General features: G+C 33.3%; 4 protein-coding genes, 1 long non-coding RNA gene and 1 other non-coding gene across 11 annotated transcripts in view; 2 read left to right on the top strand and 4 right to left on the bottom strand.

The window, feature by feature from the left end:
- The first annotated feature begins 3,304 nt into the window (after positions 1-3,304).
- Positions 3,305-5,329, top strand: LOC115698688 (metacaspase-9). Its single transcript, XM_030625826.2, has 2 exons — positions 3,305-3,999; positions 4,553-5,329. Exons 1-2 carry the CDS (start codon positions 3,639-3,641, stop codon positions 5,209-5,211), a joined length of 1,020 nt encoding a protein of 339 aa, XP_030481686.2. The 5' UTR covers positions 3,305-3,638; the 3' UTR covers positions 5,212-5,329.
- A 44-nt stretch (positions 5,330-5,373) lies between these two features.
- LOC115698687 (uncharacterized) lies at positions 5,374-15,150 on the bottom strand. The gene is made up of 3 exons (XM_061102644.1): positions 15,099-15,150; positions 11,305-11,377; positions 5,374-6,303 (listed from the first exon to the last, which is right to left on the bottom strand). Exons 2-3 carry the CDS (start codon positions 11,344-11,346, stop codon positions 5,518-5,520), a joined length of 828 nt encoding a protein of 275 aa, XP_060958627.1. The 5' UTR covers positions 11,347-11,377; positions 15,099-15,150; the 3' UTR covers positions 5,374-5,517.
- Positions 15,151-40,787: 25,637 nt separating this feature from the next.
- Positions 40,788-40,894, bottom strand: LOC115718318 (small nucleolar RNA R71). The gene has a single exon (XR_004011897.2). It is a non-coding gene; the product is annotated as a small nucleolar RNA R71 (small nucleolar RNA).
- A 10,412-nt stretch (positions 40,895-51,306) lies between these two features.
- LOC115716976 (uncharacterized) lies at positions 51,307-53,217 on the bottom strand. The gene is made up of 4 exons (XR_009683956.1): positions 52,935-53,217; positions 52,021-52,131; positions 51,588-51,654; positions 51,307-51,481 (listed from the first exon to the last, which is right to left on the bottom strand). It is a non-coding gene; the product is annotated as an uncharacterized LOC115716976 (long non-coding RNA).
- Positions 53,218-54,056: 839 nt separating this feature from the next.
- On the top strand, positions 54,057-58,934 carry LOC115698946 (SEC12-like protein 2). Its single transcript, XM_061102642.1, has 12 exons — positions 54,057-54,237; positions 54,410-54,477; positions 55,461-55,793; positions 55,894-55,988; positions 56,300-56,450; positions 56,756-56,847; positions 56,952-57,048; positions 57,403-57,478; positions 57,582-57,702; positions 58,097-58,213; positions 58,310-58,374; positions 58,592-58,934. The coding sequence occupies exons 3-12, from the start codon at positions 55,527-55,529 to the stop codon at positions 58,705-58,707; spliced, it is 1,197 nt and encodes a 398-aa protein (XP_060958625.1). The 5' UTR covers positions 54,057-54,237; positions 54,410-54,477; positions 55,461-55,526; the 3' UTR covers positions 58,708-58,934.
- Positions 58,935-60,403: 1,469 nt separating this feature from the next.
- LOC115699490 (uncharacterized) overlaps positions 60,404-61,829 on the bottom strand; it is a 12,821-nt gene continuing 11,395 nt past the window's right edge. For all 6 annotated transcript variants that reach the window (XM_030626935.2, XM_030626932.2, XM_030626934.2 and 3 more), the window contains 4 exons: positions 61,787-61,829; positions 61,358-61,471; positions 60,848-60,964; positions 60,404-60,755 (listed from right to left, as the gene is read on the bottom strand). The exon at positions 61,787-61,829 is cut by the window's right edge and continues 83 nt beyond it. In XM_030626935.2, the coding sequence (XP_030482795.1) occupies positions 60,690-60,755; positions 60,848-60,964; positions 61,358-61,471; positions 61,787-61,829 (340 nt within the window). In that variant the 3' untranslated portion in view covers positions 60,404-60,689. The remainder of the gene's footprint in view (positions 60,756-60,847; positions 60,965-61,357; positions 61,472-61,786) is intronic.

Genomic DNA, 61,829 nt, shown 5'->3' with positions numbered 1-61,829 from the left:
AATGCAGAGTCAAATATATGAAAATAAAAGCATTTTATGATGAAATTTAGAAAGCAATGGAAGAAATTTTATAAATGTTCGGCTCCAATTATTTGATAGTAACCTACTATCCTTTTATGGTATTTATTGAAGAGATATTAAGATCACAAGAACCAGAGTCAAGTGAGTTTCTCAATATTCTTCTAAGGATTACAAGTGAATGTTTCTACAGCATAATAGCTCTCTTGAAAGTGTAAAAATTGCACCCTTAAACAGTGAAATAAGCCACTATTTCAAGGGTTGCAAGTCCATAAATCACTATGAGAATGTCTCTTTTTGCCGGAAAAATTTATGAATTTTGCCGGCAAAAGGTGACTTTCTTGTAGTGTCTTTTTAAGTGGTTTTTAGAATATTTTTTTTATTTCACAGTTTCCTTTCAGTTATTTTTTTTATTCATGCGCATTTTTTATGGTATATATTCTTACATTACTCTTGATTTTTTTTTGTTGTATATATGTGTTGTTTTGTAGATGCAGATACATATGTTTAATTTATTTTTTGACACATTTTTTTTTTTAAAATACAATGATTCATTTTTTTTTTTAATTGACACAATGTGCACTAGTAAATATTAACATATTAAAATTATATTATTATCTATTTTTTTTTGTTTTGTTTTAATTATATATTACCCATTATATTATATACCATATTTTGAAATCATAAAATTTTATTATTTTTATTATTAATGCAACTATTCATTTAATTTCTAAAATATAAATTATTATTTTAACTGTGACTAACTCAAAAAGAAAGAAAAAAAAAAAGAGTTGAAAGTATGAAGTTGTAACGAAAAATTTCATAAGAAATAATATTATAGTACAAAAAGATAAATCAAGTAGTCAAAACTAAATAAAAAAAATTATAATACAAAAATATGTTGAGGAGTTGATATTAATTGTTTTGTATATTGTAATGGGGTTGATAACTTGTTATTTTTTTTGTAGCTGTTTTTTTGTTTTTTTATAGTTATTTTCATATTGTTGTTAAGGTATTCTATAGTTGTTTTTAGTTGTCTTTTTTTTTGGTAAGAGAGAGAAATTATGTTAACAAAATATGAGAGCAAATGTGTAAGTAAAAGAATTTTATTTAGTAATGGTTAAAAGAAATTAATTAAAATTCTTTTATAAAATGTTATTAACTAAAGAAAATAGTATGAAGTAGTTTGATTGTGAGTAGTAAGAAAAAATATAAAAGAGAAAAAGATATAGAATGAGTGCTTATAAATTCTTTTTTTAAAAAACAAAATTGTGAGAGAGTGAAAAGATGTAAAAAAAAAAATGTGATGTAAATGGCTACATTTATTATATTAATTTTATATATTTAAACATAAAAAAAATAGTAAGAAAGAGCGAGAAGCTTAAATAAATATAAAAAGAAAGAATAATTAGTATTTTTGTCACTTGAACTTTCGAGACTATCTAATTTTGCCTCGCAGCTTATTAAAAATTTCCCCTAAAATATAACAGTTACATAATTATGCTCATTCTGTAAGGTTCTGTTTCTTTTATCGTCAAAAATTAGCATTTTTACCTCCTGAACTTTGACCAATACAAAATTTTACCCCCTTTTATTAAAAAAAATTAATATTAAAAATTATAATGTTCTATAAATTCTTAAAAAAAATTAATAAAAAGTACAAAAAAAATTAATAAAAATATTAAATTTATTACAAAATCTTAATTATACCTAAAAAAATTTAAATTACTCCTAAAAATATTTTCAAACTTTATTTTATTTATAAACACGTATCTTAAAAAAATCAAACCAAAATTATTGAGAATCTAATAAATAATTTAAATAAAGGGTAAATACCATTTTGGACCTTGTGTTTTACAAAAGTTACCAATTGGACCCTCTGTTTTGTTAAATGACAAAATGGACCCTGTATTTTCTAAAATGGTACAAATAGGACCCTGAACTTAATTTTTGACAACTTTTTTTTTTTAACATAACCAACTTGAAAATACGAACAGATACAGAAAATGTAAATAGTTTTGTCATAACACTTTTAGATCGATTTATTATTAAATTTTATTTTGACAAAAAATCAGTTCAGGGTCCTATTTTTACCATTTTAGAAAATACAGGGTCCTTTTTGTCATTTAACAAAACAGAGGGTCCAATCGGTAACTTTTGCAAAATACAGGGTCCAAAATGGTATTTACCCTTAAATAAATTAAGATTTTTTGAAAAAAAATAAAATTTATTTATATTTATAAACTTATATCTTAACAAATAAAAAAATAATTAAAAATTCAATAAAAATATAAAATGATTTTGAAAAAAATTAGAATTAAATTAAAAAGTGTTATGTTTATTTAAAATAAATCTACATTTTTTGAGAAAAATAAAATAGACTCAAGTTTGTTCCCGTAAAATTTAGTTTTTATAAAAGTTAAATTTTTAATATCTAAATGAATTTTTGAATAAAAAATAAATAATTTTTTAAATTGCGTAATTACTTTTAAAATTTTAATTTCTTTTTTAATTTTCTTAATCATTCAAAATGATTTTTTTAAGAGTTACTAAAAAAAATGTTGAATCTTACCCATTTTTAAATTGAGAGAGTGCGATTTGATTATTGTCAAAGTTTAAAGAGCAAAGTTGCTTATTTACAAAAACACGTCAACATTCAAACAGAATAATGAGACGAAATCTAGTAGAAAGACTAAATTTCTATAAATGTAAAAGTTCAGGAATATTCTTTTAGGGAGCAAAATCAGTATTGTCGAAAGTTCAAGGAGAAAAATTGTTAATTATTCGAAAAAAAAGTAAGGTATAAATAGTGTAATTGTAAAACCTTATAAATATTATTTTTTAAAAAAATATATAATATCTTGTGCAAAAATTCTTATTTTTTTTATACTTAGTTGTACTTGTGCTTCCCGGGCTACCGATTTGTGTCATATTAAAAAATAATTTGTTAAATAATTATTTAATGACTCAAAAAGTAATTTACATGACTAGTCCGGCCTACTCATAAGACACTTTTGTTAAGTAATTTGTGCTAAAATTAATGACCAAACTTTATATATTAAAGGATATGATGATTACTTTTAAAATTAAAGAAACAAGGCACTGAATGGAATTTCATGTATTTCTTCGTAATTAGTATATTATTATTATATAATAGCCTAGTATTTTGCTTCAAAATACAATACAGCTAGCTAAGATGGCATGTTAATTGATAAATTTGTACACATACATAACGTGCGGACAAACGATTACAAATTCTATGTCATTCTTATAAAATACATTTACACATAATATAATACATATATATTGCTTGAAGTGTTTTATTTATTAATTTTTTTTTTGACAATATTATTCCCACACTTGGAAGCCAACTAAAAAGGACAGACCACTCTAGAGGTTACTTGAACGAAAGTTCAAGGGAACTGAGTCCTAACTCCTAACTTCTAATCCAATGAGAGAGAGAACTATGTTATTATATATACAAAGCTAAATCTAATTGTCAAAACCAAAACTAAAGTCGAATCTCAATTCATTAAAACTAGCTACATAGCCCACATTTTTGAGAGTATAATAATTCTTATTTTGTTATTGTACTATAAAGATTAACGTACTGAATATATATGGAGAAAGAAAACAAAAGATTTGCTCTGTTGGTAGGATGCAACTACCCGAATTCCCAATACGAGCTCCATGGTTGCATTAACGATGTGGTTGCCATGAAAGAGAGCCTGGTCAGAGAGTTGGGGTTCGATCCAAAGGATATTGAGGTTTTGACTGATGAGGCAGGGTCATCATCAGTAAAGCCCACTGGTGAAAACATCAAGAAGGCTCTTGGTGAATTGGTTGATAAGGCTGAAGCTGGGGATGTCTTGTATTTTCATTATAGTGGACATGGAACAAGAATTCCTTCACTCAAACCTCTGCATCCCATTGGTAGTAAGGATGAAGCTATTGTTCCTTGTGATTTTAACCTCATTACTGGTATCTTTCTTTCTCATTGTTACATTACCACCTACCTATATATACTTTATTTTTGACAAGATGTTTAAATTTTTTTAATCTGAACCTGAGTGAAATTTAATATTTAGTCCTATACTTTTACTCCTATATATTTTATTTGTTAATTAGAATTTTTTTCCTCTGAATTTTGACATGTACCAAATCATGCTCCCTGAACTTTTAAAGTCGTTAAAAATACCCCTGAACTATATTGGATTTAAGGACTTTTGTCCAATTTTAGTAAAAAAAGTCTAACATGAATGAAAATTCAGGGGCATGATTTAATACATGTCAAAATAGGAGCATAGTTTAGTACATAAACAATCACTGAAATAATAAAATTGAATAAAATTAGACAAAAGTCTTAAATCTAACAATCTCAATAGTTTAAGGGGAATTTTTAACGGCCAAAAAAATTCTTGAAGTATGATTTAGTACATGTTAAAATTCAGGTGCCAAAAATCCTAATTAGCTTATTTTATTTAAAAATTGTTATGAAAAACGCAAAGTAATATTTCAAATGTATATATACCAGATGTAGATTTCAGGCATTTGGTGAATAGACTAGCAAAAGGAGCAAGCTTAACAATTCTGTCGGACTCATGCCACAGTGGAGGCCTCATTGACAAAGAGAAAGAACAAGTCGGACCAACTTCATTCTCTGACTCTGATAATGTTGATGATACCACCATTAATAAAGCTCTTAAGCCATCTTCCTCTAATTCTAAACCCAAGACAATTCCATTCGATTCCATTCTCAAACACTTGACCTCACTTACAAACATCCACACCTCCGACCTCGCCACACACATGCTCGAGCTCTTCGGCTCCAATTCCAGCCTCAAGTTTCGCCTTCCACGCTTTGACCAGGCACAGCTTCATCGTGACTTCTCCAACCTCTTGATGAGGCCCCGGGACAACGGCATCCTACTGAGCGGTTGCCAGGCGGACGAGACTTCGGCTGACATGAACCTGGCTGCAGCTGGAGGAAAAGCTTTCGGGGCCTTTAGCAATGCCGTTCAGACAGTTTTGAAGGAGAACCGGGGAAAGGCGTTGAGCAATAAAGAGGTTGTGATAATGGCCAGGAAGGTTTTGAAGGGTAATGGCATTGATCATCAGCACCCTTGTCTGTATTGTAGTGATGAGAATGCTGACCTTCCTTTCTTGATGTGCCAACCAACCACAACCACATAGAGATCAGATAAAGCTACCTCTTCAAATTCAATTGATTATTGATTGTTGTGTTGTGTATTGATTCTATTTTACTTGTATGTTGGTCATTTATACTATTTAAGCTTTTTCCTGTTTAAAATAATATATATTTATATTGTCTTTTGTTTATGATTGCAATGTCATTCAATTAATAGTTAGTTATACGAGCTTAGTCTAAGAACAGTATAATTAAATTAAACAAATTGCGCGCGTACAATAAATCAAACAAATTGAAAGTTTATTTATTAAAACTCTTCATCATTTTGAAGTGAGCGTCCCAAATATTGCTCATTCCCATTTGCACCTAATTTGGCTGGTGTGCTTAAAATCAAGTGTCAACAAAACGGTGCCGTCTACCCGCTTCAACACAAACCTCTCAACCAAAACATAACAGCTAAATTTGCTCCACTCATTTCCATCAAACTTCTCTGTTCTCTTCACTTTCACTTGCCCTTTAATCTCATCCACACTGAACCCAACTCTCTGCTCTTCCCACTTTATTCTATCCATTATCAATTTGCTCAACCCCAATAACCTTCCTGATTGTTCTTCTCCCTTATCACCCTCTGTTGAGCTTCTAAACCAGATAACTCCATCATCAACATTACCCCACTCGCATATAGCTTCTTTTCCATTAACACAAGCCTCTTCTTTGTTAACAAACACATCAACACTCACCATTTTCATGCTGTTTCCAACGTTGTCACATTCGAAAACCTTGTCCCATCTCTGCTCAAGTGTCATCTCATAAAACATGGAATTTTTCATCTGCTGCTTGAGTTTTAATCCACCTAATTCTTTGACAAACATAAAAGGGCAATACCATTTTCCCACAACAACTGTTTTGGACAAGATTTTGAGGTCGGGAAGCTGAGATCTGAGGGAGGAATTGAGGCCAGGGGCTTCGTGTAGCTGGTAATGGCGGGGCGTCTCCATGTAGAGGTTCCATTTCCTTCTCAAGAATGTAGGAGGAAAGCCATTTTCGGCCACAGATTCTGCTGTGAATCTTCCACGAGGATTCTTTTGGATGATCTCAACTTGTTGAAGGACGTCTGAAGGGTCTAAGGGTCTGGACTTGACTGTTAAGAAATGATTTTTTACTGCTGTAAATTCTCTGGTGTAATTCTCTGAGGTGTACTATCTGATTTTGTACCATTCCCTAGGCTAACAACTTTCTGTTAGAATATTCTCCTTTATTTAAAACGTGTGTATATTGTACAATTTATTCTAGAATTTTCCTGTACAAACCAATCATTGATTATATAAAAAGGCAGCACACCAGCCAAAAAGTTTAGGCTGAGTTTTCTCATTTTTCTGCATTATTTTCTTTCTCTGTTTACTCTGGTTTTCAAACTTGGTATCAGAGCCGTTGATTGCACCGGTGGTGCCCTCCGTTGTCTCAGCTTCATGGCAGAACAAACTCCTGCCCGTTCAGGTGAACAGAGTATTTCAAGTGTCATGGCCCAGTCATCCGTTATTGCAGCAGGTGCTGCAAGTTCTCAAATCGTCACCACCCTCAACCAGCCTTTTGCCTTAAAGCTTGACAGGAATAACTACACATTGTGGAAGACAATGGTATCAACGATTGTTCGTGGTCACATATTAGACGGGTATTTGAAAGGCACAAAAGTTAGACCTGTTGAGTTTCTGCCTACAGATACTTCAACAGGTGAAGAAAATGTTATTGTTAATCCAGAATTTGAGATCTGGATCGTGAATGACCAGCTTCTACTTGGGTGGCTTTACGGATCGATGACGGAAAGTATCGCCACTGAAGTCAGTGAATCATCGTCAAGCTTGTGGCAGGCCCTAGAGACGTTATTTGGAGCTCATTCTCGTGTGAAGATGGATGAGTATCGGACCAAAATCCAAACAACCAGAAAAGGAGCCATGTCTATGGCCGATTACCTTCGACAGAAGCGTCAGTGGGCCGATGTGTTAGCATTGGCAGGAGATCCCTATCCTGAGAAGCAGCTGGTGTCTAATATACTCTCAGGACTCGATATTGAGTATCTCCCTATTGTGCTTCAAGTTGAAGCAAGGGTCTCCACAACATGGCAAGAGCTACAAGACACTTTGTTGAGTTTTGATAGCAAACTTGATAGACTTACTACACTGTCAGGAGCTACTAAAAACTTGAATCTATCCTCACCCTCAGCCAATCTTGCTGCAACTAAGTCATCTGGTTTCCCTGGAAACAGAGGTGGTCACTCCGGTCATGCTAGTCCTGGAAATCGTGGAAGCTCTAATAATCAAAGAGGAGGAAGAGGTCCAGGCAGGTTTCGAGGCAGAGGAGGTGGCAGAAGCAACAATTCCAAGCCGACTTGCCAAGTGTGTGGCCGTTATGGGCACTCTGCTGCGTACTGTTATAATCGGTATGATGAAAATTATATGGGTTCAGATCCCTCAGCTGGCAGTTCGAGTATCAGTGGTAAAGGTTCTCAAAATGGAAATAACAGTGGAGCTTCAGCATTTGTGGCTACACCCGAAATGGTGGAGGATGGTGCTTGGTATGTAGGCTCGGGTGCAAGCAGCCATATCACTGCAGACACAAACAACATGAACCAAAAGAGTGACTACAATGGTGAGGAAACTCTTACAGTAGGCAATGGTAATCATTTAAAGATTGCTCATGTTGGTACTAGCTCTTTAATCTCTATTGATAACAAATGTTTAGTGCTGAAGAATGTTTTACATGTGCCTAATATCACTAAAAATTTGTTAAGTATATCTCAACTAACATCTGAAAATAATGTGTTTGTTGAATTTTTTGCCAAACAATGTTTTGTGAAGGATCTGGACACAAAGAAGGTTCTTCTTCAAGGGACACTTAGGGATGGGCTGTACCAACTTGCCGGTCAACAAGGCAATCCTGACACAAATTCTCTTGAGTCTTTAAATTTCGAGTCTGTTAAGCCATTTACTGGTGTTGTTTTTAAATCAAAAGTTCAGCGTGTTGCTGCATCTAAGTCTGTCATCCTAAAGGATAAGTGGCACAAGAGATTGGGCCACCCTTCCAGTCGTGTATTGGGTTCTGTACTGAAAATACTCAATGTTAAATCAGTTATCAATGAAAAAGAAAACTTCTGTGAAGCATGTCAATATGGCAAGTCACATGCCTTACCTTTTAATACTAATCCTAGTCGTGCTAAAAGTCCCTTAGAACTGATACATACCGACCTTTGGGGTCCTGCACCAATCATGTCCAACACAAATTACAAATTCTACATTCACTTTGTTGATGACCACACTCGATATACTTGGATATACCCACTTAAAACCAAAAATGAGGCTCTTTCAGCCTTCATTCAGTTCAAAACTTTGGTTGAAAATCAGTTTGAGAGAAAGATCAAAGCTCTCAAAACTGATTGGGGTGGTGAATTCCAATCTTTTTCTGAGTGTGTTGTGCAAAATGGAATAGAGTTTCAACACTCTTGTCCTCATACCTCGGCTCAAAATGGTCGAGCCGAGAGAAAGCATCGACACATCGTCGAAATGGGATTGACATTACTTGCCCAAGCTCATATGCCCTTGAAATTTTGGTGGGATTCATTTCAAACCGCTGTGTATCTAATCAATAGATTACCAACACCGGTTTTGAAAAATCAGTCCCCATTTGAGGTTGTTCATGGTAAGAAACCGGATTACAAGTTCCTCAAAGTCTTTGGAGTTGCTTGTTATCCGTGTATTCGACCCTATCAAACACATAAATTCCAATTTCATTCCACTAAGTGTGTTAACTTAGGGTATAGTGATGCTCATAAAGGCTACAAATGCCTTAGCTCCACGGGGAGAATGTACATCTCTAGAAATGTCATATTTAACGAAGAGGATTTTCCCTTCAGATCTGGTTTTCTCAATAATTACAAACCAGAACAGCCTGTGTGTGTTAGTGTGCCCATTTGGTCGAGTCTATTCCAATCTCACAAACAGCCTGATGTTTCTGTCACACCAGCAGTCGCATCCCAGGTCCTTGGAGAAGACACACCAGATTCTAATGACCAAAACCAGGTAAATCAACTTGACACATCTGATGTTGCATCTAGTTTCTTCGAAAATCTAGTTGCTGGTGTGCAGAACAGTCCTACTGCTTCATCAAGTAATTTTGACAGCAGTACTGCTACTGATAAACCAGAAAACTCCTCGCAAGAACCAGTGCCTTTAGCTCCCTCACATCCTATGATTACTCGAGCTAAAGCAGGGATATTCAAGCCTAAAGTTTATGTAGGCCAATCTCAGTGGAACTGTGACAATGAAGAACCGACTAGTGTCGAAGAAGCTCTTAGACACAAGGGCTGGAATGGGGCCATGTCGACAGAAATGGTTGCTCTCAAAAGAAATGGAACATGGATTCTCGTTCCAAGGACTGAAGGCATGAATATTATAGGCAACAAGTGGGTCTACAAAGTGAAACTAAATGCAGATAGCACCTTTCAGAGATACAAAGCGAGGTTGGTAGCAAAAGGCTTCAATCAAAGACCGGGAATTGACTTTGGTGAAACATACAGTCCTGTTGTGAAGGCTTCAACTGTTCGAGTCGTCTTAACTATTGCTGTTGCTAAATCTTGGGATATTAGGCAACTTGATATAAATAATGCCTTTCTTAATGGGGAGCTACAAGAAGATGTGTATATGGAGCAACCTCAAGGTTTTGTGGATGTATCTAAACCAAATCATGTCTGTAAGCTTGTCAAGTCCCTTTATGGACTAAAACAAGCCCCAAGGGCATGGTATGACAGACTAAAGGCCACTCTTGTCACTTGGAAATTCAGAAACTCCAAGGCAGATTCGTCTTTATTTTTCTACAAAATCCCAGGTCTAGTTATCATGGTTCTAATCTATGTGGACGACATAATTCTGACTGGGAACAACTCTACTAAACTCAATCAGTTTATTGACAAACTTCATGCCGAGTTTGCTTTGAAAGATTTGGGGCCATTGCACTACTTCCTCGGGATTGAAGTTCATAGAGATGACACGGGTCTCTATCTCAATCAAGGTAAATATGTTAAAGAACTTCTAACCAGAACTGAAATGCTGCACTTGAAACCGAGTTCTACACCAATGACAGTAGGCAAACCATTGTCAAAGTCAGATGGGGAAGCACTCTCAAATCCAACTGAATACAGGAGCCTTATTGGAGGCCTTCAATATCTCACACACACAAGGCCTGATCTCTCCTTCGCCGTCAACAAGTTAAGCCAGTTTCTACAGGCCCCCACTTCAGCACATTGGGCAGCGGCTAAGAGAATCCTAAGGTATCTTAAGAGGACTATGTACCATGGACTACACATCAAAGTTTCAGATAGGCTTGCTATTACTGGATATTCGGATGCCGATTGGGCATGTTGTCCTGATGATCGGAGAAGTGTGGCTGGCTATTGTGTGTATCTTGGGGATACCTTAGTCTCTTGGTCATCCAAGAAACAAGCTGTGGTATCAAGATCGAGTACGGAATCCGAATATCGCGCTCTTGCTCAAGTCTCTGCTGAAATCGCCTGGATTCAAGCCCTGCTCAAAGAATTTGATTTTCCTCTACACTACACACCTATCACATGGTGTGATAATATGGGGGCAAGTGCCTTAGCTGCGAATCCAGTCTACCATGCTCGTACTAAGCACATAGAGTTGGATGTTCACTTTGTGCGTGACAAAGTTTTAAACAAATTACTTGAAGTTAGATATGTGCCATCAAGTGATCAAATTGCCGACTGCCTAACAAAGAGTCTCACGAATCACAGGTTTCATTTCTTGGTGGACAAACTAGGTGTTGTTGAAACACCACCTAGCTTGAGATGGGGTGTTAAGAAATGATTTTTTACTGCTGTAAATTCTCTGGTGTAATTCTCTGAGGTGTACTATCTGATTTTGTACCATTCCCTAGGCTAACAACTTTCTGTTAGAATATTCTCCTTTATTTAAAATGTGTGTATATTGTACAATTTATTCTAGAATTTTCCTGTACAAACCAATCATTGATTATATAAAAAGGCAGCACACCAGCCAAAAAGTTTAGGCTGAGTTTTCTCATTTTTCTGCATTATTTTCTTTCTCTGTGTACTCTGGTTTTCAAACTTTGACGTCTTTAATGTAAGTGCAGCAACAGCATGTCCCCATGTCATCTTCTGTTGAACTAGCGCTCGCTTCACTGCATATCCAAACAAAAGATATCAACCTCTGTCTTAGAGAATCTCACATTAATAATGTGTTGAAACTAAATACCATATACAAGATGGATGAACTACTCCTCTCGTTTCTAATTAGTTTTGAGATAAAACCTCATACACCTTAGCATACACTTCCGCATTCTAACAATCAGGCCGGAGCAAAAGTAGGACAAGTAAATCATAGAGCACAAGATATTATTTTACAAAAATTTATATACTTTTCACTTAATTTCTTAACTGCATTTAATATATTATAATTAAGGATTTTTTTATATTTTAAACTTTAAAATAGTTTTTCTTTTACGAAAATGCCCGTAGTAATTTATTTTCTCTATTAATTTTAACCGAATATATCATTATTTATGTTTCTTTTTCATAGTTTTTAATTTTATAAAAATTATTTTACAAAAATATTAATTCATCAACTTTTCATTCTTTGAAACTTCATGCACCGAACCTCTCATAGCTATTGCGTTTGTATTTTTTTCTTTCTAAACTCTTGTTGATTGCATATGGTTTGGAACCCATTTCGCCAAATGTATCACAAAAAAATTATTTTTATTTAGTGTTGATAAAGATGATTTTGATGGAACTGTTGATAATAAAGTTGGAGTTTGTTGGAGTTTTTCACGCACAAAAACCAAACAGGTACACTACACACGACACCTAAGGGTAAATAACGATTAGAAAGAGAAAAAAAAAAGCAAAGCAATAGAAGTCCAAATTAATAAAACATGGCTGCAATCGAAGAACTCACGCACATAAAAAATTATGTAGATGTTTTCATATGAAAATTTTTTAATCTAAATTTAAATATATAAAATACGATATATATATTTAATTTTTTTTAATATCATAATTTTAAAATTAAAAATATTCAATGTAATGATAATCATTGATGAGAATGCATTCTTGGCATATCTGATTTTGATATATATATATATATATATATATATATTAGGATGGAAAAAGAGAGAGAAGAGATCAAATATAATGGGCTTTGTGTTAATGAGAGTGGAAGTCCTTCTCAGCTAGCTCTTATATAAATTAGAATGAGAATGTCTAAATTGTAATAGAAAAACGAACACAATAAATAATTAAAGAAAATCCAATCGTAGATGTAATTTATTTTTTTTTATTTTATTATATATAAATAAAAAGTGACCTATGAATTTCTCATAAACTATTTTATTTTTTAATAATAAACCATTTTATTTTTAATATAAATAAAAAGTCACCCATAAATTTCTCATAAACCAAAAATTCTGTTATATAGGCGCACTTAATATAGAATAGATATGTACTTCTTTCTTTTATATCCACTCAATCATATACGTATCTCTTCTATAATTGTATATTGTCAAATCTCATTAATTCAATAGCGATGCATCATTAGTTTTCATATAGAATGAATCAATAACGAAATTTATGTTTTTAAGTGAATTTTATTTTATTATCACTACAAAAAAATTTTACTTTTAGTCATAACAAAATTTGTGACTAAAGATAAAAAAGTTGTGACTAATTATAAATTATTATTATTGTGTTGTGACTAAAAGGTCCGTGGCTAAAAATATTAGTCACAAAAATTAAAATTTGTTGTGACTAAATATGTTTTTAGTTACAATATTTGTTGTGACTAAAACTAAATTAGTGACAACTTGTAACTAAATACTATATTTTAGTCACAAGTAACTTTTTGTTGTGACTTAAAGTCACATTTAGCCACAAAAAATTTATGTTGTGACTAAAAGATTATCACTAAAAGTAGCAGTTTTTTATAGTGAATTAATTGGTTAGTGTAGGAGTCTAAGTTCACGTTACACAAAAGGCAAAGCCCCTTATTTCTTTAAAATAATGTTTGAAAGTAATGGATAAAGAATAAAGAGTGATTATAGAGTTATTGATTATGGAGTTATTGATTATGGAGTTCACCTAATTTTAATCAACAAAGTGAAAAAAATATTATTTTTGAAAATCTTTGTTCCTATTTTATGTTTTCTTTATTTAAAATTTTATATTAAACATTTAATTTTTTTTTAATATAATAATATTATTTATTTAAATAAAATATATATAACTTTAAAAACTAACATGCATTGCCTAATTAAAAAAAAAAAAAAAAAAAAACTAAGTATACATATATTGCACGTAATATTAATTTGTATCTATATATATATATTATTTTTTTTAGTTGTTATAATAATAGGGACTTCTTAATAGAAGAATTTCAAATAATGTACATATCCAAAACAAACTTTAAATAGTTTGTTGTACATGTTTAATTAGAATTGTATTAAAGTTGATATTATTTAATTATTAATTTGAATAATAATAAAATTTAATTTAATACAATTCAATTATATTTTTAAAATATATAAAATTTAATCTAATTTTAAATTTATTTATAAAAAATATATTTAACTAATTTTATTAAACTAAATAAGTTTAGACATCTTAAACAATATAATTAATAAATTTTTTATCAAGTATGATTAATTAATTGAATTAACTTCCAATCCAAATTTAAGATTTATAACAAGAAAATAATTTTCTAATTTTGTTGATATTTTTAAATAATTATCTAAGCTATATTTTAATAAACAAATTAAATTTAGATATTTAAAATAATTAAACACGATCATGAAAGAAAAATATGGGCTTTTTCATTTTTACACTTCAAAACAATTTTTTTTTTTTGTATTTTTACGAAATTTTACATAGAAATCCCTATTGCAACTAGCGCTGCAGCTTAAATTGCAACAAAAAATCGTATAGAAATCTCTATTGCAATTAGCGTTGCAATCACTTTAGAAACCCAAACCGTAAATTTGAAAAAAATAATTAAATATAAGGTAATTCCCCAAGAAAATATGGTATAATGTAGATCTCCTAAACGGAAAGAAAATAAAAAAATATATATTTATGATTTCTTTTCTTTGAACTATGACATATATATTATTGTGCTCTAAATTTTTTGAATCGGTTAAAAATGATGCCTAAACTAATTAATAATAGTAATAGTGTTGTAAAGTGATCATTCTGTCAAGTTTTGCATGTAGCAAAATGAATGATGAGGTGACTGTTTAAACTATTACCACATCAGCTCAACGTAATTTATTTAAAAAGTTTTAATTTAGTTTTATTTAAATTTTTTAAGTCATTAATTGAGTTTAGTTTAATAAATTTTTAAAAATACATATTTAATTTTTTTTTTTTATACTACACGTCGTACACGATGTTGATGTAGCAATAGTATAACATCCATATTATCTTTCTTTTTGGCATGTGTAGACAAAACAATCAATTTAAAGACCATTTATAACAAGTTAAGAAAAATTAAAAGACACGATAATACTTATGTTATAATTCATAGCCAAAAATTCTAAATAGTTTAAACTAAAATCTGTTTAATAGATAGTATTTTGGTGGCCTGGGTTAATAATTAAATGAGAATTTTTCTTAAAAAAAAAAATTATGTTTTCATCTATTTTTTTTTAAAAAATAATATATAATGGCAAAAACACATGGAGCCTCAGTTTGCTCTCACCTCTCCTCAAAATGAAGTAAAAATAAAAAATAAAAAAAGAGTATTTTGAGTCACATTATATATTATGAATTTTGAATCAAGATTGTATCATGTAATTTATTGGAGGAAAAAGAAAAGAGATGGGTTAATTAATTAATTAATTAAAAGAATACCCTTTATGAGTTCCTTGGCGGCGAATGACGTAGTAACGATTGGAAGACAGAGGTTGATTGATGAAAAGTGCTACACATTTCTACACTTTTCTTATCTAGAAAATTCTAGTATTAACTACACGAAACTAAGAAAACTAGAGAAAACTAGAGAAACCTAGAATATTTAGAAAACTAGAAGTAACCAATCAAGAAGATTGTAGAAGAATGTAATTAGAAAAGTCTAGAAAAATTGTAAATCATGTAGAACTAGAATAATCTAGATGAAATTAAATGTAGGGGTAAACAACTATAAATACCCCATCAAGCTTCCAAATTGTAACTAAGCTTGAGTAGCCAAAGCAAGTCTTTTACTACTAGCCTACTACCTTGTCTCCTCTCTTACTACACACATAAAAATTAAAACACTACATAATTCTTCCTTATCCCACCAATCATCCAACTTATCAACATCATCAAACTATTAACTACATATCCACCTATTCTAAACAAAACCAATACAAATTTATTCTCAAACCATCAGTGGTATCAGAGCCCCGTTCGATCATATATCACTGGGCGTAATCTTTTTCACTCATTAACATGAGTTCGGAGTACAATCGCTCTTCACTACCTCTTCCAATTTTCTATGGAGAAAATTATGATTTTTGGTCCATCAAAATGAGGACCTATTTTCGATTACAAAATCTATGGAAAATTGTTGAAGAAGGAATCACTATTCCGGAAGATATTACAACTCTTTCGGAAGATCAAAAGAAGGCACTGGAGGATAATCAACAAAAGGATTCTCATGCATTATATTGCTTGCAACAAGCTATGGCGGACAATCTTTTTCCACGAATTATGAGCGCAACAACGGCAAAAGAAGCATGGGACACGCTACAGGAGGAGTTCCAAGGAACAGTCAAGGTACGCGCAGTTAGACTACAAAAGCTTAGAAGAGATTTTGAGAATCTTAGAATGAAAGATAATGAGACTGCAAAAGATTACTATTCTAGAATTAAAGAAATAGTAAATCAAATGGGAGCCTATGGAGAAATAATTTCTGACAAGAATATAGTACAAAAGATACTAATTTCTTGTACAGAAAAATATGATTCAATAGTTTCTGTGATAGAGGAAACTAAAGATTTAGAAACTCTATCACCAACTGAACTAATGGGCTCTCTTGAAGCATATGAAAGTAGACGAGAAAGGCATAAGGAAAGTGAAGTAGAAAATGCCTTTCAGTCTAAAATCAATTCGCGGTCTCAAAAACCAAAAGCTGATGGGAAAAAGACACAAGAAAAACAAAAAGAAAATAACGACAAGTATCCTCCATGTGGCATTTGTAAAAGAAAAAGTCACTTGGAGAAAGACTGCTGGTTTAAAGGAAAACCACAGTGCCAAAATTGTAAAAAATTTGGCCACACTGAAAAAACTTGTCGTTTAAAGAAATCCCATCAAGCTAATTTTTCTGAAGAGAAAAATGATAAAAATAATCTCTTCTATGTCTCGCTAAGTCAAGCAATGTAAGAAGGAAAAGATACTTGGTATCTTGACAGTGGTTGCAGTAACCACATGACAAAAAATGAAAGCATCTTTTGTAGTCTTGATAGATCCAAGACTAAAGTCAAAATCGGTAATGGTGACTTCATGGAAGCAGTCGGCAAAGGCACCATTGCCATTGACACTAAAAAAGGCAAGAGATACATTAAGGATGTACTCTTAGTACCCAACATTGATCAAAACCTACTTAGCGTAGGTCAAATGATTGAAAAAGGGTACTCTTTGCATTTTGAAGGAGATTCTTGCACAATATATGATAAGCAAGATAAATCCTTTCAAATTGCAAAGGTAAAAATGAAAGAAAATAGATGCTTTCCAATACAATGGAGATATGCAAGCAATGTGGCAATGCAAGCGCAAACAGATGAGTCATGGCTATGGCATAGAAGGTTTGGTCACTTCAACTTCCATGGGCTTAAGATCCTCAAGCAGAAGAATATGATGCGAGACCTCCCAGCAATTAAGGAGATCAACACAGTCTGTGAAGGATGCATGCTCGGGAAACAACATCGACAACCTTTTCCATCTGGCAAAGCTTGGAGAGCCAAAAGCCACGGAGCTAGTCCATGCGACGTCTGCGGGGCAATGCGCACTCCATCAAATGACCAAAACAGGTACTTCATTCTCTTCATTGATGACTTTACTAGAATGACATGGGTTTATTTTATGCAACAAAAGTCGCAAGTCTTCGATATTTTCAAAAAGTTCAAATCCCGTGTCGAAAGACAAAGCGGTCACTACATCAAGACAATTAGAAGTGATAGAGGCAAAGAATACACTTCTAATGAATTCAACAAGTTCTGTGAAGATGAAGGGATGGAGCACCAACTCACTGTTGGACACGCACCAGAACAGAATGGTGTATCTGAAAGGAAAAATAGGACTGTTATGGAGGCAACAAGAGCCATGCTGCTAGAGAAAGGTCTCCCAAAACGATTTTGAGGCGAGAGGCGATGCGCAGCTGCGGTCTAGCACTTGCTCAACCGATGTCCAACCAAAGCCGTGCAGAATAAGACGCCGATCGAAGCTTGGAGCGGACGTAAGCCATCAGCAAAGCATCTCAAAGTCTTCGGCTGCATATGCTACAGTCACATTCCAAAAGAGAAAAGAGGCAAGCTTGATGAGAAGACAGAGAAAGGAATCTTCTTAGGCTATAGTACTCAATCAAAAGGTTATCGAGTCTATAGCTTAGAAACAAATAAGCTAATAATCAGTCGAGACGTAAAATTTGACGAAGATGCTGCATACAACTGGGAGACACAAGAAGTTGAAAGAAAGACAGTCAATATTCCTCTACCGCCAAGACAAGAAACTGATCAAAATGAAGTTCTTACTCAACCAAGAACACAAGAACCTGCACAAGTCATAGAATCTCCGCCAGACTCACCAGTAAGGCGAACAAGACCACTATCAGAAATCTACGAGACATGCAACTTAGTACTTATGGAGCCAGAAAGCTTTGAAGCAGCTCATAAACAAGAAGTATGGAGAAAAGCTATGAATGAAGAGATAAAGATGATTATGAAGAATGAGACTTGGGAGCTTGTAGATCGTCCACAAGACAAAGATACTATAGGAGTCAAGTGGGTCTACAAGACAAAGCTCAACGCAGATGGCTCTATCCAAAAGCACAAAGCAAGATTAGTTGCGAAAGGATACTCACAACAATACGGAGTCGACTACAACGAAACATTTGCTCCAGTTGCACGCCTCGACACTATTAGGGCTTTAATAGCTCTAGCCGCACAGAAGAAATGGAAGATTTTTCAACTCGATGTGAAGTCAGCATTCCTAAATGGTTATCTTAAAGAAGAAATTTATGTGGAGCAACCTCAAGGGTTCGTGATACAAGGACAGGAAGATAAAGTCCTCAAATTGAAAAAGGCTTTATATGGCCTAAAGCAAGCTCCACGAGCCTGGTATAGCAGAATTGACAACTACTTTACCGAGCAAGGATTCAGGAGGAGCAAGAGTGAGCCAACTCTTTACATCAAAACTCAAGGTACGAATGATACACTAATTGTCTCTTTATACGTTGATGATCTCATCTACACAGGCAATAATGAGAAGATGATAAAGAAGTTTAAAGAAGACATGATGAAAAATTTTGAGATGACCGACCTGGGATTAATGCACTACTTTCTCGGGATCGAAATAACTCAAAAAGAAGATGGGATCTTCATCTCACAAAAGAAGTATACAGAGACACTATTGAAGAAATTCAAAATGGAGGGATGCAAGACTGTATCAACTCCATTAGACAATAACAAAGCTCTCAAGAAGGAAGATGGCTCACCGAAAGCTGATGAATCAAAATTTCGAAGTCTAATTGGTAGCCTACTATATCTAACTGCTACAAGACCAGACATAATGTACGCAGTTAGTCTCCTATCAAGATTCATGCATGATCCAAGTCAAGTTCACTACGGAGCAGCCAAGCGAATCCTCAGATACTTGCAAGGAACAAAATTCTATGGAATATGGTACGGAGTTACAAGTGACTCAAAACTTGTTGGCTACACAGATAGTGACTGGGCAGGATCCATGGACGACATGAAGAGCACGTCAGGATATGCCTTCACACTTGGATCAGGAATATTATCATGGGCATCAAAGAAGCAAGCAACTGTTGCACAATCATCAGCTGAAGCAGAGTACATTGCAGCAGCAATGACTACAAGCCAAGCTATATGGCTCAAAAGAATACTTGAAGACATGGGAGAATTACAAGAAGAAGCTACAAAGATATATTGCGATAGCAAATCAGCTATAGCAATGGCGAAAAATCCAGTATTTCATAGTAGAACTAAACATATAAGCATCAAGTACCATTTCATCAGGGAAGCAGAAGCAAATAAAGAAATTGAGCTCAAACACTGCAAGACTGAAGAGCAGGTAGCCGACATATTCACAAAGGCACTACCAAGAGGAAAGTTCGAGCTATTGCGAGACATGATCGGAGTTACCGAAATGTGTACCAAGGAGGAGTGATGAAAAGTGCTACACATTTCTACACTTTTCTTATCTAGAAAATTCTAGTATTAACTACACAAAACTAAGAAAACTAGAGAAAACTAGAGAAACCTAGAATATTTAGAAAACTAGAAGTAACCAATCAAGAAGATTGTAGAAGAATGTAATTAGAAAAGTCTAGAAAAATTGTAAATCATGTAGAACTAGAATAATCTAGATGAAATTAAATGTAGGGGTAAACAACTATAAATACCCCATCAAGCTTCCAAATTGTAACTAAGCTTGAGTAGCCAAAGCAAGTCTTTTACTACTAGCCTACTACCTTGTCTCCTCTCTTACTACACACATAAAAATTAAAACACTACATAATTCTTCCTTATCCCACCAATCATCCAACTTATCAACATCATCAAACTATTAACTACATATCCACCTATTCTAAACAAAACCAATACAAATTTATTCTCAAACCATCATTGATCAAGCACTGGAATGAAAACCACTTGATCGTAAGAGGTTTGGGTGGTGTTATTGTTTCCATTGCTTGTTGTATGAGTTACAGATAGATCCTTGTTCTGAGGAAACGGCAAGCCCTCGATTGACGTTTCTTTACACAATCCAAAACATGTTGTCGTTTCGCATTCTTGGTCGAAGAGAACCAGATAACCAGAACTCGGACCCTCTTTTGGTGCTGAACTCACCAACTCAGGACACCTTCTAAGCAAAGACAGAGCCTTTGTCACGTACATGATGATGATTTCTTTTTAGTGATAGAACTGATAATAAACTCTCTCCCACCTCTCTCTCTCTCTACTCTCGGCTTTCTTTGTATCTTGATACGTATGTTTATAATGATAAGTTTTATAAGGAAAGATATATATAAATAGATAGAGAGGGAGAGAGTTGTAGTAATCACTAGTGAACGTGTCAATGGTATATATATACATACATATATATATATACTAATTTTAATTTTATGTTAGGTATTTTTTACTTTATTTAAAAGATATAATTAACAATTAAACAAAAAATATTATTACTTATTAGGTGAGATTATCATTATGTATATCTAAATAATGTAATTTATAATTTTGACAATTAAAAGTAAATAGTACTGGATGTAATATATTATAGTGTTTAAGAAAACTTGATAATTTAAGTGTAATATGTTCTTAAGATAATCTAAAAATAAACTAAAAATTCATGTTCAAATACTAAAGAAAACACAACTTAAATGTGTGTGAAATAAAAAAGAAAATTAAAAATCAATCTCTAAATTATTGATAATTGAAGATAACATCTATCTAAAAGTTGTAGATAAAAAATCTCTTTTTCACAAATTATAATGTGAAATGTTTTAGTTAAAATACTTTATATATCTAGAACACTTCTAAATGGGTAATACCCATTGATGGGCACTAAAAAAATTAATAAGGTAACAATCTAATAACATTTTATGGCAAGTTTTTAATAATTATTTTTTAAAAAAAAATTATATTTATTTTTTATAAAATTGGAAATAATAATTATAACCAATACTTTGAAAAAATTATAAATTATTTTTAAAAATTAATTGAAATTACTACTTTATAATTTTATGAAATTGTGAGTTTATTAATAATTTATTATTGTAAAACTAAGAATCATTTACATGTATATTAATGGGTTTTTTTTTAATAGGAGAATAAGAGCTTGATTGTGGAATCCAATTGTCTTAATATTATTCATGTTCTTAAAAATAAAACGCTACAATACTTCTTAGTTCTTACTTAGGGTATCATTGTTAGAGAAATATTATTATCATCTAATGATTTTTTTGACATTACCAAGCATCATTCTCCTAGAATAACTAATGAGGTGTTGTTCATTATTTATATTCTTAGGATTGAAAGATGATAATCTTGTCTAAGGATAAGTATAATTTTTAAGTGCTGAAATTCTTGTGTTGGCAATTGCCATTATTCAATAATGTTTATGACACTTTTTTTTTCGTTCATTTTTTTTGTTAAAATTTTCTTCATTGGTTTTGTTCTTATAGGTTTTGGTAAGCTCAAGTATTTTTAAAAAAATAAAAACATATAAATGATTTTTAATTATTATGAAATTAAAGATTTTAGGTTTAGAAAAAATCTTATACATTTTATATGTATTACAGCTTAAAGTTTAAAATTATTTTTTTTTTTTTGTTCTCAGTAATGCAATTTAGAATTCTAGTTTGAAGAAATTTTAATAAAAAGATAAATAATATCAGTTCAAATATTAATGGCTATATAATCAAAACTTACCTATATATTACTCTCGAATAAAGAAGGAAAGAGGATTGTGACTCTTGAATAATTAGCATCAAATATCAGTTCAAATATTAATGAAATTTGTTTTATTTTTATTTTATTATATATAAATAATATTTTATTATTTTATTAAATATAAATAAAAAGTGAATTTCTCATAAATCAAGAATTCAGTTATATAGGCACACTTTATATAGAATAGATATTTAAATGGTTTCCGAATCAAGTTGCCATTTTGGGGATTGGAATAGAAAGAAGAAACCTACTACGAAAATTCTTAAAATCAACCCAAATTTTGGGATACATATACGACTTTGTTCTAAATTATATCTAATTCTCTGCAGCTGTACTGTAGGCTGTAGCTGACTTTTTCATTTCTTTGTCATAGAATTTGGTACGTGAAATATATAGGTAATGATAATGAAAAAGAAACAGGTATGAAGGCATAAATTTATATATTTGATTTATTTCAACTTGATTCGTTTGCACATGATGATCATAGACTGCCATAATGATACTGGTATGGTATGTAGCAAAGTCAATATATATATAGCTCCAATCTGACCAAATTCTAGCTTCATAAGTGTAATTGTGTAACTCTAAAGATTCCTATTAAAAGTAATATATATTAATACATTATATTATATCTAAAACGATGGTCATAGTATACTACACCGGTGTATGCCGTTGGGAGCAACATTTATGGCAAAAGCATCTGATAGAATTGACGTGTATGCCGTTGACACAAACAATTACTAATTGGCATCAGTTTTCAACTAACAAATCAAAATGTTATCATTATTGGTTTAAAATTGACGCAATTGGTGTTAAAAAATAGATTTACACCAACCCTAACGAAAAGAAAAAAAAAATCTAAATACCATACCATTCCATAATTTATTCAGATCTCAAATTCAATCCTACACAAAACAAAACAAAAACAGAAGAAAGAAAACAATATTCCACTTGTTGGATTAAATCCCTTTACAAGCTCAATGAACATGCGGAAAAATAATTAGACTATCTCACTTAGAGTCAGTTGCATCGGGTGGCAACTTAACTGTCCTAACCAAACTAACTCTATTAACTACTAAAGCTTCTATAAATAGCAAAACTTCTCAACTGAGATTACATAATCACAGCCTGAGAAAAAATTGAGCTCCAAGAGAGCTAGAGAGAGAAGAATCTCAAGAGAGAAAAATAGAATGGAGTTAATTAGAGAAGGAAAGGGAGAAAGTTGTAAAGAAAGATTGAAAGAGGACGAGTGTGATCAAGTAGATTAATTACCAGTCAATTTGTGACTTGGAATCTTCAACACCATTGATGTAATTCAAGACTCATTATAGTGCAAAAACAAACCAGTTCCTATCAGTGACGGATCCAGAATTTTTACTTTCTGGGGGCTTATTTATCATTAAAAAATATTTATACTTATATTATAATTACTCTTACTAGATTTATTTAATTTTGTGGGGGCTTTTTTATTGGGAAATTTACATAGTATACTAACTTTTGCTATTTTTTTACAAAAATACTGTCTGACGGTATTTTTTACTTTTTTACTGTGTTTTTTTATAAGTTTCATACTGCAGTATACTGTGTCAAGTTTTCACTGGTGTTCTACTAGTGTTTTACTGGTGTTCTACTGTTGTTTTGAGTTGTTCTGCTTTGTGTTTTACTGGTATTTTATAAAAACACAGTATTTTTGAAAATATTTCCGTGTGACAGTATTTTTGTAAAAGTTAACCCAAATTCTAGTATTTTTGTAAGTTTTCCTTTTTATTTGGGTCTATAATTATTAAATTAAAAAAATGACATTTAATTTTTTAAAAGATAATATTTTTGATAGTGAGGGCTATAGCCCCCACATTGATAGGAGTAGGTCTGTCCCTGGTTCCTATGGCAAGCTCAACGGGGATGTAACTCTATGATTTAGCTAGGGTGAACCTCGAGAAAATTCTGTGTTTTATTCTATCTTTTTGCATTTTTGTTTATTTTTTTTACTATGATTGCTATGTTTGTTCATGTTTGAATTGCTAATTCTGACCGATTTGAATGTAAATTAATCCCTCGAAGCTTGATCAAATCAGTTTGTGTTTAAAGATTGTAATTCGAATGTGTATGAGAAATCTTGCATCTCATAATTGTTAATTGTTTGATTGAATGCAAATGTCAGATTATGATCTTGATGATCTAATGTGTATAGTGAGTTAGTGTAGGGATTGAGTATTCTAATCCAACCAGTATTATTAGAGTCAGACATTGGCTAAAGATTCAACTCAAGAAGTGATCAAGAATCAAACAAAGGCTAGAGGAAGTTGATCTCCAGTAGAGAGTTTATGACATTAAAGACTTAATAGATGTTCCTTTGAACGATCTAATAGAAATACCTCTAACTATATCTCTATCTATTTTTTATTGTAATAACATGAATAATGTGAAGATTGATATTGATAGGTTTGATAGATCTGGTGAATACATGATATGGAGAAGGAAGGTCAAATCTCATCTAGCACAACAGATCCTATTGAATGCGCTATAAGACATTACAAAGATTTAGAGAGAAGAACTCTTGGAGACAGCCACTGTTGGACCAAAAATGGTACATTTTAAATTTATCAACTCGCAAGCACACATATTTTTTATTGCAGTGTAGAGATTGTAAAACACGAGATATCAAACCCATGGGAGTTGCATGAAATCGAAGAAAATACTTTTTTTAATCTAAATTATTAAAATTCTAACCTAGTTCTAAAAATGATGAGATTTTTGGTAACAAAGTAAAATATTTTAATAGGTGAAAATGACAAGTAACAGGTATTTTTAATGATATTGAGAGAAATTATTCAGATTTCAGATGACACCTAAGTGTATATAGAAAGATTTATAATTATATTGATCCTCATAATTAATTAGTAATCAAACTAATTATTTTCTAACAAAAATAGATTTTTATTCGCTTTAAAATTATAACTTCTAGACATTAAATGTGAAACAATTTAATGCAAGTATAGATAATCAAAAAAAAAATATTATTTTAATATAAAATAAAGAATCAAACATTTATAATTTTTAACTATAAAAAACACATGATATTAATGATGAACAAAATTATTTAAAAAAGCAAAAATCATTAACATATGTATAATACTGAGAATCAACATAAAAATAAATACTTAATTAAATACACTAGGTTTTATCGTCCACCTTAATAATAAGAGAATTTAGAAACCCATAAGAAAATTAATTAAGAAAAATCGATAAACTAATATTGAATGCTTAGAGCATTTTCTCTAAATTTCTCTGTCTAAAACTGCACTAAATTTTAAAAACCTAAGCTTCTATTTATAGGAAGGTAAAATGAATAATGTACAATTTAAACTTATTACAAATTACATGAGGAAAAAATAAGCATTGTTATTAGGCACCAGTGGTACCTAGCACCTCCTCGACACGTCGCGTTGCGATTGGCTAGTGATATTCCCTAAAAGCTATTATATTAAATTATATGGGACCCGATACTTAGTTGGACCAATAGCTATATTAACACATAGGAGGGTGTTAAGTACCACTGGTGCCCTTTAACTTTTTTCGAAAAAAAATATAAATATACATTAGTTAATTTCAGAGTGCCACATGATGTGTTCGGATTGGTGGATGTGGTGAACCTCGACCACGTGTCAATCATTGATTGGCTAAAGATGAGAGAAAGTGGACAATTAGATGACATGTGGCATGTGCTGAATAAAAAGGTATAATATTTTGAGAAATGCTAAAAGGCACCAGTGGTGTCAAACACCCTCCTACGTGTCAATATCATTATTGGTCTAATTTAGTATCGGGTCTCATATAGTTTAATATAATAGCTTTTAGGGAGTATCGCTCGCCAATCGTAAGGCGACACATCTTAAGGGTGATAGGCACCATTGGTGCCCAATAGCAATGCTCTATTATTTTTTGTGGCTTGTGGACCATGGTGGAGAAAGCCCCACTCTCAGGCATGGGAGGTCGAAGAAATGGAAGGCCCGAGATAGGCTGTGCTCGTCACGTGTGCATGCAGAAGGAGGAGGGGAACAAGCCCCTGCTAGTGGCCAGTGCACAAATGGGAGAGAGCCACATGTCGTGGCTATCGGTTGAGGAAGGAATTGGCCAATTTGGGTCGGCAGGCTGGGATTTCTTCGGGTATAAAAAAAATACTACTTTTTAAGAGTTTAAGCCTCATTTTTACTATTATTTTTTTATTTCTTTTCTTTTCAATTTTCAGGCAATTTTCAACCGAATTTTATTTTTAAAATATTCTTACACATAAAAAACTCAACATGCATATAATTTTGTATAGAAAAATAATAAAAAATAACAAAAATTGAAAAAAAAAAAATATTATTATATAATCATGCAAACAAAACAATAAAAATATCATCTAAAACCATGCAATACTCGAACAGAGATGCTAATACTTGAAAAATAAAATATGTAACCAAGACTCTAAAGACAGTTGTCGGGACATGCTATTTTCTCTTTTGTATGTTTAAGCCCGATGGATCTAAAATCTTGTTATCTTTTTTATTTCTACCATATTTAATAAAAAAAATTATATTTAAATACTATTTTTAAATAAATAAATATATCGAGATAATTATTTAATTAAAAACATAATTTAAATATTTTTTTTTCTTCTAACTTTCACGAACTTAGTGGAATATTCTTAAAGTTGAAAAAATAATAATGTGAATATTAATTGATTAAATAATCAATTATTGTAATCTAGTATTAAATATTCCTAGGTAGTGCGGGGATCATGGGTCTATAAAATTCAAGCTCCTAATAAGATAGATCTAAAATTTAACAAATAAAACTTTTAACTTGTTAATTCTTCATGACTCTACTATGGATTTAAGAAATGGATTAGAAAAATTCTAATTAAATAATTATGAATAATTGAGGAATTATATTATTATATAGTTCAATATATGAGAATTTATTTGATTCATACTATGTTAAGACCCCGTTGGTGAGCGAGGGGCATTTTAGTAATTATGACCCGAGAAGGGTAAAATGATGAAATTAATTTAATTATGTGCTTAATAGAACTATACTATTATATAGTATGTTTGTGTTGTCTTTTCAGGTGTGTTCTGACAGGTTGGCGCGGTATAGTCACAACCGGGTATTTCGGGTCGAACGGGGTTCGGGCCCGAAATGCAATTTGGGGTTAAATGTTGGCATTTTATTTTATGTGAAATCTAAAATTAATTGGGTGTATTATATGTGAAATGTCATTTTTGCCCATGTGAGTGGATATGCTTGAATTTTTGGCCCTAAGGGCATTTTGGTCTTTTGACCTTAATTATTAGAAGGGAACTTTTATTTGTACCCCATAAAATTATAAATACACCCCATTATTAAAAAAAATATAAACTTAAATAATTTTTAAAAACTACTCTGAATATTTTTTTTTAAATTTTTTCCTCACATTATTTTATGTTAATTTCAATACTTATTTTGATTTCATTTTCATAATTTTTTCTAACTCATGTATATATTTTTTTATTTTTTTTTAAGAAAATTTCATAAAAATTTTTATTTTAATTTTTTCGTCATAATTTTTAAAATGTAATTTAATTTTGTTTAATAGGTATATTTTTTAAGAATATAAATTGAAAGAAAAAAATTAAAAATACTTAGTAAAATTAAATATATAAATTTTATATAAAATAAAAATTATTAAAATGGGGTGTACTTAACAATTTTTGGGGTGTAAATAAAATTTCCCTTATTAGAATTTCAATAAAATGAGTTTTGTTAGTGTCATGTGTTGATATCTGAGCTGGAAAATTGATTGAGCTATTGTTGTTTACTTGTGCAATGGATTGAAATCTTAACCGTGTGCTTGAGTCATAACTCTTTGAATTGAATTGGATGTTGTGTTAAAAGGTTGTTCATCTAGATGTAAAACATTTACTTTTGATGTGTATCACTTTTATTCTACTTGGATTGTGGAATGATTGGCTTGACATGGAATAGAACTTGTTTGACATACTCTCTTGAAGCGAAATCCTTGATGATTTTGTTTGGAAAATGATTTAGGCAAATTTTCTTTGGATCGATTGAGTCTTTCGAGCTTACCTGAAAAATTTTATCCTTAGTTTACCCAAAGTTGAGCCTTAGCCTATTTCAAAAGTTTTCACCACTTAACTAAGCATAATTCGTTATCTTTAACTATTTTCATTCTCAATGCACCTTGTTATGCCATAAGTTTTAATCAAGTTTGGGGGAATGAATTGTTGTAAGTGGGGAATAATTTTGAAAGTAAAAGATTGAAAAAATAGTTGTTATATGATGTGCCTCTGTTGTAAGAAGAAAGAAGAAAGAAAAAAAACAAAAGAGAAAAAATTAATGTGATAATGTCTTCTTGATAAACAAATGTGAACAATGAGGTAGGCACATAGGAAAAAAGGAAGTGTAATCTCTTACTAATTCTTTGGGATGAAAAAATGGATAAGTGTGGGTGCTTGTTTGGTGTAATTGTGCTTATGGTATAATGTAGCCTAAATAACTTCTCATCTACCCGTTTTACCTAAGACCTTTTGATTCCGAACAAGGATTGTCAACATTAGTGGAGAAAGGTATGTCACTCAAGCTTATTGAACATGGGTTAGCAGAATGTCGGAGAGTGTAGAATGACTATGATATGATTGTCAAAAGAGGTGTTTTGTGTCCATATGAATTGCTTACTTCTGAATTGTGCATCCAAGTCAGTTCTTAGAGTTATTGAGTTGAAATTCTGGTTATAGATTTGCTTGAAGCTGTGCAAGTGGTAGTGATAGTTCAATCATTTGAAGGTTTAGTTATCGATTGCATTGTTTAATTTCCGTTTGAGTTTTAGCTTTACTTGGGGGCGAGTAAAGATTCAGTTTGGGGGAATTTGTTAGGCTATTTCTAGCCTATATTTTGGATCACTTTTATGTTTGCTTTTCGATGTTTTAGGACGAAATTATGCTTGTTTTCTATGTTTTCAGGTTCCTCAGAGTAATGGAGGCCCCGGGATGCAAAAGTGCAATAAAAGACAAGTGGAGCCAAGAAAAACGCCAAATTCAGGCCAAATGCACTTCTGGCCGCGGCCATAAAGTCAAGACAGAGGCACGGTTTTTACAAGCTCCAGTCGCCGTGGCGAGTGTCCGTACGCTCGGGGGTATTTTTGTCCAACGAACCTTAAAAATCAGATATAAATAGAAATCTACGATTGGAAATCAAGGAGAGCGATCTGGAGACCTAAAACGCAGTGAAGAGCGGCAAGAGGAGCAAAGTGAAGATCCCGAGTCATTCCACCAACAGTTTCTTTCTCTGTTCCTTTTTTTAATTTCCTTATGCTGAATATTGTTTTAGGAATGGTTATGGATTTGATTATGAACTAAATTTTCCATTTAGGGAGGATGATAAATGTTGTTTAAAGTTTTTGCCAAGTTAATGAATAATTGTCATTCCTCCATTCTTGATTGTGAAATTATCTTTATTTGTGTTTAATTCCATGTGTAAGCCTGATCACCTTCTACATGTTCTATGATCTCAATTCAAAATCTGAAAAGTGAGAATTGAGAATGCTAAAATTTGATAATCAATGTTCTATGTGAAACGAGAGTATTCACATGACTTATGTGACAAGTAGATTATTGCTTAATGTTGATTTCATGTTAGTTTAATTAAGAGATTAATTAGAGAGCATATGATTTAGAACCTAAAATATCTGAAAAGAGTTAGGTTAATTTATAATCTGTCATTCACTTCAAGAAAAGGATAGCAATTAGGCATTAACAGTTAGGTAAATAAACAACAGGATTCTCCTCCCTATTATCTCATCTAGGGCTAAACATCGGGCGGGTTTGTTGGGTTTCGGGTTCGTGGGTTTTGGGTTCACGGGTTTCAGGTTCAAACAAAATAAAACTGAACCCGGACCCGAATAGGGCACGGGTTGGCGGGTCACGGGTTGGCGGGTTTCGCTTGGTCGGGTTGACCGGGTTGGCGGGTTGACCCAGTCAACTCTTTAAAAAAATAATTAATTTTTTATTCAAAACTAATAAAAATAAGTTTTTAGGTTCTTTAAATTTTTTAAATAAAATAAATGGGAAGGGTTTTTCAAGTATAAAGTGGAATTGTTTGGATAAAATGGTATAAATTTATTAAGAAAGTGATTTTTGTAATAGAGACTTTTTTTATGAATAGTAAATGAAATTTTACTAACCATATATAAGCTATGACAGTGCTTATTGTAATGTAATTATTTAATATTATTAATTCTAAATAAGTTTTCTGTTTAACGATCGAGGTTAATTATTAGAGCATCCAATGTTCTAAATAAGGTAATTATATGTTTAAAAAAAAAACAATAAAGTAATTATATGTGAGATAACTAATTTGATTTAAATCAAATTTACATCGTTATTTTCTGTTCTTTTGTTTATTTCCTTCGAAAGGCTCAATGCTCGTTGTGAGAATAGAACAAACTGATTTATTATATAAGCACTAGAATATAACGTACTACTTTATAATGGAGTACTGACAGAGCAACTATATTGAAGTTGTGTTTGTGCACCACAAATAATATATTATAATTTATAATAAAGAAATGGGTAAATAATTTAATATATATACATAAAATGTAATAAAAAAATATATATATAGAATATTTAAATTGCGGGTTGGCGCGCGGGTTGGCGGAGTCAACCCGAAACTCGGTACTTCTAAAAACTCAACCCGCCTGAAGGGTACCGGGTTGAAACCGACCCGCCCGAACATTTTTTTTTAAAAAAAAATTGTGGGTTCACCAGTTCAGGTTCGGGCGGGTTGCTCGGGTTCAGGTCCAATCCGCTCAAAATGTTCAGTCCTAATCTCATCTTGATCAATTTTCACTTGTGTCATTTAAATTTCTTGAATTACTTTCATTCTTTTTGAATCATAAAAAGTATTGATTTGCCAAATAGAATCATAAATATAATTTAGTAGTAATTAATCTAATTCCATGTCGTTCTACCTCACTTGCGTGAGTTTACTACTTGATTGCGTGCACTTGCGTATTATTTAATAATTTTCGTAACAGTGATGAAGAGTCCGAGCATAGCGTTCCCTAGCCTTGCGACTCTCGCTTACAGTAGGTAGGCAGCATGATTTGAAAAGTTTATTTATTTTTTTGAAAAATTCGTGTGCTTGGTGATATTTCATTCTTGGCTAATTTCAATTTTGTGCTTTAAAAGAACATGGAGTCATATTAGGTAATTTTCTAGTAATTGAATTGGTTTATGTATGCTAATTGGGACATGTGGAAAGTTGTTTGGAAAATTCTAGAACTTGCTTGCTTACTATTTAAGGCGACATAATAAATTATGCATGACTAGGAAAGTGATTTATGTAAATTTTTTTGGATCGATTGTGCCTTTCAAGCCCTCCTTGTAATTTTTATCCTAGTTACCCTTTTTTGAGTCTTAACCTATTCTTTGTTCTACACATATTGAGCCTAATAAGATAAACCCATAAATATCCAAAATTTCAAACCTAGTCATACCATAAGTAGATCTTTAGTTTGGGAGAATTTGAATGGGAAATTTATTGTATGTGTGTGAGAAAAAGTGCGAAAATTGAGAGAATGTGAAAAAATTTAGATTGGCAGCAACTTGAAAAAAAAAAAAAAAAAAAAAAGCTGACAGCTAGTGTCAAATTCCAAAAAAAAAGATAAATATAAAGTTGTTGCAATCTTGTTGAAAAAAAAAACAAGAAAAAAAAAAAGAATTCTTTCATACAACTAGAAAAAGAGGTATTGGGATTGTGTGAAAAATATTTTGGGTGACATGATTGGAGAAGCTTATGGTATAGATAAGCCTAAATGACCATTTCATCTACCCTTACCTAAGCCTAACATTACAAGCCTAGAAAGACCTTCTGATTCTTGGTTGTGCATTAATTTATATTAGTGGAGAATAGTAAGTATTGCAAGCATATAGAATTTTGGGTTAGTGGATTGATGATTTTAATTGACATGCATAAAGTGGTTTAATTGTTAGTTAATTGCATTCTATGGTTTCATGAGCTAAATGAAAATAAATTGAAATCTGTCAAGGGTGTAATTTAACTGTTATTCTGGATTGTATGTATAAGTGAAATTTTTCATAATCATGTTATTGAAGCTACTTGAAATTTACTCATGTTTTGGAAATTGACTTGTTTAATGTTTATTTAGTGTTTTACTCGAGGACGAGTAAAAGCTTAGTTTAGGGGAATTTGTTAGGTTATTTTTAGTATTAATTTTTGTTTAAGTTTAGTATATTTTTAATTGAGTTTTAATCATGTTTGGAGCATTTTTACATTTGTTATATTTTATTTGTGCAGATTTAAAAGAGAAGAAGATTAGAAAAATATCAGAGAAAAAGATGGGAAAAAGATAAAAATATCATGATATTTAAAATAGAGAAAATTGTGCAAGAAAATAAAGCTAAAACTTCAAGCCTGAATTCGACGATGTTCTGATTAGATTTTGGAAAACGTTCAAACATAAAAGTTCTAGATCTCTCTTTTATCTTTCCGAAAAATCTTGAATTGTCCAATTCCTAACAATATTGAGAGAGTTATGGCCAAAATACTATCAGTCGACGCAACAGAAAAAATATCTCGTTTGAGGTTTCCCAAAAATTTATTTCCGAATGGGATTTTAAACATGTGCGTTTTTTTCAATATTTTTAGGCCTTAAATGCCTATATAAAGGGAAGAAGGGAATTGATTTCATCAAGCAATTTCAGGGAGAAAAAAAAAAGAGAGAATCCAGATACAGATTGAGAGATCAACTGCACTATTAGAGGCATACTGCTCTGGGTTTTCAGCATTCTCTTCTTCTCTTCTCTATTTTTCATCTCTTTTTTTAAAGTTAATATGTGTAATTGTGCTTCAATGAACATGTGTAGCTAAACACTTTATTAGGGTTAGATGGATATTGTTTAACAGTAGTCGTGAAGCTTCATCCTTGCTAACACATCTTAAGAGGGGATAGAAAATCCATGCCTATACATCACACCGTCCAATATTAAATACCATGCAGCCTTCCTCATCATTTTCCAAGCTTCATTTTTATCACTAAGGAGTGCTCTTGTTTCAAGGTAAGCTGTTATCGGGGTCATCCAACTGGTTGTGTTGTCCAAAATGTTAATTTCTTTCATGCAGGTGATGCTAGGCTCTTTGAGATATTCAATGGGGACTAGGTTTGTTTTGTCGACCATTGTGCTGCTTGCCAACTGAGCTAAAGCATACGCAGTTGCATTTTCTTCCCTTGGGATCTGTCTTATTGTGTACATTTCGAATTGTGCCAAGAGATCCTTGCTTTTGCTGAGATAGGTTGCCATTTTTTCTCCTCATGCCATATACTCACCCAGAAGATGATTGATGACCAATTGTGAATCCCTATAGATGTCTAGGTATTCAGCACATATTTCTCAAGCAAGTTTAAGTCCAGTAATGAGTGCTCCATACTCTGATTCATTATTCGAGGCTGAAAACTCAACTCGCCTGAAGGGTACCGGGTTGTACCCGACCCGCCCGAACATTTTTTTTTTTAAAAAAATTGTAGGTTCACCAGTTCAGGTTCGGGCGGGTTGCTCGGGTTCAGGTCCAATCCGCTCAAAATGTTCAGTCCTAATCTCATCTTGATCAATTTTCACTTGTGTCATTTAAATTTCTTGAATTACTTTCATTCTTTTTGAATCATAAAAAGTATTGATTTGCCAAATAGAATCATAAATATAATTTAGTAGTAATTAATCTAATTCCCTGTCGTTCGACCTCACTTGCGTGAGTTTACTACTTGATTGCGTGCACTTGCGTATTATTTAATAATTTTCGTAACAGTGAAGAAGAGTCCGAGCATAGCGTTCCCTAGCCTTGCGACTCTCGCTTACAATATGGGATCCGCCAATTATGACCCCCAAGTGACCCACCACTGGAAGTGGCATAGGATTTCTGTTTTGGATAACTTGTGCCTGAGCTTGGTCGTGTTGCATATACCGATGCAAGTGGGAATTATTTTCTTTATGAAGAATTCAATCCCCCTCCTCAAGTTCTAATCGTTGGTGTTATGACTGATATCATTATAAAATTAACAGAACTTTAACATGTCTATCTTGCTCATCTCCTTTCTGATATGAGGGGGCTTCTTGAATGGGACAGTAGCCTGAGTGGCCATGTAAATGGTCTCAGGTTTCTCTCTTAGGAGGGTGAAGCATATGTACTTCTTCTCCTTCTCCTTCTGGTTTCGTGGTGTGGGAGAAGTATTGTACTTCCCCTTTTTGCCACTATTATGTCCAGAATTGTTGTTGTTGCACTTGCCCCTAGTATTCTTACTACTGGAGGTCTGGTCAGCACTGCTACTCCTGGCCTTCATGTTTGGCAGGTCTTGGGGTTGTACAGCACCCTGAGACTGCTTGTTATTGACTTGCCATGTCTGGGCTTGTCTGACAGCTTCCACCAACTTTATGAAGTCATTTGCTTGTTTAAGGAACTCTTTTATGTTGTTGGTTGAGATCCTTTAGATATCTTTTCAAAAGTCACTCAAGGGAAGGATGCCCCCTAGTATGGTCGTATAATGGCCTTCTTCTATTAGGCCTTTGACCATGGTGACATCGGCCATAAACCTTTGGATATAATCTTTTAAAGGTTCGCCTTGTCGTTGTTTAACCTTGACAAGGTCTTCCAGCTGCGATGGTATCAGTCTTGAGGATGAGAATTGAGTGTAGAATCCTCGAGAAAATTCATTCCAAGAATTAAATCTTCCTAGAGCCAACTTAAAGTACCATTATTAAGCTTTTTCTAACAAAGTTACCGGGAAGATTCGACACCGTACATCACCATTAACTTTTGGGAGATCAGTCTACATCTCGAAGTACTTTATGTGTGCTGGAGGATCTTCTCGTTCGGTATACATTTTCCATACCGGTATCTTAAACTTGGGCAAGGGCAAGGCATTGATGTATGGCGAGAATGGAGATCCATTTGACCAATCTAGTTCAAGGTCTAATGGCTTTGGGCAAGCCAAGCCCTTTATCATGTCTCTTATTTGATCCAATTGTGCTTGCATAGAAGATCTGATGTTGCAGGAGCCTGGTTTATTGGCCTTTCTTAATTGGGTTGCAGCCCTAGATTGGCCAAGACCTGTCTGACCATACCCTGGGAAAGGGTATGTTTAAGGTCGGCTAGTCCTAGGCCTAGAATCTAGCTCTGGCTGCCAACCCTAGATAAGGCCAACTGGCCATCACCGGCCAGCCCTACCCTAGGTATTTATTCATGGCCGGCCAGCTCTATGTTGGGCAATGTCTGGCCACCCATTCTCCCCTAATTGGTTGGTACAACCTGTGTGTTGATAGGGGTAGATCACACCAATTATTGGAGTTTGGTGAATCTAACTACTTGAAGTGATTATATTCACTTCTCGAGTTTATGTTGTCTTGGGTGTTTCCACCTGTTCCCGTACCTAGCTGGTTAAAGATGGGCCTTGGGACGGCTTGCTCTCGAATGTTTCGGAGAGGAAGCTCGATCGCCCTGTTAGCCAGCTAGATGTGCATCGCAAGGTGCTGGCTGGCTAAAGGTTAGCCAAGTGGGGGTGTTTTTGAGCCAAAGATCCCTAGCCGGGCCCCTAAGCCATTGGTTGCCAGAGTCTGGCTACTCTCGCCACTAGATTTGTGTGGTAGGACTTGTCCACCTTTGGGCAGGAGAAGATTCTTCCTGGTTCCTATAGAACCTGGTTGGACTATTTGTCTGTAGACCCTGCCCGATTTGTCGACTAGTCTCCCTTGGAGAGGATCTCTGATCAAATCCTGACCTTTCCTGGCAGCTCTTTCATTGAACTACCTTATCAGGTCGCTAGCTTCTCTATTAAGGCAGGCATCCATCCATCTCAAAAATTTGCGTCTCTGTTGTGCCAACACATTGCAACCAACAGCGCATGGTTCTTCCATTTGGCCAACTTTGCGGATAGCCTCTCTAAGTCTAGTCAGTTCAAAATCTTCTCCTAAATCCACATGAGGCTCACCAATGGCTAGTTCGCCAATTCTTGGCCCTATTTTCCCAACATAATACCAAGCACCAGAGTTAGTAGTGGTGCCCGGGGGTTGCTCCACATTGGTTAAACCCTCAGTACGAGGTTCCAATGGCAGATCTACCCTGAACGGCAGAGGCTGGTCATTGGGATTAGCCGGGTTGGCAGGGTCGACTTGACTGACTAGTTTGCGTTGGTCAAGTTTGTTGTGCCTATCAAGTTGGCAGGGTTGGCCACATCTTTCGAATTTTTAGAGATCGTAGTGGTGGATGGAACACGAACATCAGGATTAGCTTTCATGGGGTCTAGAAGAAGACCCAATGAGGCAGGAGTTGTAGTCAGAGTTCTCCTTGTTACAACCATGGTGATAGATCAAATCAATCAATAATTCTCTCAATAAAAGCACCAAATTGTTGACCTCAAATTTGGCCAACTCACAGTGAAGTCGTATTTATGACTGATATCACCATGTGTACACAATAAGAACAAGTAAATAAAAAGGGAGATTGTATTTTATAGAGGTTCGGACTCCTTAGATAGTGGGTAATGACCTACTCCTCTTTTGGTTGTATTGATATTAGAGATAATACTACTCAGATCACGAGTGTTGTGGATTCTAAAGTGGCTCTCTTAAGATTACAATAGTGAGAATCAAAAGGGAAATCTCAAGGTGGTAAGATGAGAGAGACTTAGTCTCTTCTACTTTGCTTAGGGCGTGTAGAAGAGAGAGAGAGAGAGTTAGGGCTTTAGAATTTAGAGCTTCAGAGCGTAAAGAGCCTAGAACTTGAGACTTAGAACTTAGAGAGATTAGGTTTAGTTTAGTGCTCTTTATATAGGATAGCTTACGAGAAATGATAGGTTCATATACCTTAAAATGAGGAGATATCCCTTATTTTGTTACACATTAAAATAATAAATAACATGTTCATTAGTCCCCAAGAATAGGTAAATAAATGAAGTTTATCTCCTATTTTTGTGGGTCGTTGAGGCCCAATTCGTGACTAGAAGTGATGTTTAGAATGTAAGCTGTAGAGGCACAGAAAGTGCCTGCTAGGAGGGAGACTGGCCGACCCTTCCTTTGCTGAAGGCTGGTCGGCCTATGCTGGCAATACAGCCAGCTAGGGGTCCGGCCACACCTTTTAAGTTTGCTAGTTCATTGTCTTTTTTTCTCGTTTAAGTATTTGGAATTCCCGTCGACTGATATGTTGTGCATGATGACTTGGCCTTCTTGCTGACAAGCTGTATTCCACGTGGCATCAATCTTGCCTATGTGGACATGCTACGTCATGTGGGCAAAAATTGGGATGACAAAACTCTCTTACAATATTTGCTCAAGCAAAAATAGAAAAGATATACTTATTGTATTTCCCAAAAGATTTTCTAGCTAAAATACACAATAATATCGACTCGTGGACTAAGGTTCTTTAACGCCCCAACCACATGAAAAACTCTAAGCGTTGTTCTTTTTCTGTCTTTGAATTACTTTTTTTTTAGTTCTAATTTCTTATAATTTGTTTTCCAAAAATCTCAGTAAATAATATGTAATCTTATTTTCTCATTAATTGGTTGGAATGTGTGGTTACATGGGTAACTTACATTTATTAAAAATGAAAATGCAATATAAATGGTCATTGGACCTTAGCATTTACAAAACTTTCAAGGCTTTTGGACAGGGATTCCATCCAAAAGACATCATTTAAGAATGACATTTTTTACTGATAGTACTTTCTTAGATGTTCCCCACTCCATTATCTGGGTACTGGAACGAGCTGCATTTAATTGTTGTACTGAGCCAACTTGTAGGCTCCAAATTGTGTGACTTCGGTCACTTGATATGGCCCTTCCCAACTCGAGTCGATCACACTTGCCACACTGTCCTTTGTATTAAGAAAAACCTTTCTCATCACCAAATTCCCTACAAAGAATTTCCTTTTCTTTACTTTCTTATTGAAGTATCTTGCCACCTTCTTCTGGTAGGATTGTAATCTTAGGTTGGCTTGATCTCTTTTTTCTTCAAGTTGATCTAGGGATTCTACTAGGAGATTTTGATCGATTGCTTGGTCGTATGTCATTCTTACATGGGACAGTGGTTCCAATTCGACAAGTAGCATGGCTTCGTAGCGATAAGCCAATGCGAAGGGAGTTTGACCAGTGTTCATCCTTTCAATTTTTCCATACGACCAGAGCACCCCAGGTAATTCTTCAGGCCAATTTCCCTTAGCCTCCTTAAGACATTTTTTATGGTGTCTTTGAGGGTTTTGCTCACTATTTTGAATTGTATGTTTGCCTGGGAGTGAGCTACTGCAGCGAAGCTTTTGATGATTCTATGCTTTGAGTAAAAGTCTGTGAACATTTAACTATCAAACTGCTTGTCATTATCTGACACAATCTTTTGAGGAATTTTGTACCGGCATATAATATTCTTCACTACAAAGTCTAAAACTTTTTTGGAAGTTATAGTGGCCAATGGCTTGGCTTCCATCCACTTAATAAAATAGTCAGCGACCACAATAGCATACTGGACCCTTGCTTTACCTTTTGGCAATTGTCTGATCAATTCGATGCCCCAAATTATAAATGGATAAGGACTTTGCATTTGGATTAGTTCATTGGGCGGAGCTCGGGGTATTTTAGCAAACCGTTGACATTTGTCACATTTTTTAACATGGGCCATTGAATCTCCTATCATGGTCGGCCAAAAATAACTTTCCTGAGTATCTTCTTGGATAAGCTCTTCCCCCCCAGCGTGATTTCTACAAAAACCTTCGTGGACCTCGGTAAGTAGTTGTTAGGTTATTTTTAGTATTAATTTTAGATTAAGTTTAGTATATTTTTAATTGAGTTTTAATCATGTTTGGAGCATTTTTACGTTTGTTATCTTTTATTTGTGCAGATTTAAAATAGAAGAAGATTAGAAAAATATCAGAGAAAAAGATGGGAAAAAGATAAAAATATCATGATATTTAAAATAGAGAAAATTGTACAAGAAAATAAAGCTGAAACTTCAAGCCTGAATTCGAAAATGTTCTGATAAGATTTTGGAAAACGTCAAAACATGAAAGTTCTAGATCTCTCTTTTATCTTTCCACAACATCTTGAATTGTCCAATTCCAAGCAATATTGAGAGAGTTATGGCCAAAATACTATTGGTCGACGTAGTAGAAAAAATATCTCGTTTGAGGTTTCCCAAAAATTTAAATCCGAATAGGAATTTAAACATGTGCATTTTTTTTCCATATTTTTAGGCCTTCAATGCCTATATAAAGGGAAGAAGGGAGTTGATTTCATCAAGCAATTTCAGGGAGAAAAAAAAAGAGAGAATTCAGATACAGATTGAGAGATCAACTGCACTATTGGAGGCATACTGCTTAGGGTTTTCAGCATTCATCTCTTCTTCTCTTCTCTATTTTTCATCTCTTTCCTTAAAGTTAATATGTGTAATTATGCTTCAATGAACATGTGTAGCTAAACACTTTATTAGGGTTAGATGGATATTATTTAACATTGTTTATGATTTTAATATGATTTATTTTCCCCCTAATTTCTATGTATTCTATTTTATTTGTGCTTAATTACTTTTAATTGTCTGGCCACCAATTAACTGTCTATGATTTTGATGCGAGATCTGAGAAGTGAGTGTCAAATATGCTATAGTAAAATAGAACTGAATTTCGATATAGGACGAGAGTACCTATATGGTTTGGATAGCTTATAGGATTTTTATGCTTAATGCCTGTTGCATGTTAAATTTATCACGAGAGTAGAAAGTTTGCATGTAATTGAGATTTATATATCTGAGAAGACTATAAATTACCTTAGTAAACCTGCTATTGCATAGAAATTAATATTAGGAAAATAATCATATTATGTCATAATCAATAGAAACAATTGAAATCGAAGCCCTAATTTTTATTAACTTTCAATTTTCTTGAATAATTGCTTCTTACTAGTTTCTTATTCTTAATTCTTTCTTTATTTTTATTTAACCAAATAAAACTAAAAGTTAAATTTTAACGTACTTAACTACACTCCTTGTGGGATCGACCTCACTCCTGGTGAGTCTACTACTTGAAACGGTACGTACACTTGCGTGTGCAAATTATCGCAACAAGTTTTTGGCGCCATTGCCGGGGAGTGATAGTTAATATTATTAAAAAATTAAATTTTGTTCTAATTTGGTTTTCTTTTCAATTTGAGTACTAACTCTGTTTGTCTTGAGATCTTATTTTATTTTCAGGTTCAATAGTTTATGAGAAGTCAAGGTCTAATTGCCAGATTACCTGTTGACCCTGAGATAGAAAAGACTTGTAGAAGAAACAGAAGAAGGAGGAAATTGGAAAGAGCGGCACTAGAGATCAGGAAGGAGTCATGGCTGACAACGCCAACAATAACAATGGGAACAACGAAGGAGGCGTAGAAGACCAGGCTAATGGACACAACAATAATGACTGTAGCTTGGGGGATTACTTGCTTCCTAACTTGACAGGGGCCCGATCCTGTATAAGGCCACCTGCTGTTGACGCCAACACTTTTGAAATCAAGCCAGCCATACTGCAAATGGTCCAATCTTCAGTCCAATTTGGGAGACTGTCGTCAGAAGACCCAAACATGCACCTCGCCAACTTCGAAGAACTATGCCAGACATTCAAGATGAACAGAGTTAGCGATGACACCATCAGACTAAGGCTATTCCCATTCTCATTAAGGGAACGAGCCAAAAGTTGGTTTATTTCCTTACCAACTCATTCTATCAACACTTGGGAGGAATTGGCCCTGAAATTCCTATCCAAGTTCTTCCCTCCTGCAAAGATTGCCAAGCTGAGAGCTGATATCAACAACTTCACCCAGCAGGACAGTGAATCTCTTTATGAAGCATGGGAGAGATTCAAGGACTTACTGAGAAAGTGCCCTAATCATGGGATTGAGAAGTGGCTGCAAGTGCACAACTTTTACAATGGATTGATGAATGAAACCCAAACACTCATAGATGCCGCTGCCGGTGGAGCTTTCATGAGGAAAAGTGCTAATGAGGCCTTTGAATTACTTGAAGAGATGGCCATGACTAATCAACAATGGTCAACAGAAAGAGGTCCATCTAAAAAAGTTGCAGGTATGTATGAAGTGATGAAGTGGATGTTATTACCAAGTTGACAACTCAGGCAGAGGCCCTAACAAAATTGATGGCTATTCAAGTAAAACAAGCTCAAGTGGTTTGTGAGCTATGTGGAGGTCCTCATCCCTATTCAGAATGTCAAGAAGATGTAAATGATTTACCAATGGATGAAGCAAAAGCCATTGGAAATTACTCTCAAAACAACAACAACAACAACAACTGTGGGTTTAAACAAGGAGAAAATCGAAGGAATAATGGGTTCTATCAACAGAGAAATTAGAACCAGTCACAGAACCAACAACAGACTCAGTAACAAAGCTCGAGTGGAAATTCTGGTCTTCAGACAGATTTTTTTATTGCAATTCATGACAGAGACGAGATCTTCCATTAAAGACTTGCAAACTCAGATGGGGCATCTAGCAACTCAGATAGCAACTTGTCCTCAGGGAAACTTGCTTAGTACAACCGAAGTGAATCCTAAAGAAAACTGCAAGGCAATCACCCTACGAAGTGGAAAGAAATATGAGGGGCCTGATATGGTACAGCCAGTGGATGAAGAAATTAAAGATCAACCGGCACCAACCCCAACAACAACAGAGTAGAAGACTACTGATGGTCTTCATCAAAAAGAAACTTCTCCCCCTATCAGCATTGACCATCACATCAAAATTCCTTATCCTCAAAGACTTCAGAAGAATAAGATAGATAAGCAGTTTTCAAAATTCCTTGAAATATTCAAGAAACTGCATATCAACATCCCATTCATAGAGGCTTTGGAACAGATGCCAACTTATCTGAAGTTCATGAAAGATATCCTATCTAAGAAAAGAAAGTTGGAAGAATTTGAGATGGTGGTACTTACTGAAGAGTGCAGTGCGGTCCTGTAAAAGAAACTACCACCCAAGCTAAAAGATCCGGGTAGTTTCAACATCCCATGCTCAATAGGGGGTTCTATACAAACAAAAGCTTTATGTGATCTGGGAGCCAGTATCAACTTAATGCTCCTATCAATGTTCAAAAAATTAAAATTGGGAGAAGCCAAGCCCACAACAATTACTTTACAAATGGCAGATCGTTCTTTGACTCATCCTCGGGGTATAATTGAAGATGTTTTGGTAAAGGTTGGTAAGTTCATTTTCCCTGCTGATTTCTTAATACTTGACATGGAGGAAGATGAGAATATTCCTATCATCTTGGGAAGACCATTCCTAGCAACGGGAAGAGCATTAATTGATGTACAGAAGGGGGAGTTAAAGTTGCGTGTTCAAAAAGAAGAAGAGACTTTCAAGGTATTTGCCGCAACTGAAATTCCTACTTGTTGTCGAGTGGAAGTTGTAAAGGATGATCGAGAAGTAGCTACCAACAAGAAGAAAGGGAAGTCTAAAAAATGCTTTCGAACTTTTCGACGACGTATGAAAAGACTGCTGTGTGAAAATTATGAAGGTGACTCTCAATCTAAGGAAAGCTTTAAAAATTGCAACATTGGAGGTCAGTTTTCTTCGTTTGGCACAAAGGCCCTCATGGATGCGAGAGGTGGATTCTACCCGCCGCCACCACCGCCGTCATACTGACATGGCGCCCAGGTAAGTTTCCTTTCCTTTTTCTTTAATGTCACATTGGGGACAATGTGTCACTTTAGTTTGGGGGGTGACTTAAATTTTTATTTTTAGTTTTTTTTTGTTTTTAAGTTTTATGTCTTTTAATTTTTAATTTTTAGTTTTTATTGTTGTGAGTCAATTTGCTTAATGTGAGTAAATTTGAAAGTAGGTAGGCAGCATGATTTGAAAAGTTTATTTATTTTTTTGAAAAATTCTTGTGCTTGGTGATATTTCATTCTTGACTAATTTCAATTTTGTACTTTAAAAGAACATGGAGTCATATTAGGTAATTTTTTAGTAATTGAATTGGTTTATGTATGCTAATTGGGACATGTGGAAAGTTGTTTGGAAAATTCTAGAACTTGCTTGCTTACTATTTAAGGCGACATAATAAATTATGCATGACTAGGAAAGTGATTTATGTAAATTTTTTTGGATCGATTGTGCCTTTCAAGCCCTCCTTGTAATTTTTATCCTAGTTACCCTTTTTTGAGTCTTAACCTATTATTTGTTCTACACATATTGAGCCTAAAAAGATAAACCCATAAATATCCAAAATTTCAAACCTATTCATACCATAAGTAGATCTTTAGTTTGGGAGAATTTGGATGGGAAATTTATTGTATGTGTATGAGAAAAAGTGCGAAAATTGAGAGAATGTGAAAAAATTTAGATTGGCAGCAACTTGAAAAAAAAAAAAAAAGCTAACAACTAGTGTCAAATTCCAAAAAAAAGATAAATATAAAGTTGTTGCAATCTTGTTGAAAAAAAAAACAAGAAAAAAAAAAAGAATTCTTTCATACAACTAGAAAAAAGAGGTATTGGGATTGTGTGAAAAATATTTTGGGTGACATGATTGGAGAAGCTTATAGTATAGATAAGCCTAAATGACAATTTCATCTACCCTTACCTAAGCCTAACATTACAAGCCTAGAAAGACCTTCTCATTCTTGGTTGTGCATTAATTTATATTAGTGGAGAATAGTAAGTATTGCAAGCATATAGAATTTTGGGTTAGTGGATTGATGATTTTAATTAGCATGCATAAAGTGGTTTAATTGTTAGTTAATTGCATTCTATGGTTTCATGAGCTAAATGAAAATAAATTGAAATCTGTCAAGGGTGTAATTGAACTGAAATTCTGGATTGTATGTATAAGTGAAATTTTTCATAATCATGTTATTGAAGTTACTTGAAATTTACTCATGTTTTGGAGATTGACTTGTTTAATGTTTATTTAGTGTTTTACTCGAGGACGAGTAAAAGCTTAGTTTGGGGGAATTTGTTAGGTTATTTTTAGTATTAATTTAGATTAAGTTTAGTTTATTTTTAATTGAGTTTTAATCATGTTTGGAGCATTTTTACATTTGTTATATTTTATTTGTGCAGATTTAAAATAGAAGAAGATTAGAAAAATATCAGAGAAAAAAATGGGAAAAAGATAAAAATATCATGATATTTAAAATAGAGAAAATTGTGCAAGAAAATAAAGCTAAAACTTCAAGCCTAAATTCAACGATGTTTTGATTAGATTTTGGAAAAAGTCCAAACATGAAAGTTCTAGATCTCTCTTTTATCTTTCCGGAACATCTTGAATTGTCCAATTCCTAGCAATATTTAGAGAGTTATGGCCAAAATACTATCAGTCGACGCAGCAGAAAAAATATCTCGTTTGAGGTTTCCCAAAAATTTAAATCCGAATGGGAATTTAAACATGTGCGTTTTTTTCCATATTTTTAGGCCTTCAATGCCTATATAAAGGGAAGAAGGGAGTTGATTTCATCAAGCAATTTCAGGGAGAAAAAAAAAAGAGAGAATTCATATACAGATTGAGAGATCAACTACACTATTGGAGGCATACTGCTCAGGGTTTTCAGCATTCTCTTCTTCTCTTCTCTATTTTTCATCTCTTTTTTTAAAGTTAATATGTGTAATTATGCTTCAATGAACATGTGTAGCTAAACACTTTATTAGGGTTAGATGGATATTGTTTAACAGTAGTCGTGAAGCTTCATCCTTGCTAACACATCTTAAGAGGGGATAGAAAATCCATGCCTATACATCACACCGTCCAATATTAAATACCATGCAGCCTTCCTCATCATTTTCCAAGCTTCATTTTTATCACTAAGGAGTGCTCTTGTTTCAAGGTAAGGTTTTATCGGGGTCATCCAAGTGGTTATGTTGTCCAAAATGTTAATTTCTTTCATGCAGGTGATGCTAGGCTCTTTGAGATATTCAATGGGGACTAGGTTTGTTTTGTCGACCATTGTGCTGCTTGCCAACTGAGCTAAAGCATACGCAGTTGCATTTTCTTCCCTTGGGATCTGTCTTATTGTGTACCTTTCGAATTGTGCCAAGAGATCCTTGCTTTTGCTGAGATAGGTTGCCATTTTTTCTCCTCGTTTCATATACTCACCCAGAACATGATTGATGACCAATTGTGAATCCCTATAGATGTCTAGGTATTCAACACATATTTCTCAAGCAAGTTTAAGTCCAGTAATGAGTGCTCCATACTCTGATTCATTATTCGAGGCTGAAAAACCTAAACTTTATAGCTTCGTGCAGTTTTTGCCCTCATGAGTGATTAGGGCGATTTCTGCAAAAGAAAGTTGCTCTGTAGACGACCCATCTACATGTAGTTTCCAAAGTGATCCTTGTTCTGTCTTTTGTTTTGGTCATTGTTCCTGCTCTTGCTTATTATCGGGCTCAACACTATTTTTGGTAAAAGGTTCTTGATTGTTTGCACATTTAGCCATGAAGTCTACTAAAGCTTGGCCTTTTATTGCTATCCTCGACTGATAGGTGATTTCATACTATCCTAGCTCAATAACCCATTTAAGTAGCTGACCAGAAGCATTTGGCTTTTGCAGCACCTGTCGGAGTGGTTGGTCAGTATAAACTCTGATAAGATGGGCTTAAAAGTATGGTCGCAATTTCCTTGAGGCGAGCATGAGGCAATAAGTTAGTTTCTCGATTGGAGGATAATGAATTTTAGTATCAATTAACCTCTTGCTAACATAGTAAACAGGATGTTGGGCTAACATAGTAAACAGGATGTTGGGTGCCTTCCTCTTCTATGAGCAGCATGACACTTACTTCAAATTCGGTTATTGCTAGGTATATTCCTAATTTTTCTCCGTCTAGAGGTTTCAACAAAATAGGAGGTTGTGCAAGTCTTTTTTTTTTAGTTCTTGAAAAGCTTTTTCACACTCATCGGTTCATTCAAACTTTTTGTTTCCTCGAAGGATATTGAAAAAAAGAACAATTTATCAATGGACATTGACACGAATCTACTGAGAGCGGCTATCCAACCAATTAAGTTGTGTACTTCCTTAATTTTTGCTAGTGACTTCATATCTAAAAGGGCTTGTATATTTTTTGGGTTTGCCTCAATTCCTCGGGCATTAATAATGAAGCCTAGGAACTTGCCTAAGCCTACTCCAAATGAACACTTGAGAGGATTGAGTTTCATGTTCTACTTCCTAAGTATCTTGAAGCATTCATCTAGGTCCTCAATATGCCCCTAGCTCTTTTGGATTTAACGAGTTTCATCCATGTACACTTCCATGTTTTGCCCTATCTGGTCCTTGAACATCTAGTTAACCAAGCGCTAGTTGGTTGCTCCAGCATTTTTCAAACCAAATGGCATAACTTTGTAATATTACAAACCAACATCTATTTGGAAGCTTGTGTGCTCTTGGTCTGGTGGATGCATATTTTTATCTGATTGTACCCGGAGTAAGCATCCATACAACTTAGAATCTCATGGTCAGCGGTAGCATCCACTAGTTGGTCGATCCTTGGAAGTAGAAAGAAATCTTCCAGACATGCATTATTGAGGCTGGTTAAGTCTATACAAACTCGCCATTTTTCGTTGGGCTTCGACACTAATACTGGGTTGGACACCCAAACAGGGTAGAATGCCTCTATGATGAACTTGTTAGCTAGAGCTTTTCTACCTCCTCCTTGAGTGCTTATGCTCTTTCTATGTCCAATAATCTCCTCTTTGTTGCACTGACGAAAATTTTGTGTATTGATGTTTAAAGTGTGGCAAATTACAGATGGACTGATTCCGACCATGTCATCATGCGACCATGCGAACACAACGAGGTTTGCTCTTAGAAATTTGATCAAAGTAGATTTTATTTCTTGCAACAAATCTCGGCCTATCTTGATTATTCTGGTTGTCATGGCTGGGTCAATCTCTACTTCTTCTAATTCCTCCATGGGCCTAATTCTCGTGTTAGGTCCCCAAAGCGAGGATCCATCTCATCATTCATGCCTTGGGCGGATCCCTACATATTTTTCGGTTTGTTTGGCCTTTGAGCTCTGGTTGAACTAACCTTCTTTCTTTGCCTTTGTTAGCGTGATATTATAGCATTAGCAAGCTATCCGTTGGTCTCCCTTCAAACATCCTACCCCATTCCTTGTAAAAAAAACTTCACAGAAAGGTGGTAAATTGACATCTTCTTTCAAGTCATACAATGTTGGTCGGCCAATCATGACATTGAAAGTTGAAGGCACATCTATTACCGGGAACTATGCCATAACAGTGCTACTCGTAGGTGCTTTTCCCACTATAAGGGGGCAGATGACTCCTAGCAACGCAATATTATGCCTGAAAAATGCACAAGGGACCAAATCTTTAAGGTGGAGGCTCATCTTTTCATAAATGGATCTGAAAAGAATGTTTGATGAGGCTCCATTGTCTATCATGGTCCGAGCTATTGTCATGTCTGCTATCTGTAATTCTATGATCAGGGAGTCATTATGTGGATAATGAACATGGGCAGCATCATCATCACTAAATGACACACTTTATCATCTTTGCGCAACTGTTTGGGAGTTAGCTCCTTCACGACCAATATTTACTCTTTTTTCTCATACTGGAGCATATGAGCATACCTTTCTTGGGCTTTGCCCATATCTCTAGCAATGTGTGGTCCTCTAACTATGACTTGTAAATACCTGCCTAGGTGGCATCAAGCAATTCTAGTAGTCTTGTTAGGGAGCCTTCTGGTTTTGATTGGACTTTACGCACCAATTCAGGTGTGTTGTTTCTTCAAAAAACTCAATTTCTTTCTTCGGGTTGTCACATTTATTTGTGTCATAATTGAAATATTTGTGAAAACAACAAAACTTGGTGGTATCCCTCTTACTTATATCTTTTTTTATCGGAGGAGGTCTCTTATAGGACAATGTCTGTTGGTTTTTATTGTCCAAATTAGAGTAGAAAGCGGAAGCAGTTCTACAAAACAATTTTAGGAAATCATAATCTGAACTATAAGCCCCAAGATCTTAACATATTTACATAAAGTAATTTTACACTACATGATAAGAATAGAATACCTCTTATAGTTTACCAGAGTATCCTCGAATCTTTTCGTATAAATTAACGAACATCCAATGCAATGTAAAATAATTTGTGAAGAACATCCAATCTTTTTCGAATAAACAATCAACAAATGTCATCTCTCTTGTAAAATATACACACATATATATATACTAGCAAAAATTACGTGCGAGGCACGTATACTAAATTTTATGCTAGTTTTTTTCTATGTTATTTAAAAATGATACAATTAAAAATTAAAGAAAAAATATTATTAGTTATTAGGTGAGATTATTATTATGTGTATTTAAATATTATAGTTTATAATGCTGTCAATTAAAAGTGAATACCGAATGTAATATATTAGGAGGTGTTTGGTTGGGAGGAATGAAAATATAGGAATAGGAATGGGAATGGAAATGGGAATAGGAATAGGAATGGAATGGAATAAAATTTAAAATGCATAAAAAAAATTATAAAAAAATCATTAATTTTTTTTCTTGTTACATTGGAATGATCATTCCTTTCTTTTAAAAATGGAATAACCATTCCACCAATACTTTAAAATGCAACCAAACAAAGGAATAGAATGAAAATTATTTCCTTTCCATTCCATTCCATTTCATTACCTCCAACCAAACGCCACCTTAGTGTTTAAGAAAGCTTGATGATTTAAATATGTTCTTAAGTTAATCCAAAAATAAATTAAAAGGTGATGTTCCAATACTTAAAGAAACATTACTTAAATGGGTGTAAGATAGAAAGAAAATTAAAAATCAATCTCTAAATTGTTGATAATTGAAGATAACATTTGTCTAAAAATTGTAGATAAGAAAACTAATGATAGTTGGTGGATTTCAATCATCATTTGCTTCGATAGAGACAATAGTGTAATTTTTGTATTTTACACTTTTCATTCTAGCCGGGTCCGCATATATCTGGATTGCCCATTTTTTCATTGATAAATTAAATATGGTAGTGTCGACAAAACGGTGGTGTTCCTACAAATCGTGATGTATTTTCATTTAAAATGATTAGACATGGTGTGCATAGCTTATTTAATTAAAAAAATCAACTTATGAAAGGCATGTAAAACTATTTTATTTTTTTAAAATTACACATTTGCGGTATATTTCATTAGTTGGGCAGCAGTACACGAAAATATTTTTTCCACAATATCTGCGAACATGACAGCAGATAGGCTCTTTGTATTGTCATCAAGTTCAACATATGCTATAGCACTGTAAAATGCATAATAAGATTGTTAGTATTTTTTTTTATTATTATTTTAACTTAATTTCAATAACATCATATGTTTTTTGTAATATACCGTGGTGTAAGAAATCCTTCCTGGCTGCATGATGGCTTGTCACATATAATTTTTTTATTGCGATTGTATAAATCTATTTTTTTATGACATGCGTCACATAACATGTAATAAAAACTCTGGACAGTATCAATTATTTTTATTGCCGCCTCAATCCAAAAATATTTTTTCTACATCCAAATTAAATGGTGTTAATAATAGTAAGATATTGAAACAAAAGTTTTATAAAGTAAACATTGTAGTAGTCTTTACCTCATTCAGTTGCAGATTTTTCATCAACTCTGAAATTTGGATGTTAGTCACTATTTCGCTAATTTATTTAATTGTGCTTCTAATTTCTTGTAGTAGTTTTTTTTTTTTTTTTTTTTTTTGCATCTAATGCCTCATGTTTAATTATGATAAGTTTTGGTGGGTTTTAGTAAATGTTTTTCTTTTTCTGGTTTGCATTAATAGCTAGAACATGGAGAAATTAATAAGATTGACATTTCTTTTTGTCGCAGCATGTACAAAGCAGCATAATTATAATAATGCTTCAAGTTGCTATTATTTTTATTTAACAGAAGACGAAATTATAAATTTTATGACTTCTTAGTTATACTGTATGTGCTAATATATAACTTTTTCTTTTAATGAGTGTTTTTATAGGAAAATGGTAATTCTAGAAGAGAAGAAGAGAAGAAGAAGAGAAAAATCATAAATGTACAACAGCAAAATTTTTTTTTTAGATTTAATGGGATTTATTTTATTATATATAAATAAAAAGTGACTCATGAATTTCTCATAAACTATTTTATTTTTAATAATAAATTATTTTATTTTTAATATAAATAAAAAGTGACCCATGAATTTCTCATAAACTATTTTATTTTTAATAATAAATCATTTTATGAATTTCTCATAAACTATTTTATTTTTAATAATAAATTATTTTATTTTTAATATAAATAAAAAGTGACCCATGAATTTCTCATAAACTATTTTATTTTTAATAATAAATCATTTTATTTTTAATATAAATAAAAAGTCTCCCACGAATTTCTCATAAACCAAGAATTCGGTTATATAAGCACACTTTATATAGAATAGATATGTGTGAATGTACTTTTAATGGGTATTACACATAAATGGATAATACTATGAAAATTTAAGTTTTTATGTTTAATTTTTTTATCTAATTAAAAAAATTTATCATTTTTACATTATATGAGTTAAGATTGTTCCATCAATTGAAAAAAAAAAAAACACTAAAAAAAAGAAAATCAACAAAAAAAAAAAGATAAAAAAGGTCGAGTTTGACTTAAGTATTTTATACTAGGCCGGAACATAAAAACCGCTAAACCGTGGGAACCGCCTAACCCATTAGAATCCGCCCGTATGGAAACCGCCCATTAAAAACCCGCAAAAATTGGATTGGGTTGAGTTTTAACCCGCGGTTTGGCGGGCGGGTACGGGTTAGCCTAAAAATGGGCGGGTTCAACCCGTACCCGTAATATATATATTTTTTTAAATTTAGGTGGCGTTTGATAACACTTTTGCTTTTAAATTTTAAAAACAAAAAAATAAAAGTAGATTTTTTGTTTTTAAAATTTTATTTTTAAAAAACAAAAATGCGCTCTACAACCACTTTTGTTTTCAAATTTTAAAAATAGAAAATAAAAGCGTGTTCTGCAATAACTTTTGTTTTCTGTTTTTAAAAACAAAAAATAAAAATGTGTTCTGTAACCATTTTTATTTTTTAATTTTAAAAACAAAAAACATAAATTTTAATTTTTTTTTTAATTAAAAAAATTATGAATATCATTTATTTTTATTTTTAAATTATATAATTATAAACAAATTACATAAAAAATACTCATTAACATCTGAAAAAAATTCAAGTAATTTAAAATCACGAAGCTCATTATCTATAACACAAAACTGATAAAATCATAATAAAATATGAACTAATAATTGTCCATATATGATCAGCAATTTCATCACAGACATTAGTTATTTCACGAATTTGATCTCTTGAAATGCTACACTCAACACTATCATTCAAAGTTTCGTAAGTGCTTTGTATAGTAGTATCTTGTACTTCGGGAATGTCTTCATCTCTCCATCATTTTTTTCTCAAGTCAGTCGAATCAAAACCTAGACATTTCAATCAAATAACAACTTGTCACTTAGGGATATATGCCTTCTATTAATGAATGTCATGATGGAGAATTAGTCAATTAGTACAGCATTTTATGAATACCTAAAGAATGCGAACTTTGTTGTTATCTCTTGACACTATCCTGGGAATTGTTAAATTTGAAACTATCCTGCATGATCAATTTCATGAATAAAATATACAAAATTAAAGAATAATATTACAAATAACAATGTATTGTACAAGTCTAACCAATACCTTCCATTGGTAAATTATTGTTCCTGAACATGCAATTGTTTAAATAATAATAGGACCCCCTCTAATCACAAGTCTTTCCTAAATGGCTACATTAGAAGTAACGATACATGTGATGGCATACTCACATTATAGGCTCATATTTCGTTTTCTCTGAGAAAATTTCCTAAACTTTTATGTTGATTACGTACAAGGTATTGAAGTCCTAATTCATAAGTAAAAAGGTCAAACCCATTCACATATATTTAGCAAATATACAAATAAGAAACTATAAAGTACAAACCTACAAACAAATATTTTGAAAAGATGAAGAGACTTGGTAGAGAGGTTACAAATAGCCTCCGAAATATGCTCCTTGCCAAATGCATATACTACTGGATAACCAAGAAGCCATCTGAAGCATATACAATAACATCATGATGTGAGTGTGATATCTGGTTCTAATTTTGAAACTGAAGCTACACAGAAGAAGAATTGTCTATCTTCTAAATTAATCAAAGGTCCATCTTTGTATGGAATTACTTATGGATACCACAAAACGAATAGGTAAAATACTCTAACATTATTAATGCAGATGTATCTTAATATAGAAAATTACCCATTTAAAGTTGGTACTGTGACCTGGGTACTAAGATCAATAAAATTGGGACTAAATAAAACAACCGAACAAGAAAAATTCTACATCAAAACAAGCAAAATGTAATGCATAGAAACAAGTTGGACTTTTTTTAAGGAAAAACAGAGGTGAGATTACAGTACATATTATTTGTTACCTTTTCTTCAGTGCTTTAATTGGGTTAGTTTCTTTTCTCATATCATAATCTGAATTATTTTCCCACTTGAACAGTTCTCTATTTAAAGTCTATGTTGGTATATATTTTCCTAACAAGCATGAAATTCTCTGCTTCCTTATTTAAACTAAATCAGCATTTATTCATACTCCAAGGACATTTAATGTTAGAAACAAAACTACCACAAACCCATAACTGAATTTCTTTTACTAATTCTGGTACCCTTTTTCCTAATTTGCTTACACCAAGACAAACACTAAAGAACCACAAAACCCATCAAGTACTCAATGATATTTTATTGAGTAGAATATTTTTGCTACAAAGTTTTATTAGAATAATTGTAATGTAAGCCTCAAATATCAATCAATAATATACATTTTAAAAGCTAGTAGCATCTGGATCAAACCTCAAAGCAAAGTGGGTTTATGAGGAAGGAGGGTCTTGATAAATAAGTAGCTGCCCTTCCCTTAGATTCCCACCTAGTTCCATCACCTACGATCGATCAACTAGACCAGCTAACTCTCTGAAAATCGTAGCACAAGTTGCATAAGTTAGTTGTTTTCATATGTTAGTAAACTACAAATAAGAACAACAATGATTCTAAACAGAGTATAGGAGGGATCCCAACTCAAATGTCAAATTGCAATCTAAGGGCACATATATTAAAAAAGCATCTTCATACCTAGACTAGCAAAAGTAAATAAATCATATAATAATAGAAATTCATATTGTTAAACTATAAACAAAGAGAGATTTGTGAGTGTGTGAGTGAGAAAGACTTTCAAAAAGAGAAAAAATAGGAGTGGCGGCAGGAGTAAGAGTGAGATAGGGTTAGAGAATCAAAGAAGACTAAGCATACATACATATATATACCAATAAATCTGATGAAAAACCTAATTGTATGTAGTGAATAAAACTGGAATGAAGTGTAGCATAATCCTAAGTAGAAAGCATAACCCCTAAGTAGAAAATATATATGGAGATGAAGATTTTCTCAAACTTAGAAAAAATGTGTGTGTGTGTGTGTGAGAGAGAGAGAGAGAGAGAGAGAGAGAAGAGATATGGAGATGAAGAAATCTTTACCTGCAATAGCTGAAGCCATTGATGAATTTTCGAAATGGAACTGAGCAAGGAACGAGTGATCCACAGAGAGAGAGAAGGAAATGAGAAAAAAGTGATTTTAAAAACTTTTAAAATCATGAAATATCTGTTTTTAAAATTTGTTTAAATTTGATTTTAAATTTAAAAACAAAAATAAAATCAGTTACCAAACATTACTATCAAACAATGTTTTTATAATTTTGATTAAAAAAATAAAAATCCACTTTTAAAATTGTTACCTAAAAAAGCTGCCTAAAAAAACTAAAACAAAAGACTCAAAAAAAAAAAAAAAAAAAAAAAAAAAAAAAAGAAAAACAAAAAAAAAACCCTAAAACTAATTTACATTCAAACTTCACAGCCGCCAGCCATCGTCCCCCCCCCCCCTCCTTCTTCTTCTCCGCTCATCGTCCCCCCCTTCTTCGCCGCCGCCCAGCCTCAGGCCATCAACGACTCAACCCAGCCACTTCGCCACTTCGCCGGACCACCCAGCTCCTCTTCCTTCTCTCCACTCCGCACCACACAGCTCCTCTTCTCTCCGCAGTCGGCACCACGCAGCTTCGCAGTCGGCACCACGCAGCTTCGGCCTCTCTCTCATGAATCTTCACCTGGTATTTTTATTTTTAAGCTTGAATCAATGTTTAAGTAAGTATAGCTAATTGTTTTGTTTGATTTTGTGTTTATTTCTGTAGTTTTTTTGAGCAAGTATTAGTATTGATCTGCCTGTTCATTTTTCAAGACTTGGGACTGAGTTAATTTTGGGTACTTTTGATTTGCTTGTAGAATCATTAGCAAGGATTCTATATTTGCTTCCGTTTCAGCAATTCGGGTATTCCTCCAAGCTCCAATAGGTATTTAGCAAATTTTATTATGTTTGTTTGTTGTTCACTAGTTTGTATTATTAGATATGGGAAGCAATAATATGAACTCAATTCAATTTTCAGAGAAATGTTCTTACTTTCTTCTACATTGCTCACTTTTAATTTCTGCTTAGATTATTGTTTATAATCCTCTGTTTCTTATATAATTTGAATTGTAAATCTTGAAAGATTGATGATAATGCTAGATTTATCTGTTTTCATTACAATGTGGTTCCATGAAATGGTTTTTAAGATAAAATATAGTTTGATATATTCTAGTAATAATTTAATCTTTTATCTTATCTTGTCTGTTAGCAATAACATGAACTAATTGCTCACTTTAATTTGACAGACTTGAGAATATGAGATTGAAATGATATCACTAATTTTGAGTTGTTTAATGTTTGTCTATAGACTTTACTGTTTTCTCAATGTAAACTGCCTACTGTTTATGTTCTAAACAGTGTTTAGAACATGTATTTTGAATAACCATGTCATTAACAGGTATAAATTTTTAGTTAATTTTTTTTTCTTGTGACAATATACTTTGGAAGTTTTGATTTTTAAGCAACCCAAACCGCCCAAAAAACCGCATAAAACCGCCCCTAAAAAACCGCCCAACCCAAACTTTTATTGGGCAGGTATGGGTTGTGATTTTAAAAAACCGCCAAATAAAAAAACCGCCAAACCGCCCAAAAACCGCCCAACCCAACCCATGTGCAGGCCTATTTTATACATAAATATATTTTTGATATAGTGTAAAAAGAAATATTTTTAGTATTTTTTTAGTTAATTAACTAAATTAAGTATAAAAATTTAAATTTCTCTTTTAGTTTAATATTTTAAAATTAATATTTATAATTAAATTTATTTAGTAATTATTTTTTCAAGTGTGTTGTTTGTGTTTTTTTTTTTTTTTTTCTGTAAAATTGTAAAATTATTAATCTATTATAATATAATGTTGTATAATGTAGATCAGCATATCAGTAATAGCCTGCAATTCTTTCTATAGAGCTCAATTCACATAGATCTGAGCAGCGATGGCGAACAACCCAGAGCCTCAGAACTTCAAAAAGTACGGCGTCCCTTTCTACTCCGTAGCTTGGGTTCCGTACAACTCCATTCGATTTGACCCAAAACCCAAACCTGAAGACGAACCAGATCAACCTAAACCCGACGACGAACCCACTGCCCATCGTAAGTACATCGTATTGGCCGGCGGCGGCGGCGAAGGCAATAGTGGCATCCCAAACGCGGTTGTTCTCTCTGAATTCGATGCCACATCCAATTCTCTCTCTGATCAGCCTGTAAATTCCCAGTCTTTTTTCTCCTTATGCATTGAGCCGAACCCCAATATTGTTTTGCTCCCTATAGAGTTTTCTTAGATGGGTTCTGTTATTTATGTAGGTTGTTAAGCATAAAACTGGCTCTAATTTGCCATATAGAATGGCAGTTCATCCTGGTGGCGAGGGCCTCATATGTTCATTTCCCCAGAGCTGCAGGTATGTAGTTTCTTCAAAGGTTTTTCTTTTTTTTTTTTTTTTTGTAAGGAGATTCTTCGAAGGTTTAAATATTTATTTAGTGCAATTATACTTTTCTTTTTTGGGGCCATTTTATATTAAAATCGTATGCTCATTGCCCTAATAGTATTTATTTAGTAGTACTTGACCTTAAGTGGTTACTGGTTATTGTATCCTCTATATGCCCAGCTGGTTAGGAATTGGGCTAAGTGTGTTTTTTTGTTTTGTTCATTGGATTTGTTTTGTTTAGCTATCTTTAATGATGTATTAATAATGAAAACATTATTTTGCAGATGGTTTGAATGGGATGGAGAAAATAGCATGGAAGGTCATCAGCTTGGTGTGAAGCAATCAGATAGAGTGCTCACCTCATTGGAAGACGTTGAACAACAGTTAGCAATGGCATTTAACAATGAGGGTTCAATACTAGCATCTGGTAGTGAGGTAGATATCAGCATTTACATTTTATTTTTTGGTTGTTTACATAATGAGGAGAAAAAAATAGAGTCAACAAAGAAGGGGAGAAACTTGGTCGTATTGCTCTTTCTGATATCTTTCACAGTGATACCGTTTCTATATTGCTAAAAGAAGTTATGTTACATCTTCTTATGAATTTCTCTAGTATTTTCCAATTTCGCATGTATCCATTTGATTTTGAAAAGTTCATTCAAAGCTGTTGGGTAAATGTTGTTTTTTATCATGAAAAAGCATGGCATGTTTTATAATGACTTCACTTTGTTGCAGTACAGGATGGAAATTTAAAGGTTTTCAAATGGCCTAGCATGGAAATTGTTCTTGATCAAGCTAAAGTTCATAGTAGTGTGAAGGACTTACATTTCAGGTTTGCATTGCCATTAGGCTATTAGCATCAAAAATGGAAGGCAGTTTAGGGGCTGCTACTTTTGCTGTTATACTGATATGCTTTCTCAAATCGTGTTTGTACAGCCCTGATGGGAAACTACTTGCATCTTTGGGAAGTGTTGGCTGCAGAGTATGGGATGTTATTTCATCAAAGCCTGTAGCTTCTCTAGCTAAGGGAAATGTGAGTTATTACTTGAGATCCTCATATTTGAAGAAAAAGAAAAATTATCTGTTTTTATCTGCATGATCATTGTCTTCATAGCTTATCTTTTTTCTTAACTTTCATTTAGAACATCAATGGAATGGCTATTAACTTCAACAGAACGAGAGTGTACCGTAAAATTGAAAATGGTTAAATTGAGTAAATAAACAAAGTTAGTGCTATGATAAGAACACCAATGACCAACCATACCCTATCAAGAATTATGACTTTGTATGCGCAATTAATTATGCACCATCAAGAGGTCTGCATGGAATTGTACTATCTGTTTTGTTGATTTAGTTGGTCTTGAAACTGACAACTTATGATAAACAGGACGAAATATTTTGTGCGTGTAGATTTTCTCAAACCAACGACAAGAATCTGGTTCTATATACAGCTGCAGTTACAGGTGAGCGTACTCTTCAATGACCCAGTTCTGGTTCTAGATTCAGTCCTTGTTGTCCCATCATTACACATGCTGATAAACATCACACGACTTTTGTATGATTTAGGTAAAGGTGGAAGCATTGTGACATGGAATACAACCACATGGAATAGGATCGCCTCAAAGTCAATTGTCCGTGACCCAATATCTGCCTTTGATGTCTCTGCTGATGGGAAGTTTCTTGCATGGTAAATGTTTACTGTTTGGAAAATCATTAAGTTGATGAATTTTCTCCAGCTATCATCTAAGTTCTTCTTAAAAGCAACGAACTGGCATAATATGGGATGTGATTGAGCCTTTTGTCTTGAAAAGACCTCAGGATTTCTAACATAGTGACATAGATAACTTACAAATAGCATAATTGTCAAACTGGCCCATCACTTATTCTGTGACATCTTTACCATGTTCAACTTTTAAGGCGTAGTGCTTGAAATAGTGGTACTACCGATTCTCATCGTCAAGATTCTAGAACATTATTTTCTCTTACAGTAAAATACTTGATCAAAAGTATGTCAATTTGTAGTTTTGGTGTTAAGCTCCATGGAAACATTTCTCTTTTACTGATATAATTTTCTTTTCCAGTGGAACAACACAAGGGGATATTTTTGTTGTGAACTCATCAAGTATGCGGATTCGACAAGTGATTAAGAAGGCACATCTTGGCTTTGTAACCACATTGAGATTCTCTCATGATTCAAGGTTGCTGCTGAGTTCTTTTCCGCCATAGTAATTATTGTACTGTATTTGCATCTCCTTCTAACATCTAATGAACCGTGATGTATTATATAATTACAGAGCTTTGGCATCTGCCTCTTTGGATTCAAGCGCAAGAGTAACAATGATAGAGGAGAAGAAAGATGGTAAGCAAGTTTATTATTACAAATATTGTAGATAAGAAAATGGTACATGAAAATAGGTTGATAATAGTAACTAGTTTTAGAAAATGAAAAGATTGTTAAATTTGTGTCTGTAGACATTAAACACTTGGAGTAAACTCATTCTTCCATTTTCTCAGTTTCTAGAATTCGAATATTCAGCTGAGTTGGATTCTCTTTGTTATATTTTTCATTTTTTTAGGTGCAGGAGGATTTAGCTTGTGGCTCATTATATTGATTATTCTAATTGCCATTGCTGCATATTTCTTGAAGAACCCCCAGAGATTTAAGGAGTTTACTACTATGATAAAATTATAAAATGCCGGCTCTTAGCGTCGGAAAGCTTTAAAGCTTGAATTCCTTTTTGTACTTTATAAAAGAATAATGGTGTCTTTTCTTGTATAGCAATTGAGATGCTGCCTCTTTTCAAATTGTTCCTAGCTCAAATAACAAATGTTGGGAATGAAAGAATAGTGTGAACTGTTTTGCAGAATTTGAAAGCATAATTACTATTTATATTCAATCCTTTTATTTGTTGGTATAAACGCTTTTCTTTCCAATTGTTCATGCAATTATTTAACCTGCTTAATTTTCTATTTGCAATTTTGAGTTTCAATCATTTTCATTTCATTCATTTTGTTAAGTTGCATTTTGAAATATTAAACTATCATTTCAATGGAATGGTCTTTCTACTTTTTTTTAGTAAAATGATTATTCTATTTTAAAATATAACGAAAGACTACACCAATACAAGATTTGAACAAATTTAATAATTGTTTTATCAATTTTTATGTATTTTAAATTTAGGGGTTTTTTTATTTTTACACTTCAAAATAGTTTTTTTTTTTTTTTTTGCATTTTTACAGAATTTCACATAGAAATTTCTATTGCAATTGGTGCTACAACCTAAATTGCAACAAAAAATCGTATAGAAACTCCTATTGCAACTAGAGCTGCAACCACTTTAAAAATTCAAACCGTAAATTTGAAAAAAAAAAAAAAAAAAAAAAAAAAAAAAAACAGAGTAATTTCCTTAAATATTATTCTATTCCTATTCTCATTCATATTCTTATATTTTTATTCATTTTAACTAAATGCTACCTAAGTGTATTGGGATATTCCCCAAGAGATATTTGATAGGCCTTAAGATAAATAAAGAGGATAATTAGGCAATTGTAAGGGGTATATATGCTATACATATGAGTAGTGAAGGATTTTGGGAGGAGAATGAATTAGTTAAGTGAGCAATAGCTCTTGGGAGAGTATTGAGTTTGTGATAGGCCTTAGGATAAATAAAGAGGGTAATTACTGTATAGAGAGGGATTTATGTTATATATTATATATATGAGTGAGCAATAGCTCTTGGGAGAGCACTGAGTCTCTCGAATACCCAGTTAACACTGGTATCCTCATCATCTACATCAATATATTGTTCACTATTTTCCTATAATTGCTACTGCTGCTGATACTAAATTGATAGGAAATTCCTATCAGTACCCAATGCTCACTAACCACCACACGCTTGCTAAGGATTTTTATTAATTAAAACATGTTCCAGGCTGAACAACTGTTGCTTGCTAAGGGAAAAAAAAAATCTATTCTTATTCAATTGTAATTCAGAATAATTGTAATTCATGAGTGACCATATAACTGAATGGACAACATTCTTATTTCCCAAAAAAAAAAAAAAAAGAAGAAGACCCTAAGGTACGAGGTTGATAGATTGTCTCGAACAATTTGAGCTGTGAAACATCTTAAGAAGAGCAAGGCTGTCTGCACTCATCCCAGAAATGAATATTTCATTTGGTAAATTCATTCTAGCTTTATTGCTGCAGCAACATCAAATCAAATACAGGATACAAGGTTTCTCTTTCTCCAGTACTTGTCATGATTCTAGCCATATTCATGTATAACACTGCTTCTACATGTTTTGTTAATCAAGATGACATGATATTGAGGCAAAGTGGTCGAACATACTTGTGTGAATTCAAGTAAATTGTGTACGTACATTCAATTTCTCGACAAGTTATTTTCATTTCCGAATTCCCGAAAAAGGGACAAGTACAACATTTCTGTTTCAAAGTGTTTTATGTGCAGAAATCAAAAGGTATGGCTTGTACTGATCCTATAGACCAAAGTGTTTGTTAGGATGTTCATTGTAAAAGGCTCTGTCATTAAATCAATTGATTAGAGCCTGGCGAAACAGCTCCATGAAGCCATTCTTTCATGAAGAAGAAGAAGAAAAGATACCGCAATTTCAATTTACAGTCAAGAAATACTCTTCTTGTAAGAACTAGCAATTACTGGCGTTTTCTTTGGTAAAGTGAATAACCAACAAGAGCAGACATCAGGAACGTCCAAAGTACCTGGCACACAATGTTAAATCATATGCTTAATTAACATTACAAGGTTCGGTAAACACTAGTCTTAAAAATAAAAATATAAGTATTGACAGTACCGTATTTATCGTATGCCAGCGTTCAAGCCTTCTAATCCTTGATTGCATGTCATCAATAACCCCTTCCAGTGGAGATATCTCTCGACTTGGTGAAGATTCGGAAGCTGAACAACTTCCCTGTTTGTTCCATTGTATGAATTATTCCAAAGCTTTAAATAAAGCAGTAACTTAAGGTTTATGTAAAAATAGGAAGCAATTTCAACATAATTTTAGATAGGTGCCTAATTGGCTTGCATCCCTAATTTCTCCTTTAGGATGCCAACTACTAATTTTGAGTTCTAGCTCTAGGAAAATGTAGTATCAATGTGATATTACATGCCCAGCCAAATCCAATCAGACAATACTATTTAGAGATTTCGTTCTTGTTCGGGAAGAAAAACCATTACCTCTCGTGTACTTTTTTTTTCCTAAATTCCCCACATGTACTTAGTATGCATTAAGATATAACAATGCAGAGTAGATATTGACATCATAACCATTTAAATCTAGAAATGGTAATGAAAGGAATACCTGCGAATGAATATATTCCACAAGTTCGTGCAACCTTGCAGCTTGATGAGTGTGAATACCAGCAGAACTCCTCTCTATTGCTGGTAATCTTTCCAGGACTATTTCAAGATAACTCTAAAGCAAACAAGTCAAAATAACATTACTTCACTGTAGAAGAGAAAGCCCTCAGTAGCACGTTACAGACCATTTCATGCAATATACAGATTATTATATAGAGATTAGAGAGAGTATTATCAAAGGTAAATGATAACATAGTCCGGGGTCTTGGATAAACTTAAAACCCTGGCCTACTGATGACCAGGTCCCTTACTCCCTTTCACTCTTAACAATGGTATTTAAGAGGTTCATACCAACACAAATATAACTGAAGGCACAAAGCATTATAGATTATACCATAAAAAAAAAAAAACAGTGATATCAAGGCAAAACCTTAGTGGTATATGAACCATCCAATTTAAGCATTGAACCAGCA

The sequence above is a fragment of the Cannabis sativa genome, chromosome 8 (genome assembly GCF_029168945.1).
Source record: "Cannabis sativa cultivar Pink pepper isolate KNU-18-1 chromosome 8, ASM2916894v1, whole genome shotgun sequence".
Taxonomy (NCBI): Eukaryota; Viridiplantae; Streptophyta; class Magnoliopsida; order Rosales; family Cannabaceae; genus Cannabis; species Cannabis sativa.
Note: the sequence above shows the minus strand (reverse complement) of the source record. Positions and strands in the feature narration are given on the sequence as shown.

Bases quoted from the DNA above. Each gene is read 5' to 3' on its own strand.
- LOC115698688 (XM_030625826.2), top strand. From the start codon at position 3,639: ATGGAGAAAGAAAACAAAAGATTTGCTCTGTTGGTAGGATGCAACTAC. The intron at 4,000-4,552 runs GTATCTTTCTTT...TATATATACCAG, and splicing joins TGATTTTAACCTCATTACTG to ATGTAGATTTCAGGCATTTG.
- LOC115698687 (XM_061102644.1), bottom strand. From the start codon at position 11,346: ATGGGGACATGCTGTTGCTGCACTTACATTAAAGACGTCAAA. The intron at 6,304-11,304 runs GTTTGAAAACCA...TTAACAGTCAAG, and splicing joins CTTACATTAAAGACGTCAAA to TCCAGACCCTTAGACCCTTC.
- LOC115698946 (XM_061102642.1), top strand. From the start codon at position 55,527: ATGGCGAACAACCCAGAGCCTCAGAACTTCAAAAAGTACGGCGTCCCT. The intron at 57,049-57,402 runs GTGAGTTATTAC...TATGATAAACAG, and splicing joins CTTCTCTAGCTAAGGGAAAT to GACGAAATATTTTGTGCGTG. The intron at 58,375-58,591 runs GTAAGCAAGTTT...TCATTTTTTTAG, and splicing joins GATAGAGGAGAAGAAAGATG to GTGCAGGAGGATTTAGCTTG.